This window comes from Copidosoma floridanum, unplaced genomic scaffold (assembly GCF_036245765.1).
Source record: "Copidosoma floridanum isolate Cflo_tuat_1 unplaced genomic scaffold, Cflo_Japanese_pri ptg000013l, whole genome shotgun sequence".
Classification (NCBI taxonomy): domain Eukaryota; kingdom Metazoa; phylum Arthropoda; class Insecta; order Hymenoptera; family Encyrtidae; genus Copidosoma; species Copidosoma floridanum.
Window position 1 is genome coordinate 25,834,791 of NW_028321890.1, and position 70,766 is coordinate 25,905,556.

At 35.4% G+C, this 70,766-nt stretch overlaps 6 protein-coding genes across 14 annotated transcripts in view; 3 read left to right on the forward strand and 3 right to left on the reverse strand.

Moving 5' to 3' along the window:
• Positions 1-9,633: 9,633 nt before the first annotated feature.
• On the forward strand, positions 9,634-17,243 carry LOC106647320 (transmembrane protein 62). The gene is made up of 14 exons (XM_014363648.3): positions 9,634-10,034; positions 11,150-11,423; positions 11,553-11,664; positions 12,050-12,187; positions 12,672-12,998; positions 13,724-13,856; positions 14,613-14,768; positions 14,926-15,073; positions 15,182-15,304; positions 15,445-15,526; positions 15,615-15,752; positions 15,896-16,070; positions 16,164-16,391; positions 16,464-17,243. The coding sequence occupies exons 2-14, from the start codon at positions 11,214-11,216 to the stop codon at positions 16,552-16,554; spliced, it is 2,061 nt and encodes a 686-aa protein (XP_014219134.2). The 5' UTR covers positions 9,634-10,034; positions 11,150-11,213; the 3' UTR covers positions 16,555-17,243.
• A 1,729-nt stretch (positions 17,244-18,972) lies between these two features.
• On the reverse strand, positions 18,973-19,852 carry LOC149374974 (uncharacterized). The gene is made up of 4 exons (XM_089590767.1): positions 19,683-19,852; positions 19,345-19,608; positions 19,053-19,275; positions 18,973-18,982 (listed from the first exon to the last, which is right to left on the reverse strand). Exons 1-4 carry the CDS (start codon positions 19,825-19,827, stop codon positions 18,973-18,975), a joined length of 642 nt encoding a protein of 213 aa, XP_089446893.1. The 5' UTR covers positions 19,828-19,852.
• A 3,189-nt stretch (positions 19,853-23,041) lies between these two features.
• Positions 23,042-28,651, forward strand: SMC3 (structural maintenance of chromosomes 3). Its single transcript, XM_014363623.2, has 12 exons — positions 23,042-23,237; positions 23,758-23,833; positions 23,906-24,084; positions 24,160-24,318; positions 24,388-24,547; positions 24,607-26,200; positions 26,261-26,753; positions 26,849-27,111; positions 27,179-27,344; positions 27,423-27,561; positions 27,638-27,875; positions 27,959-28,651. The coding sequence occupies exons 1-12, from the start codon at positions 23,223-23,225 to the stop codon at positions 28,083-28,085; spliced, it is 3,609 nt and encodes a 1,202-aa protein (XP_014219109.2). The 5' UTR covers positions 23,042-23,222; the 3' UTR covers positions 28,086-28,651.
• A 2,680-nt stretch (positions 28,652-31,331) lies between these two features.
• On the forward strand, positions 31,332-46,814 carry Acsl (Acyl-CoA synthetase long-chain). Of its 4 annotated transcripts, none has more exons than XM_014363791.2 (9): positions 31,332-31,622; positions 38,642-38,747; positions 43,211-43,568; positions 43,664-44,032; positions 44,118-44,513; positions 44,582-44,894; positions 44,963-45,223; positions 45,307-45,582; positions 45,658-46,814. In XM_014363791.2, the coding sequence occupies exons 2-9, from the start codon at positions 38,728-38,730 to the stop codon at positions 45,810-45,812; spliced, it is 2,148 nt and encodes a 715-aa protein (XP_014219277.2). In that variant the 5' UTR covers positions 31,332-31,622; positions 38,642-38,727; the 3' UTR covers positions 45,813-46,814. The 4 variants fall into 4 exon arrangements, with proteins under 4 accessions (XP_014219277.2, XP_014219278.2, XP_014219276.2 ...); XM_014363790.2 differs by lacking the exon at positions 31,332-31,622 and adding an exon at positions 33,290-33,526; XM_014363792.2 differs by lacking the exon at positions 38,642-38,747.
• Positions 46,815-46,919: 105 nt separating this feature from the next.
• Positions 46,920-48,433, reverse strand: ND-B14.5B (NADH dehydrogenase (ubiquinone) B14.5 B subunit). Its single transcript, XM_014363794.2, has 4 exons — positions 48,322-48,433; positions 48,040-48,249; positions 47,234-47,377; positions 46,920-47,154 (listed from the first exon to the last, which is right to left on the reverse strand). The coding sequence occupies exons 2-4, from the start codon at positions 48,212-48,214 to the stop codon at positions 47,105-47,107; spliced, it is 369 nt and encodes a 122-aa protein (XP_014219280.2). The 5' UTR covers positions 48,215-48,249; positions 48,322-48,433; the 3' UTR covers positions 46,920-47,104.
• Positions 48,434-54,108: 5,675 nt separating this feature from the next.
• MRP (Multidrug-Resistance like Protein 1) overlaps positions 54,109-70,766 on the reverse strand; it is a 20,455-nt gene continuing 3,797 nt past the window's right edge. For 2 of the 6 annotated variants that reach the window (XM_014363754.3, XM_014363752.2), the window contains 14 exons: positions 70,650-70,766; positions 70,435-70,581; positions 70,288-70,372; positions 70,006-70,205; positions 69,430-69,931; positions 68,803-68,980; positions 68,603-68,729; positions 68,309-68,528; positions 60,561-60,781; positions 57,831-58,120; positions 57,362-57,488; positions 56,750-57,272; positions 56,360-56,606; positions 54,109-56,284 (listed from right to left, as the gene is read on the reverse strand). The exon at positions 70,650-70,766 is cut by the window's right edge and continues 520 nt beyond it. In XM_014363754.3, coding sequence (XP_014219240.2) covers positions 56,167-56,284; positions 56,360-56,606; positions 56,750-57,272; positions 57,362-57,488; positions 57,831-58,120; positions 60,561-60,781; positions 68,309-68,528; positions 68,603-68,729; positions 68,803-68,980; positions 69,430-69,931; positions 70,006-70,205; positions 70,288-70,372; positions 70,435-70,581; positions 70,650-70,766 — 3,102 coding nt within the window. In that variant the 3' untranslated portion in view covers positions 54,109-56,166. Of the gene's footprint in view, positions 56,285-56,359; positions 56,607-56,749; positions 57,273-57,361; positions 57,489-57,830; positions 58,121-60,560; positions 60,782-62,670; positions 62,892-64,315; positions 64,537-68,308; positions 68,529-68,602; positions 68,730-68,802; positions 68,981-69,322; positions 69,332-69,429; positions 69,932-70,005; positions 70,206-70,287; positions 70,373-70,434; positions 70,582-70,649 lie in introns of all 6 variants that reach the window. The other 4 variants (XM_089590970.1, XM_089590973.1, XM_089590972.1 and 1 more) reach the window with 4 other exon arrangements.

Below are 70,766 nucleotides of genomic sequence, written 5' to 3' on the forward strand. Positions count from 1 at the left end.
AGAGATAAATATGAAAAACATGTTGCGCAATCGAGCGGCGAATGAGTGGGTGGAAAATGTACGCGTCACGAGGAAAAGTCCAATGTTGCACAACAATGAGTTATTTAATATTTTACATGAACTATCGCGAAATAAAGATACACAGAGTACCGCACTATAATTTTGTCATCATGTTTCTATAGATTATTGCGTGCTGGTATAATATATATGTTTGTTGTACGTGCGTTTTTACGAAAACACGTAAAATACGTGTATACGATCGAGCAGAAAGAAATAAAGGCAACACAAATGATTGTCAATATATTGTGTGTGTAATGCTTCAATGAATTACAATGTGATACATGATGATTGATAGTACAGCTGTGCAAGTGTATCGACATCAGCGTCTGGTTAAAAGCTTTCCATTAATCAAAACAATTGCGATAGAAAACAAATAAAACATCATAACCAAACAAGCGAAGTGTACCTATATCGATTTATTTGATGAATAAATTGTTTGAAAGGGACTGCTCTGAAATGTATGTAAAACGGATGATTAATAGAAAAGTGGAATAGTTATGAAAAATAAAATAAAATGCATCGACGGCAGAATTTAATAACAATGATGTAAATATTACATTACATATATATGCATAGTTTATACTGTACAATGAAATGTTTAGAGGTAGTTGCGGTCGCTACTACTCATAGAACACATACACGGATACGAGAATTTCTTTTTTGTCAGCAAGAGTTTAGAGAGCGTATAGTATATTAGCTTTTTTTTATTAATTTTTGATTTGTCATTTGTATATTATATATAAACTGTACAAAAAAGAAATTCGCTGATCTTGTAGGTGGATTTTCGTCCTCTTTGTGATAAAATGTTATACATATATATAATAAACTGGGTTTAATTCCCACGATCTGTACATCATATATGAATACACATGAATAAACTATCCGTTTTTAATGCATGAATGAATTTAAAAAATAAATATATCTTTGGATTTAGGGAAAAAGGAGAAGAAGAGAAAAATTGATTGTTAACTTTATCTTCTCTAAAAAAAAAATTTTTTTAGTAAAATAAGTTTTAATATTGTAGTATTATCTGACAAACTGCTTTATATTTTGTTCAGATCAATTTTTTTAATAAAAAAAAAAAAAATAAATAAATAAATAAACAAGTACCGCACCAAGTTTTTTTTTCTTTTCCTTTTTACTACAAGTGTCAAGTTATGACAGTTAAACACAAAATAATGTTACATTTATCATTTTATACGATGTGAGATCGACATTGTTACGAGAAATAAAATTTTATTTTACTGTTAGATATGCAAAAACTGTGAATCATATTTTTAATGAAAAAAAAAAAAAAAAAAAAAAAAAAAACTTTAACATATTATGTGTACTCGACGTTTTTTCCTTCATTACGATCGCTGGTGTTACGTACGCACTGACCCAGAGAAATTTTATATTAAAATCTTAAATACATACACACATCTACTGTAATGTTCAAAAACAAAAAGAGTATAGAAAAAAGGCTAGGTCATGTATTATAAGTCTTACTATTACAGAAATTAATGGCACTGATTAAGAAAAAAAATCTAATAAGACTCTTTTTGTTAAACAGTACTAATATATTTTCTGTGATAGTAACAACGTAATACCAAAGTCAATTGTGGTGTAAGAGTTTTTTCTAATAGTTATTAATGTTCATGATGTTACAATAATTATTTTTCTTCATCATCAAAGAGTTTGAATATTATTTTTGCTAATTGCCTAATGTAATGATTTTTGTGTTAATATTACTCTGCATTAACCTGTTTTTATTACGTCGGCATTTATTTTCATCGATAAAACATTGTACATTCATGTAATAGCGATGTGTGACGTATTATTCACGAAACGGAGAAGTAGAATATTTAACATGAACACATTTAATACACATAAAAGTGATATAAGTAGATTCGTTGAAAGAGAAGTGAGAGAAAAAATTTCACGCAAAATTTTAACCATGATAAATAAAAAAAAAAGGAAAAATACACTTATAGAGGAAGATTATATCTTTAGCCTTGTAAACTGTATGCACTTTCGTATCCATGTTTTTGCCTCTGCCCGTAAATTTACACGTACGATGTAAAATGCAGACAATTGGGTGCAATTTTCGAAGACAAAGGACAAAAGTAAACTAAATGCAAAGTATATCAAAGCGCGCGTACGTAGAAGAAACTCGATAATACATATAGATTTTTATTATCATTATCTCGCTATTATACAGCTACGAAATAAAAAATATAACTTAAGTGTTAAAACTTTATTAGTCATTTATTTATCCTGCGACAATTTTTCGAGAAAAAAAAAACAAAACGAAAATGAATCTAAAAAAAAAAAAATACTAAATAAATAAATAAAATAAAAATAACGATAAATAAATATACATGATTACGATTTTGAAGTATAAAAAACGAGATAAAAAATGTGAAAGGGAAATATGAGAGATGGAGTGTGTATCTAAGTATAAATAGGGCCCCGATCCGATTGATTTTTTTACTTCTCTGACTTGCCCGTACAATATGTATAAATAAATGAATAAGCAAATATGAATATCCCCCCATAAAACTGTTACAATAAATGAATATAAAACTAGTAAATAAATATATCGTACGTAAATACCGATCCAAAAACCTGACTTTTTATTTTGCCAAACATCACCCGTCAACAATTGTATCCTTATATGTGTTACCGATAAGCATCTCTACGCCTCGTTATTACGCAACGCGGCACGATACGAAATGCCACACATACATATGTAGTTTTACAAGAGAGATAGAGAGAGAGAGAGATTTGCACGCGGATTGATCCGATGCTGTGCTCATTGTGTCAAGTTACACAGGTAAGATGACGTATAGTGTAGGGATGTGCGCAGCGTAGTGTTACGCTACGATTCGACGAGAAAATCCCCGAGGTCAAGCGCTTCTACCCAGATATAAGTATATTATACGTTATTCGCTATACCTGATGTGCTTTCAATTTTGTTTTCAAACACATGATGCCACGAGTAAGTATATAAGTACTACAATGTGTGTGGCTAGTTGGAACTGGATTGCCAATGAAAAGCAGGGCTTTGTGCGGCAGTAAGTAATTTATTCGGCCGGATTTCGCCTGAGACGATCACTTACGCGTGTGTGCCGATTGAAACGAGTAAAAAATACAGCTGACTTTGCGCCTCTCGCTGGAATCTAATTGTCTCGGCCATAAAACAAACATCATTCTCCTCGTCATCCGCGCAAATCATGAGATTTACAAGTGCATTTACAAAAAATTGCTCGATAGACCAGACAGAAAAAGATACCCCATATAATTATAGGCGTGAGTATTTTTTTTATTTGTGTTTTATCGGTGGCATCAATCGGCGGTTCAGCACAGATAACGCCGTGCAGTGCTGTCGGTGACTCAGACTCGCGTCAGCTGTTGCTTATATACATATACTTGCATCGGCAGCCTGTCCAACAACATTGCGTGTGTATACACACCCGTCCGGCAACCCCTCCGATTGTCAATGTCTCGGCTCCTGATGCGACAGTATGTTGTACTATATACAGCGGGAATCTCTTCGGAAGGTCACTGCTCACATATTACCTATCGCCTCCGTCCGCGACGCTCGTCTCTTTTTCACAGCGTGAATAATTAAAGCAGGAAGGCCGATCGATGAGGGAAAAAAAAGCATTCATCTCCGATGCAGTGTGGGTCGAGGCAAAGGGATCGCTTGCTTCCTCAGTGGAAAAATTACAGTGGAAACGAAGGGCGAGATAATAAGGGGGAGTGAGACGAATGCGAGATGAAAGAAAGACAAAGATCATCTGGCCGCAGAAATAAAACATTTGAGTGGCTGCGTGTACGTATATACATGATTGTATCCACGATGGCGACCTTGACCGGCCTCGGGCTATGTGTGTTCAAGGAAGGTGGTTCGCGCGTACATATATTATGTACGGGGGTATACGCGAGGGAAGGGGGATTGTTGTTTAACCAAGGACGGGCCCGGGAACATAACAGACGGGGAAAAAGAAATCGCGAGGAGCCTTGGTGGCTGATATCGGATGCACGAGATAATTCTTTCCCAGCCTGGACCCTCGTCCCGTCGTGAAGATACGCGGGAAAAGAGGAAAGGAGTCTGAGAATGGGGACATTGAAATCGCTGCTTACACAGTTCCTTTTTTTCTCCCCCCCTTTGAGTCGGTTGGCGGCTCGTTTTTGGACTTTTTTTTATGCAAGATAACTTTTCGCAGAAAGTTTTATCTTTTATTTGGAATCTTTTTTTTTTTTTTTTTTTTTAATTACTATTTATAGTACTTGAAAAAAATTTCAGCAAAAACATTTCATAACAATTTGAAGAAAAAAAATGGCAAAGAAAAACTTTTGTTAAGATGTTGCCCAAGTGTTTAAAAATGTATTGCATTAACTACAAAAATAAGGGTTTTTTTTTATTTTTTTTTTTTTATTGCATTGTAAAAAGTGATGAATTAGACATTTGAAAGGCAAAAAATATGCAGAAAAACAAATTTTTCTCTAAAAGAACTAAATAACATCCATTTTAATAATTGTACTCAAGTCTAATCATATACAGAGATCAAGACTTTTTCTGGCCGATCGCTTAAATTTTTATGAAATCTGAGATGAATCATCATTAATTATAACTTTAATATTGTAAAACAATCGTAACTACATCTTAATACAGTTTTTTAATAATACATACTACCACGAACTAAGTTCTAACGTAATATTAATATGTAAATTCATACAAGAATTATGTTAATTTCTTACTTAATAATTTTTAAAAACTCTTTATTTTAAAATTTATTAAAATTATTACTTTGTTCTACCAGTGTACATAACATGAAAAAATTTTTTTTTTAATTACATACGTTTAAAATTTTCAGTGAATTTTTCTTTTTTAAGAATAAAGTCAATTATTAAGGAATAAAAATAATTCTTTCTATTTATTCGTCAGCTAATGGTTTTTATTTATATTTTTAGAGCACTCGAATATACTGTTATTTTTGTGCAACTTAAAATTAACTATTCATACAACCGTAGTAAGCAAAATGCCTTATTAACACCGGTTACTTTCCGCATATTTATTATGAATTTTCACGGAAATAAGAAAAAAAAAAACTAATATTTTAATGCATAAAAAGCCTTCATTTATATTTTAATTTTTGTATAACTAATATTTACCTGGCTTACACAAGCCTATAGAATTAGTGCAGTTAATAACTAAGCTCTACGTATGAATTATTTTTAAACAAGTTTTTTTACAAGGTCTATTTTTAAAGACAATAATACTTGAAGTAGAAGTTTATGCTTGTATTGGCATAAATTAAATTAATAGTGTATACTTGAATGCAAAAATAATATTGATATTGGTCTCAAATAAATAATGTATACATATACACGATTTGTTAATAAATTAATATTATTACTGAAAGTATTTGTATTCAAAATATTATATTGATTTTGAGAAACTCAATCTATTAAAAAAGTTTTGAAGCAAAAGCTCGCAATTACACTGTAGTAATGTAAATGACACAAGAACCAGCAAATATCAATTCATTTAAAAATACCAACCACAAGCGTAGATGATTAAAAAAAAAAAAATCCTCACTCCTTTTACCCTTTATTCTGCCACGACCCTGATGTTAATGGGAAAAATGTTTTTAAAACGCTCTTGTTCAAAAACGATCAAAAAATCCTGAAAATTACATTCTTGGGTCGCTCGAAAGGGTTCGCAACAGCACAATCTCGGGATACTTTTTACATTCGCAGAGATACACACCATTATCCCCAGTACAACGGATTGACTGGATGCGGGCCTTCATCGTCAAAAGGTATTCAGGCCGCGAAGTTACGGCGACGCGCAAGGCCAGCACACACTACCGCGTATATACACGCACCACCCATATACACTAATAACGTATATGGTATATGTACTTGTTAATGTACGCGTTGCCTCGGGCATCGAAGCAGGTCGCTTTTATATATTATGTCCCCGTCTTATTATACCTACGTCACGTTGTACAAAAGACGGATCAATTCGGCAATTTCACCGATCATAAGAGTATGTATGTATGTATGGTAAACCGGACGAGCATATCATCGTGACGGCAGACACGCTGTGCTGAAAAAGAAAAATACCATACGATCGTGCGGGAACCTTGTATATACTCAACTTCTCTTTTACCTTCTCTTGTATTACATCATGGTATATACACACGTTACATTAGTTTGGGTGATATACTGACCTATAGTCGCGAATTTTTTCCCTCACCATCGACGAGTACGGCCGTCGTAAGGTGCACCAGAATAATTTTTTGCTCGACCGATCCATCTGGAATTTTTGGTGTGCCGAAACTATCGCCGCGTACAGTCGAAAAGGATGGATGTTTCCCCTCCCTCAAGTTGATTTCCTTGGTGTAGCTAATCAGGTCGCTTTTGGCGCAATTAAACGCGGACAGCGTGTAGTTTTAGCAATACGTGGCTTAAAATTAAAATAACAAGTTTTTGCGAGCCGATCGGTGGTACGATCTTTCCAGCCCGGCGCGCATAAACACCCTTTCTCTCTCAGCGGTCGACATTTTAAATTAGACGTCTTAAAATTAGCGCTAAACCCGAATTGGCTCAATTAACCAATCGAATTCCTGTACCTGAAATTTATAAGGGTGTACACATACGTAGTATATCAAAGTGGTAAGGAGAAAAAAAGGTAAATACATAATCAGTGCAACTTTATATTTCAACTCTTTGACGTCTTTCATGTTTTCACGTGAAATATCTCTAGTTTAATCGTTGTATTGCGACAATTTTGTTTTTAATTTTTTTTTTTTTTTATTACATCTGAGCCTATATGGTTTCATTACAGCTAATCCGTGTATTTATAGCAAAGAAATAAAAAATGACCTTTTTTTCATGATACCTATTTTCAAATGAATTTTTAATACGAAACTCTGTGCGCACAAGATAATATGCAAGCAAAACTAGTTCAGTTAACCACGCGTTATGCAGGAATTTAAATAAATTTTGTTGTTTTTTTGTTTTTTTTTTCATCTCTCGATGCATGCACATTACGAGAAAACGATTGCAACACGCACTCGTCGTTCCGTCGAGCGCCAAAACGAACATTATCTGGTAAAACACGTCGAATAAAACTTCAATGTGCAATGCAACGAAATACATACATACCTACTACCGATAATATTGCGATTTCGACAGACTGTATAATATGTATGAATCGTCAATCGAAAGTGATGCTATTTTTTTTTAAATTTTCACTCCTGGAGCTCGCATATGTGTGTACAACATTGGTTATTGTCATCGTGTATTATTCACAAGGAAATAGTTGCATAGTTTTGACAAAAAATCAAGAAAGAAGACCATGGCTAAAGTGAACGGATGAGTTTGAAGGTTGAACAAAGTTTTATTTTGTCCGCAATCTCCAGATATTCGCATCCTGTTTCGAATTTATCCAACAAAGTATACAACAATACGCATAAAATCATCGATACGTGCTCGGAAAAAATTCTGCATTCAGTTTCGAGATACATCATTTATCTCACGCGCTGACAGTACCATTTTATATTCAAATCGAAAGTATCAATAAAAAATTTATTATACGTATCCCATAAAAACGGCTTAAATTGATATTTGTGATTAATTCATGCTTCGAGGCATCATAAAAAATCAATTATGGCGATCCAATCGTTTCAACAGCACGTATCAATATCTTTTTCAATAAAATAAAATTAAAAAAAAGAATAATAATAAAAAATGTTGAAAGCGAATTGATGCGATAAAATATAGCAATCGCTACACGTATGTGTACAAAAATAACACAAACAAAAATACATGAATTCGTTAGGAGCAAAAAGAAATTACGTACTTACGATTTGAAAATGATCATTAAAAAATGCGAAGATAATTTTGCGGGCCATTATTGTAAGTTCATTTCGGTAACAGTGGTGTATTGTGATGCCCTCGTTAAAAAGTACGCGGTTTTACTTTGCGATGGCAATCAAAGCCTCGTCTAGATTTTACTTTTTTTCCTCGATGCGCAATAAGTCGCGAGCGAGGGAGGAAAAATATCAAATTATTGACACGACGAAAGTGAGGGTTGAGCTATAGCGTGATGATATTGACAAGTTGTTGTTGAAGAAAAAAAAACACCAAAGCCATTATGAGTCCAAGGTAAAAAGACCGCGATAATTTTTTTGAATAAGAGTTATAGTATATAGGCACTTACTGATCTATTTTTTCCATCAATATCAACACTAGCACGCGAAAAAAAAAAAAAAAAAATTATATTCGCAAGTTACGTATACTCTTTCTGTTATTTGCAGTCGTCAAATGCGCAGTGAACGATCTCTCCGTCGATCGCATTTCTGATGTTAGCTGCAGATTAGAACGGACGGTGTAGGTGTACTACCAGAGTTGGTCAGACAAAGACGAAGCTATTGGAACAAACACACAGATGCTGGTGGCCTGTTCGATAATACCTATACGTATACGAGGCATTCTACAAAAAATTGTTCGTCTTGTGGTGAGAATAAAATCAATTTAATTTTCATTTTTAACCACTTTGAAAATTTCGTATGACGTTTTGTGACGTTTTTCTTTGAAAATATAAGGCATGTCAAATACTTTACAGTTAGACGAATGGCATGAAAATAAATTTAATGTATAGATAACCAATGGTATATATATTTCTGCACAGAATCACGTACGAGGCTGAATAAAAAAAAAAAATAAAAAAAATAAAAAATAAAAAAGTAACTCACAACACGAGCGATAAGGTAAAGAAAATAAGGCATGCACGTTATCTGTTTGTAAGTTAAACGTGTGTAAAATAAAGAATTGCCCAATAAGACTCGTTGAGTTGAGAAAAACATTGTCAACATAGAACATTATAAAGCGATTAAAGCGTATTTTTCAAATTCTTGAATTTTCAAAGTTTAATAAATGTAACTAATTCCTTGTGATTTTGTACTAAAATAATATGCTTGACTAATTTCATGTGAAGTAACGAAATTATTTTTTTTTTAAATACGAGGTACGTCTTTTGAAAAAAAAGCACTGGTTTTTAATCAAGTTGAGTCATTTTTGGCAAGTTACATAGAACAGTGAGCTTTCATTAAATATTCCATAACTAAAGATTATAATAATATTTTCCGGCTTTGCTAAAAAAACTTGTAGGGTTTTTGACCTGCCTGCGTATGCCGAGAAAAAAAAAATCAAGTAAGTAGTAGTAATACGCCAGTTCGAGTGCACCTACAAAGTGTGACTTTTCACGTAATTCCTCGCATATACAAGAAGGAAAATACACACTCGGCGTGTGTGACGAAATCAGCTGTTCGGGCAAGATGGCGATGTTCCCTCTGCTATAAACTGCTCAAAGCAGCAGAACCAAACAACATACACCAAAGTATAAGTTTAGATCAGTGTGTGCAAGGCACATCATCGACGCGCCGCATGCGCGTATACCTCGCGAGAAGAAAAGAGAGCGTGGGCGGATGTGTGTAGGGCCTAGTATAAGGTATAATGTCACGTCGGTGGAAGCCTGCGCATTTCGCCCAAGGTCTGGTTTTCCCAGGCGCGCTACTTACTGGCGGACGCTCGTCATCGCCAAAGGACCGAGGGCCAGTACTGCATTGGGACGCACTTGTACGCGCGTATGACTAAAACACTCGACTTTCAGAGCTTTTTTTTCTTTCTTTATTTTGTTATTTTTTTTTTTTTCTTCATCTTCTTTCCCTCTCGCTGATAACGATAGTTTATAAACTGCCGAGAGACAAGTAAACGGCGCTCCGCTTCTACTTGAGCTCTCGCGTGAAATGATGAGCGTGCGTTTTCCCCGTGTGCGCCGCGCGTACGAGAATTTATCCGAGAGCGAAGCATCAAGAGAATTTCGGCTTCGATTGCCATCACCTTACACCGATGTTTCTGCAGTTGCTGTCGTAACCTTCGACGCTTACTACACCCTCAAAGCTCGTCTCGGCCAGGTAAGCCGCTTACACAATTACCACACCTACAGGTATATATACGTGCCCAATACTTGTTATCTTTTTAAAGGATGCACATATTATGTATACAACATCAACATACACCCTGCAAAATTTATACACACCATTCTTACCCCCTCCCTCCTATACTTATTGGCGTGTGCTTTTCTTACCCCCTCCCTCCTATACTTATTGGCGTGTGCTTTTGTTGATTAAAACATAACCTGATCCTCTGTGTCTTTCATATATGTATACCTATACTATATATTTATACAACAGGCTGAAGTGTGGGTGATGCGTGTTAACAAAACGCGTCGATGATGTTACACGCGCGCGGGATATAAGCACTCATGTTGATGATAATAATGATCATGAGCGATTATAATGTATGCTTTGATTTGACGTGGAGCATTCAAGTATTTGGCCATTTGGGTGAAAATAAAAATAAAAAAAATATAAAAACTGTTTAGTGTGTACGTGAGAGTATAAGTATACACGTGTACGTTTTTCACCGCTCGAGGATGCACGAATCGATAGCCCAACATTGTTGCGGTTTAAAAATAATGTTTCAAACTTGCGCTGCCCATCGTGTGACTGGAATGTTGTACGTTTGCTTGGCAATTCAAACGAGTGCCGTGGAAACTTGCATTTTTCGATACAAAGCATATATTTACCTCCTTGACAGTTATACCCGTATACGGAGAAAGAGGGTTTGAATTTTGGTATGATTGGGTGTTTCGTTTCCCCACAAGGAAAAAAAAGGGAAGGTGTTTTTTTTTAAATTTTTTTTTTTAACGAGCATCAAGTACGCGTTTATGGTGTGGCAGCGCGAGTAATTTCCAAGGGCTTTTCGACTTTTGCACAAAAATAATAAATATGTACAAACCCGCTTTCGATGGCATTCGTGTGACTCAAAGAGTCCAACCTTTTCGAGATAATTATGACGCTGGGGGAGACGGTGCGCGATGATTTTTGTAACAATTTTTAACATTGCATTCGGTTATATTCATCGGCAGCGGTGGTCCGTTGTACCCGTCGATATTTAAGTAATTTATTATAATAAAAAGCCACTGAAATTTCAATAATTAAATTTGATGTATTATGTGAATATTTAGGTGGCCGGCGGTGAGGCGCGTGTGTAGGCACAGCCCAAAAAAAGAAAAGAAAAAAAAAAAAAAAATGAAAATTGTCGCAAATTTGACACTGGCCGTTCTTATGCTCGTCCTAATACTGTCGATTTTCGTCGCCAACGTCGCCAATATCATCGACGTCGATTCGCACGCCTTCGACAAAGCCGTCAATGTCAAGGGCAGCCTCGACGCGGAGTCGTCCACGCCGAGGAAATACGAAATCGGCGACTCCTCCGATCACCTCCTGTGGTTTCTACAAGTGAGTTGGCTCTCGATCCTATTTTTTTCTTTGTTTTTCTCCGAGCGATCCTTTGATTTTTGTGACTATACTCAATGCCAATATAATGCAATCTTTTCATTTACCATTTTTTTTTCTTCTTCCCTTTAGATAACAGACTTACACATAAGCATTTTTCGGGATCCACTTAGAATAACGGAATTCAAAGAGTTTTGTGATATTACTGTTGGTTCGATAAAACCTCCAGTTGTTCTTGCATCCGGTAATGTGTTATTATTATTTTTTTTTTAAATAGTTCTTAGTGTTTTGTTACACGTGTGCTGTTGTACATGACACAATAATAGATGTGTGTGCTCGAAAACAATTTTTTTTCCCCTCAACTTTTTAAATACACCCACTACCTGTACACACGAGCTTTTGTCGAAAGTAGCGATTGTTTGCCGATCAAAAGCTTTTTTTGGTGGATTAATTTTTTTCAATTTTCATGTGGATTTGGGATGCATACGTACATTTTTTTTTTTTTTTCTTACTAGACTCTTTAAATTAATACGCATCGTGCAAGTTGTGCCTATATTAGATATACTAAATGGATACTGAATGGCAATTTGTAAAAATGGATTGAACATTGTGAAATGATATATATGTAGGTGACCTGACGGACGCGAGAACATCGGACAGGATAGGCTCGAGGCAATTTTTGGCAGAGTGGGAGCACTACAAAAAAGTTCTCGAGGACACGAGGGTTACGGAAAAAACGACATGGCTCGACGTAAGAGGCAATCACGGTAAGGGCACCACGCGCGTACAACATACATGTCTCTCGTTAATTAGTTCCCAGTTAGCCTCGTAAACTCCTTTGTTTTTGTCTGTCCCCCGCGCGTTGATGATGAAAAGAAAGAACTTTTTTTCACCTCGTTTCTCCGAGCGATACATTTTTTCGCTCTACGAGTAAAAAATAAAGACTTGTTTACGAGATAAACATAATTATTTGCGAGAGACCGTACTTTGCAAGAAAAATGGCAAAAAGGATTTATCCAAAATTAAAATGTATACACGAACCAACGAGCCGAGCGCGTCGAGGCAGTAAAAATAATATTCGACTGATGCCGGACGACAATCGGGGGTTACCCTATACATATTGTATACTCGGACACACCTCGCGCGTGTCATATTATACATACTTAATATATTATATTTACGTCGTATATACATTTGAACGTGACTCGGGCTGTAGCCCGTTAAAACCCACGTGTATTTTCGGGCTTTCAGACAACTTCAACGTGTTCGACGTGCACTCGAAGGAGAACTACTTCGCCAACTACTCGGTGCAGGGGAGAAAGCACCCGCGCTCCTACATGCACCAGGTGCGCGTCGGCTCGGGGCTTTACAGCTTCGTGGCGGTGGACGCGTGCCTCGAGCCGGGCCCCAAGAGGCCCTTCAACTTTGTCGGTGCGCTGGACCAGCTCGAAATAGACAAGATCGACCGGATGGTCAACGCCTCTAGGCAGAGTCACTCGGAGAACATCGTGTGGTTCGGGCACTACCCCACGGCGTGCATTGTCGCGCCGAACGAGGGTGGTGTCAGGGCAATCATTGGTACGAACGCAATTTTTTTTTTTTTTTTTCTCTTTTCTTTTTTTCCCCGATAAAATGGTATAAACGGTTAACGGTACTGGAGAATACATGTTTTTAAAATTTTTTTTTATTTCAATCCCTTGCTCGCATACGTATTAGTTAGGGAGTCTCGAGTCTCTGCTTATACACGCGTGCACCGGAAGCACTGTACGTTTGTGACTTTCAACTCGCTTTCAGTCGTAATTTTTTCATCACTCCTTGTATCGATTCGTGTTTAACCAGTGATCGTTGGGCTTGGGCTTCTTTCAAAAAGTGTATAAATAACACGAAGCTTTGAAACATTGTACAGAGCGAATGAAATAGCGTTTTTCCCCCTACAAAAAAAAAAAAAAAAAAAAATGCTCACAAGGAGCCAAGATAAAGTAAATTATTTCGATTGTTGGTTTCTCTCTCGAGTAGGGCTTGAAATATAATATAGTACATTAATTGTAACAAAAAAAGAAAAACCTCTAGTTAATCTGCTTGTAGCAATAAATAATGATAAATAAATAATATGTATTAAAGGAACGATCGCGAATAGTGTGAAATTTGGTAAAACAATAGAACACAAACAAAAAGCTATATAATATGCAGCGAGTAGTGTATAAATTGATATGAAAAAAAAAAAAAGAAAAAAAGTAGACTTGACATAATTATACGCGTGTATACCTGTACTCATGATGCTCTGTATTGTGCGAAATATGTAGGTAAATATGAAGAAAGTATGATGTATTTATGCGGTCACTTTCACACGCTTGGTGGCATGGTGCCTAACATGTACAGCTTACAACAGGCTGGCTTTCTCGAGCTGGAGTTGGCTGATTGGAAGGATAATAGAATGTAAGCGCCACGTTTACCTCTTTTTACTATCTCCCAATCCCTGCACTACTCCTACATATACTTAATAACACTGTCTACATTTACACATATCTTGGACGCAAAAAACACGTGCGCTTTGAATGTTTTTTTAAAAAGACGTAGGTACCCGTGCGCTTGAATAGTAATGAGATCGAAATAAGCTCACGTGCATGCGGCAAATGCAGCACACAGTATTATCATACAGTATACGAGATGTCACTTTCTAAATGCGGTACCACTAAACAGGACACAGTCGTTACTTATCGCCAGCTTCTTTTTCTCTTTTTTTTTTTTTTTTTTTTTTCTTTTTCTTCCCTCCCCCTATTTTCTCCTCTGCTAGAGCAAGGACAAGCTTTATCTACGTACGCACTGAATCGTCGTAGAAAAAAAAAAAATCTAATTTACATACGATGCAAATTTTTCGGGGCCTTACGTAATTTCGGGACTATGCACGCGAGCATGCCTATCTGTACGGATTCTTTTTTTCCCTGGGCTGAAGTATAAATTTGCAAAACTGCATGCACGTCAACATAAACTAACGCGATAGAATTGAATCTACTGTACAGTAACGCTTTTCCCTGACGCATGAATTAATTTTAACAAAAATCAATACAACATCCAGCTAATGGAAAAAAAGAAAAATACGAGTTTTCGTTATGCCTTTTACGAGAGTCAGCCAATTAACGGGCGCACGTGTGTCTCCCTGTTTTGTTTTTTTGTTTATGGTGGCACACGCAGGTATAGACTAGGCGTCATTGACCATGGCCAATTTTCGTTCGTGGACATCGGGCATCGCGAGTGGCCGGTTGCCGTAATCACTAATCCAAAGAACGCGCAATTCGCAATACCCCGTAAGGAGAACCTACAATCTATCGTCGACTCCACTCACATCAGGTAAAACTCTTTTTCTTTTATTTTAGTTTTTCTTTCTATCTCCATCAGTTGTTTTCCTCGAGTCGCTTCTTTTATTGTTTACTTGATATTTTTTTAAGATAAACATACAGCGATATAATAAAAATGATACTTACGTGAACCGTGAACATGTTTCCAGAGCTCTGGCCTTCTCGATTGTCGATATCAAATCGGTGAAGGTGCGCGTGGATGGCCAAAATTGGACCGAGTGTGGTCGCGTCGAGGGACCTCTGTACGCTGCAAAGTGGAATTCCTCAGAGTACAAGACTGGCATTCATTACGTTGAGGTAAGAAAAAAGAAAAAGAAAAGTTTAATTAGCGAATAATTCTTGACTCTCTGCGTCCATTCGGTGCAAGATATAATATATTTATCGACGTACTGTATTGTGTTGCAGTTACAAGTTATAGACGTTGACGGGAGGGAGAGAGTCGTAAAACATGCATTTTCCTTGGATGGGAGCAGACTGGCCTTTGGTGTTCTGCCGAGGATCATACTCATGTCAAATGTTACCCGCATCGTAAGTTGGATCTGCTAGAAATGAAAATAAAACAATCAAGTACATACGAGTATCCACTGTACTTGCAATATACTTTACAATGTTTGCTACTTTTTACTCGCTAACCACACAGCCTATAATTTTTTTCTCTGTTGACTCAGTTTCAGATACTGTTTGCAGTATTGTTTGTCCTACTAGTTTTGCCCTTGTGTAGCTTGCGCGCCTACCACAACATTTATCACCGTAAGTATGATGAACAAAGTCTTTGTTGTGCTATACAGTTTTAAAGATCAATGTGCAAAAACTTGGTTTTTTTTCCCCCCTGTCAAAGTAATATATGGCAAAAATAGCGGACCACCCAGGATTCGTCTTAAATTGTTGCAATGGTGGTTGAAGAGCCATTGGGTATTATCGACTGTCGACAGGCTGTTTTATCCCCTCGTTTTGTACGCTATATATTTACTCGTTGGTAAGTTAACGACAAGCCTATGTATCATGTCACGAAATTACCAGTCTTAAACTATGTATATTTTCAAATTAAGTTACTTTAACATGCATTTTTTTAAACTTGATGGGCCACCATGTAATGGAGATTAATTTTTGTTAAAATAGGGCCATGGGTAATTGGAGAAATCATTGACAATCATACAGGAGTTGTGTTTGCATGGGGCACATACGTTGGAAACTCATTTCTTCCAGAATCTTTTACTTATGCCTACGGTTTCTTGCAACTACTTTCCTTTCATCTACCATTAACACTGATTGTGGCACATCGTGCTTCTAAACGGTGAGATCATTTAATCAATCAGAATAGCACGAAGCTACATGATTTTTTTTTGTTTTGCTTGCTCACAGCTGAGCGTTACTTGTAATATTGCAGATTGGAGTATTTGGAAAAACCCTGTAGAAAGTCTACCAGTATTTTGCGGAAATTATGGGAACATCTGCCATTTGCATTATTGGTTACACTGCAATTAATCATGATATTTTTCTTCTGGTTGGCCTATGGAACGTTTGCAACTATTTTGTGCCCTCTAAGGACGTGGAGTTTGATTTTGGCACTCACGTTGCAATACCAAGTGTATAATATGCCGCCAAAATGTTTCAAGTTAGTATTGTTGAAGAAAAACTCATGATCAAGTTTTATTTTTGAGAATTAAATGCATTTTGATATTTTAAGGTCTGCTGCAACAGTTTGGTGTCTTCATGGATACTTGGGCTCAGATAAAAAAGAAGAAAGCCAAGACAGAATTCGAAGTGACTCAAACTAAACCGCAATATTAATTATTAGAAAATTTCGAGTGGAATGTATGCTAATTTGAAAAATACTCTGCCTAAGTGACAGAATATTAGTCACATTGAAAAGTATAAAGCTGAGCATTTATGAAAAGTTTTTCTTATTTTCAAAGAAAAATATTTTATGAAATTGTTATTGATTGTTCTAATACACTTAGGTACTGAATTAATTGACTTAATCAATCTATCTAGGCAGTACAATTTAACGTGGACTTATAAATAAGTTGATTGATTCTTTTAAACTATGATATCTATGATATTGAAACTTGGTTTTTAATTTTTTAATTTTTTAATTTTTTAGATGAATTAAAATATTACAATGAATCATTGAGCGATAAAGAAATAAATTCGACATAATGTTAGACTATAAGAAAATTTGCTGTTGCGTGAATCACGTTTTTGAAAGACTTTAAATAACAATAAGGAAATTATCTAAATTTCTACCAAGAACAAGAAAGTAATAATTCAATCCGTATTATCAATCTATACACAAAATGTTAGTTTTAATAAAAAAATTTTTGTAAAAAGGAGTACGAGAGAGCAGGAGAGAGAGATATAGGTTTGTATTTGTGAAAATACGTTTGAAAATTGCTTCCTTACACAATATTTTTTTAAATTAATGTATAAAAAGAGTTTAGTAAATAAATCTAACGACTAAAACGTCTTTTGGCATTCATGAGGTTTTAATCATTATTCCATCACTTGCCCCTGTTTTATTTCATATTAGCTTCTCAAGTATCACTATGAAGGAAAAAAGGAACTTATATAATTAATGTTCAACACATCGATCCACACAAAAGCAAAGTACATCTTGGGATTTGGCCTTAGGGAGATGCTGTGATTCTCGCAGATGCATGTATAGGTTATATACAAAAACGTAACGGTCGTAAAAACACTAACAATAGTTAATGAAAAAACATTTTACCTTGACGCAGTAACTAAGTAACACTAGGATGGTTCTTGTAGGCTGTCATCCTCGATTAAGCAATTTCAGCACTGTCACCCTCGACGTAGATCGGCTTCTTCTCTGCATCTATAGTACATACATAACATGCAAAATCAAAATATTGTGAAGTGCACATTTGAAAAAACTTGTTTAACGAAATAATTTCTGTAAGTACACGATGAGAAAAATATGTTACTGACGCATGCATTTTCCGTACTTACCGCACTCGAAAACAACCCGCTTCTCGGCTCTTGTCAAGATGCGCATGGTTCCCCAGACTACCTACCCAGCCAGCACCGAGTTACCCTAAAGAATTCTGGAAGATAACTTCCGTAAGATAAAGGTCAAGATCCAGTTAACTTGGAAGTTACTTTGCTAAAACTTACAGACAACGCATGGTTCTCTTAATACCAGCGTAGAGATAACTGAAGTGGATAACTTCACGTCATCTAAAGTTAACTGCAAGTTAAGCTTTTAAAGTTAAAATTTTAACTTAAGTTAACTGAACTGTAACTTATAGTTATTATGGAAGTTAATGGAGCTAATGCTAGAAGCTAACTTTTTTTAGATATCTTTAAGCTAACTTTAAAATTAGAGGAATGTTCTCATATATATATATATATATATATATATATATAAATAGATTTAATTTTTGTAACTTATAAAAATGATAGATAATTATAAGCATCAGCTCATAACTATCTTACACTTGATAAGTTACAAAAATTAAATCTATTTATGTTAAAGCTACACTGCTCTATGATATAATTATCATAAACTTAAAAAAATTGAAAATATTTTTACAAGATTTATTACAATTAATACAGCGTTAATCACAATCTGATATCTGTAATCACTTCGAAGAACATGACTTTTTATCGTATCTCTAATACAATCTTTTTCGTATAAATATTTTTAATATTCTTATTTTGTATGTCATATAGTAATATCACGTTTTCGAATACTAGAGTATTTTAAAAATACTGATCAAACATTAAATATTTAAATACTAGAAATTAGATTTGGTGAAATCTAGGTTACACCAAATTCTCATCTCCATTGATTGCATCTCCTTCGACAACTTCATTGTCATTGGTATTAGCTCTTCGCTTTTCGAGAGCTTTTTGAGCATTTTTTATACGATCACTTGATCTCTGCAGCCAATAACCCATACTTTTCTCAACATCTTCCATTTTAAATGATTTGTTATGTTTTATGCTGACATCTAAAAGTATATGATTAACCTTTAATATTTAATTCATAAAAATTTACAAAAATTAAAAATTGAACTTACCAACAACCAACTTCGCAAAATTCGTTCCACTCATTTTTTTTGAATCTTTTCGCTGTCCTGTCCAAGTGTAAGACATACCAACGTCGTTTGATAAAACTTTACTGAGTAAATTTTTTATGAAATTTTTAGCGTCACTGCCACCGGTTTGTGAAATTACTCTTTCCTACAATATTTAATGAAATTCATATTACAAAAGAATTCAACAAAAAAAAAGTACTGTAATACTCACAAACTGCAAACACATCTCAGCATTTGTTTTAAGTTGTTCATCAAAATTAATGAAATCTTGGACCGTTTTGATGGGAAAGTCTGGCAAAAGATGTAAACTTGGTGATAAATAATTAATTCCAACTTCATTGTTGGTGTGATTCGAAACTATTTCAAGTATCTGGTCACATTTTAAAGAAACATTTTGATATTCTTTCCTAACCAGTAGTAACTCTTGCATTACCATATCTAAAATAGAAATGATAAACAATATAATGCGTTACATGTGCATGTATTTGCTTCTTATTTTATACGTACTGCAACAAGGATGTTCAGGTGCATGTTGATCATTGGTGGAAAATGAGGCTCCTAGTGCTCCCGGGGCACTGACTGATGCTTCCTCTGATACATCGTTTCTTGGATTATCGTGATTCTGCTCGTCATTACTAGTATCACACGTATTTTCATTAGGATTAGGATCAGTAGTATTGTTAGGATCATTATTTTCATCCTGTTCATGTTGAAAATATGATGCATCAAATGGTAAAACGAGTTTACCCTGAGAATCTCGGGTAAGTGTCACTAAAAGAAGCACGCATGTTAAATTATATATGAGAACAAAAAACACATATGAAAAATATCAATTTTGCACTAACCAACAGACTGCATAACCGCTTTATTAGACAAATTTGGTAATTTCATCGTCTGGACTTTCTGATTAACTGAGCCACATGACAGTTTAATAAACTTCTTGGGCTGACTGGTCATTGGCAGAATGTTGTTGGGGCGCTTATTGCTCATGGCAAAAACTAATTTTTATCAACAATATACGGATCAATTCCGTACAAACACGTGCGCGTGGCGTTACCGTGGGTGGGACTAATACTGCAGGTTGTGATTTAACTGAGGAAGTCAACGTAACGTCAACTGTCTTTGACTTTTGAAGATATAACATTACATGTTATATAGATTACGTGACATGATTATGAAATATTTATTTCAAGTGTAAATTGTACATTAAATTCATAAGGATACGTTATGGATAATCAGTATGAATTAGAGGCAAAATATGATAAAAATTTTCAACTGGAATTTGAAAAGCCTTTTTTGATATTTCTTGTATACACCATATTCCTGCTTCTTGAGATAACGTTTCAGCTTTATAAATTTGAAAAATTGTGGAATCACATGGGTAATTTGATAATGGCAATAGATTAATAAATGATCGGGCAGCTATAAGTATATCATCCTTTTCAGAAAAAATATTTTCAATTATGACAATCTGATCATTTTTCAAATAGCAGCAATTGTTGTATTTCTTTGTTGATAGTGAAAAATTTGAGAACTTTATTGCTGTGTAGAAATCTGTATACTTTTGCAGATACTCATTATAAAGTTTATATTCACTTTTTCCTATGAGAGTAAAATGATTTTCTGCAAGTTTTTCCATTGGTTTAAATACTGTCATTCTCTCTTCAATCCTGCGACTTAATTGAGCAAGCGGTGAATTGCTATTTTTTATTAAAGATTTAAGAATTTGTAAAAAATTTTCAAAAGGAAATGCACTGAAGGATTCCAGTGGGCCTAGTCTGAATGCATCTGACGCAAGGTGACAAACATTGTGCATATTAAAAGTCAAAGCACATTTATCATATAAACTTGGAATCAAATCAACAAAGCAATGTAACAGTTCATCAGCATAAGAATTATTGTATTTATACTGGTCTATGTCTGATAATAATCTTACAGCTAAATGAAGCCCATAAAAATGCTGCATTCTACAAGAGCTGAGATACTTTAGGATGGCGGTAGGACCAAGATACAATAAAAACAACCTGAATTCTGTTGCCTTCCAATTGTTCAGTTCATCTAATCCTCTTGGTCTTCTATTGAATTCAGAAGGAACGCATACTGATAATTTGCAATAGCTTTGATTAAACATTGAATTAATTTCTTGAGCAGAAACTCCACCTCCAAATTCTGAAGACCAAATAGTTAAAAGTTGCTTTGTAATACCCATATACAAAAGATGCATTGGGTCCAGGGGAACCTGGGAGACCATTCCTATGTTAAGCATTTCCAACGGGCTAGTTAAATGCTTATACCGCTCAGGAAGTTCTGATCGATAAGAATTATCTTCTCTTAATGGAGCATCAGAATTTAAAAAAAGCATTCTACCCTGTGCCCATTCACCTTTTTGTATGCACTTAGAACACCCATAATAAGCATTGTGAGCTGGAAAACAAGTTAGCCAGTTACGGGCTACAGTGTCTGCTACGATAGCATTAATTTTAACAAAATAATGTTTATCATTATGATAAAAACCTTCAGTATTTAATTTACTGTACTCAATAATGAATAAATTCAAATAGTCTTGCACACTAGGAGGTTTCTTTGAGCCATAATAAGCAGCTATGAAAAATGGCTCTTGAAAACATTTTTGGCAGTTAGTAATCATACCTAACAGAGGTATGAATTGAACGTTTTTACTTTTCCATAAAGGCATACCATCCGAGTGAATATTAATTAGTATATCAGTTGAATCGCAGATCACGTGTTGTAACTGATGTTTAAGAGCTTTTTCCAACCCAAAATATGTGTACTGACCTGAACCTAATAAAATAATGTTCGTACTTCTGGGAGTTTTCATTAGTGTCCGTACATCCAAGGGGAAATTTGCCAAACAATCTGATGGCCACCTCTTTAAACGTTTTAGCAAATCATTCATGGCATCTCCTGCAATATTGTATTTACATTTCCAAGAAGCCAGGTCAATTTTTGGATCAACCTCAAAAATGTCTGTGTCTCGATCTTCAAAAAACTGCTCTTTTGGATCAATCTCAAAAATGTCTGTGTTTTGGTCTTCAAAAAAATGCTCTTGTGGCTCTTCATTATGTGTAAGACTTGTATCACTTTCAATTGTATTATTATTTTCTTCAACAGAACTGTTATCTTCCGCAATTGCATTCCTATCATCATTTCGATTGTCATCGTTGGAAGTAATATTTACAAGCACTTCATTAGGAGTCAAATTAGAAGATGTAATTTTTTTGCCGATAAAAGTTAACCTATTTTTCTTTTGACGGTTTTTTAAATCACTGAATCTTTTTCTTCTCCACATTATTTAGCAAAGCAATCAAACAGAAAGGCACAAAAAGTTATATATAAACGCAAGAATTCAAGAATCAGATGAATTCGCAGACTCAATTAAATGTACACGTTATATAATATAATATGAGGCATGTATATTATTGTAACTGAATTATATATATATACTTTCAAATCCTATATGAATAAGTTAATTTTATACACGATAACTACACGATGTCGTTTTCCAGTTACCGTATAGCATGATATTTAAAATTTTCTTAAAGTTAACTTTTTTACGATAACTCAAGTTAGCTTGAAATATGATAACTTTACGGTACATTTTACATGTTTACAGGAAAATTACTTGACTAATTCTACTAAACGTTAACATTTTTCAGATATCTAAAGTTAACTTCAAATAGGACCACTGTACGATGTTGTTTTCCAGTTACCGTAACGTTATATTAAAAATGTTTTCTTCAAGTTACCTTTTGTCAGATAACGTAAGTTATCTTAAAATATAAAGCTTAATGTTATCATTATAAAGCTAACTGTTCTTCTTATCCTATAGTTATCTGCAATTTACCTTTTTGATAATCGTAAAGATAACTTGTGAACGACAAATCTACGATTTCTAAAAGTTAGCTTGTGCTGGCTGGGTACACTGAAGCCATCACTTGATCACTTTCCTAGAATCAACGCGCATCCAGAATACCAGAATTCGTGTTTTTCAAGTTTCAACAACAGTTTCCCGCCTAAATTTGGTGGCGCTTTTTTTGTGTGCTGCACCCCGCCCTAGTGGAGGATCTTTTATATAGTGTTTATATTCGAGTGCGTTGGCACTGTTGTCAGCACTGGCTTTTCCGTGGGAAAGTTAGGAATTCTCTAGGAAGCTGCAGTAATGCAGTATGCATTTGCACGGAAGCGAATGGCGGCGTCGTTTCGTTTCTGCAGCATAATAAATACCTAGCGAATGTACCCCCTCGAGGAACGTACCCTCGACACTTTGTAAATACTTTTTTTAGATAACTTGATAGGTACTCGGGCAGTACCTGGTGCATGTGCTCTTCAAGATGTTTGTGTGATTAGATGAAAATTCGTTCAACATGTTCATTAAACAGGTGAGTCTGCCGAGTATTTGAAACTTTTTCCGCTAATGCCCGATGTTGACGTCCGATGAAGTACAATGTGACGTTTAAGTGCTCACTTATTTTTACAGCTATTCGCTACTTGTATTTTTTTGCGCGTCTCCTTCGAACTAGTATCGCGTTTTTCATTAATAACTGGGTACTTACTCGCGAAACTTTTATTAGTGGAATAATTTCAATATGTAGGTATAGCAACGAACCTTAACTGTTTCAACTACAGAGCTGTGATTGTATTTTTTTCTCTTCCTTTCTATTGTTATTTCTCGATCCAATTGAATAATTCGTATTAAATGTATTTGCGTTGACACCGCAAGTTATTTCTTACAGCTAGTAATCTGTCTTTTTTATTTACTCATTACACAATCGAATCTGGAATTTGTCAACTTTTTCGCGGGAACCTAACCTATGAAAGATGTTTACTTTTTTCTCTAAAAAGTGAAGTCAAAATTAAATGTCTTTTTGACAGACAAATTATTTTGAATTATCTTTTCAGGTTATTATTCAAGGTTTCAAGTCTTACAGGGAGCAAACTGTTGTAGATCCATTTGATCCAAGACACAATGTAGTTGGTGAGATATAAACTATTTATTCTTTACATCTGTTCAAAAAGCATTTATATTCATTGACTTTGATTTTAACAGTTGGTCGAAATGGATCTGGAAAAAGTAACTTTTTCTACGCTATACAGTTTGTACTGAGCGATGAGTTCTCTCACCTTCGTCCAGAGCAGCGTCAAGCACTGCTGCATGAAGGTACTGGACCCAGGGTGATTTCTGCTCACGTTGAAATCATTTTTGATAATTCTGATGGAAGGTTACCTGTAAGTTAAAACGACGTAAACAATTTTCCAAGTTTTCCTTTTATTAATATATCATTTTTTTTTGTTTATTCTTAGATCGACAAAGATGAAGTGTACTTGAGAAGAGTCATTGGTTCTAAAAAGGACCAATATTTTCTTAATAAAAAAATAGTAACTAGGAGCGATGTAATGAATCTTTTGGAGTCTGCTGGATTTTCTAGGTCTAATCCTTACTACATCGTCAAACAGGGAAAGGTAAGATGTGTGTACGAGATAAATACAATTTCGATTCAAATGTTATTTAAAAACTTTATTTTATTTTAGATTAATCAAATGGCTACAGCACCTGATTCTCAGAGGTTAAAATTACTAAGAGAAGTTGCTGGAACAAGAGTTTATGATGAAAGACGTGAGGAATCAAAAGCCATTCTGAAAGAAACTGAAGGGAAAATAGAAAAAATTCAAGATTTTCTTCGGACGATAGGTATGGATAAAATATTGAAACCGTTTAAGATATGTGCGATGAGTATTTATATTTTTTAGAGGAGAGATTGCAAACTTTGAGCGAAGAAAAAGAAGAATTGAAGGAGTATCAAAAATGGGACAAGCAACGTCGAAGTTTGGAGTACATCATACATGAACGCGAGTTGAAAGAAAACAAACGTAAGCTAGAGGAATTGGAAACTTCCCGTGCAAGGAGCGGTCAAGAGCAAGCAAATTTAACTTCTGAAGTGAAAACTGCTCAAGAAAAAGTTAAACAAGCAACAAAGAGGCACAAAGAAGCTAAGAAAGAAGCACAAACTGCTAAAGAAGAACGTGATACGCTCAGTGCTGAGCAGCAGCAACTTTTGAAAGAGAAAACAAAACTTACTCTTACAATCAATGATTTGATGGAAGAAGTTAAGGGAGACAGTGATAGTCGCAAACGAGCTGAGGAGGAGTTGGATAAACTAAAAAATCAAATTGCTGCAAAAGAAATTGAGTTGGAAAACATAAAGCCGCAATATGAAGAGATAAAGCGTAAAGAAGAGGAAATATCGAGAGAATTAGCTTTGAAAGAACAAAAACGCAAGGAACTGTACGCTAAGCAGGGTAGAGGAAGTCAGTTCACCACGAAGGAAGAAAGGGACAACTGGATAAAGCAAGAATTGAAGCAGCTGAATAAACAAATAAAGGATAAAGAAGAACATCAAAAGAAAATTACCGAAGATCTTAAGAGAGACGAAGAAAAACGCGTAACTCTGGAGAAGAAAATTCAAGATGACACGAGAGAAATGGAACGACAGAAATGTTCAATTGATGAGCATAATAAACAGTATTATGATTACAACAAGGCAAAAGATCAAAGTCAAGCTAAACGTAAGGACCAATACCGACAAGAAAGTATTCTTCAGCTTCAACTGTCTGGATTAAAAGAAGATTTAGCAAAAGCTGATCAAAGCTTGAGATCAATGGCTGGCAAACCTATTCTTAACGGCAGAGACAGCGTTCGTAAGGTACTCGAGACATTTAGGCAACGTCCCGACATGGCCAAAGAAGTCAATTGTTATTATGGTCCAGTCATAGAGAACTTTGATTGCGAAAAAAGCGTGTACATGGCTGTTGAAGTTACGGCTGGTAATCGTCTTTTCCATCACATTGTGGAAAGCGATAAATTTGGTACAAAAATCTTGAAGGAAATGAACAATCAGCGACTACCCGGTGAAGTAACTTTCATGCCACTGAACCGCCTACATGTCAGAAATATTGAATATCCACAAACTTCAGATGCCATTCCGATGATTTCGAAATTAAATTACGATGAGAAATACGATAAAGCTATGAGGTATATTTTTGGAAAAACTCTTATTTGCCGGAATTTGGAGGCTGCCACGAGCTTGGCACGCACATCTGGATTGGACTGTGTCACCTTGGAGGGAGATCAGGTATCCTCTAAAGGTTCGTTAACGGGAGGGTACTTCAACACTTTGCGATCACGGTTGGAAATTCAAAAAAATCGATCAGAGCTGATAGCTCAAATAAATGCTTTGGAATCACAGTTAAGTACTCTGAAAGAAGAAATTAGAAACGCTGACCGTGAAATCAGTTCTTATGTGAGTGAGATGCAAAGAACTGAGACCAAAAACAGCAAAGCAAGGTAAAAATCGCATTTATAAATTTTAGTGATTTTTGTAATTTCAATCTTTAATTTTTACAGGGACATTTATGACAAAATGAAAGGTGAGATTCGTATTATGAAGGAAGAGCTAAGTGCTATTGAAAGAAGTAAGTTACCGAAAGAGAAAAGTTTACAGCAATGCAAATCGAGCTTGGAAACAATGTTTGCTACAAAGGAAGGTTTGGAAAGTGAACTTCACCAAGATTTAATGGAGCAGCTTTCGGTAGCTGATCAACATCAAGTTGATCAATTGAACGATGCAATCAGGCGTCTGACGAAGGAGAATAAGGAGGCTTTCGTGAAGAGAATGAAATTGGAAGCAGAGAAAAATAAGTTGGAAAACTTATTAACAAATAATCTTATTCGTAGAAAAGACGAATTAGTTCAAGCTCTACAAGAAATTTCCGTAGAAGATCGGAAGCGACAGTTGGAGACGTCAAAGGCCCTACTAACAGACATTGAAAAAAGATTATTAAAAAATCAAGCCGAATTTAAGATGCAAAATGAGAAAGTAACTGCTGCTAATAAAAAGGTACATACTTTTTCAATTATATAAGCGCAAAAGGTTTTAATTAGCTCACTGATAATTTTTTATTTTTTTTTTATTTATTTATTTTTTTTTTTCAGCAAAAAACCGAGGCTTTAGAGGTAGAAAAGTGGAAAGCCATAGAAAAAGAAGCACAAGAAAAAATGGAATCCGATGCCAAGGACTTTGAGAAATTAGCTAGCAAAATGAATATGTTACAACAAAAAATATCTGAATTGACACATAAAATTACTGAACTCGGTGCACTTCCCAATAAAGAATCCTATTCAAAGTTCAGTAATATGTCAACGAAACAGTTATTCAAGAAAATGGAAGAAGCAAACGGTCATCTAAAGAAATACAGGTAAATCACACGAAAATTTAAAACTTCAAATATTCTTTAAATTAATTTTGATTCGTCTTATGTTTAGTCACGTCAATAAAAAAGCTTTGGATCAGTTCACCTCGTTTAGCGAGCAGAAAGAAAAATTAGTAAAGAGAAAAGAAGAACTTGATAGGGCTGATGAAAAAATTAAGGAACTAATGTTGGTTCTTGAGCAAAGAAAGTGTGAAGCTATTCAGTTTACCTTCAAACAGGTAATAAATGTACATTCAATCGAAAATCTATTTGGTAAGAAAAGAAAATTTATGTGAAATATTCACAAATCATTGTAGGTCAGTAAATACTTTTCTGAAGTCTTTAAAAAGCTCGTTCCCTCGGGTCACGCGCAATTAGTAATGAAAACTGCCGATGGTGAAGATAACGGTGACTCTGTATCTGAAACTGCTGATTCTGATAGGTTCATTGGTGTTGGTAAGTTCATAATTACATTTCTATGTCAATTTTTAAAGATTTATATGATCTCTATGTTTTTTTGGCTTGCTTGTAGGCATTAGAGTCTCGTTTACGGGACACAAGGGCGAAATGAGAGAAATGAATCAGTTGTCAGGAGGGCAAAAGTCACTTGTTGCATTGGCCAACATTTTTGCCATTCAAAAGTGCGATCCAGCGCCGTTTTATTTATTTGACGAAATCGATCAGGCTCTCGATGCTCAACACAGAAAAGCAGTAGCTGATATGATTCATGAATTAAGCTCTGAAGCTCAGTTCATCACAACTACATTCAGGTAAACAAGAGAGCTAACTCACGCATGACTTTGATGAAAATTTTTTGAAATAATATATATTTTTTTTTTTTTTTATTCTACAGACCAGAGTTATTGCAGCATGCAAACAAATTTTATGGCGTGAAATTTAGAAACAAAGTTTCTCATGTGGAGTGCGTAACGAGAGAAGAGGCGTACGATTTTGTAGAAGATGATCAAACTCACGCCTAAAAAGGTCTTGAACTTTATAATTTTTTTTTATACACGATAAGCTCATGAGTTTTCGTGATAAAAGACTCAAAACCGTGTTATGTTAAATGGACATAAGTGAGAAGATTGTATAGACCATAGAATCAAAGAATATTATATTATAGTTCCCTAGTGTCCCTCTTGTATACTTAACTTTTAAGATTAATTTTATATAATTTTTTTTAAATGGTAATACCAATTGTTGGCTACAAAAAGAAAAATGATTGAATTTTCGAGATCTTCCAAAATGTCTTGAAAAGTTGCATATAAAACAACAAACTTTTAATATTTCTACAAAAGTTTAAGGTCCATTTTTTTATAAACTATCAAACTCTTAGACTAACATTTTTGCGAAATTTTCTCGTCCCTTTTCTACAATGCATCTCGTCGATGCAACAGTTCGGTTGTTTGTATACACATTCATTAATGTGTATTATATGTATGAAAGCAATGGATTTTCTTTGTAAAATTGTGATCAAAAGGCAGTTTTATATATTAATATTTATTTTTAATTTACAAAATAAGTTATGAAACATGAATAAAAAAAAAAAATTTATCATTCATAATGAAGAAACGGTGTTTGAAAATATTTCATCTGCGCATAGAAATATCCACCCAATGATTAAACACGAAAAAACCATAGGCTACATTGCTCAGTATTGCACCGAAACGCACTCGACAGCATGTATCATCATTGAGTAACTCACAAATACACCATAAGATCAACAACAACAAACAACGCAAACGACGACTCAGCTGCGTGGGTCGTCGACCAGTTAACGCGCTCGGATATGTCCACGTAAAGGCGGCCTCTGCTCTCTCGTGAAAATTTATTGATTGTTCCTCTCTTGGCTCGCACAGAGTAAGCATAGCGTGTACCTACATAAGCACAGGTGCGTGCCAGGAGGAAGCGAGAGAAAAGACACCCAAGGCCAGAGGGGCACGGGGGAAAGGCACGCCGGCGTATCCTCGTTCGGATCTCGGATCACGCCACTGCTCCCACCCGAGTCATCTCAGCTGCGATTGGTCGGTGCCGAGTGAGGCGGCCGTTGTCGCGAATCCAAAAAGACGTCTCGCGAACCGGGAAACAACGGCTATCGTGTGTGCACGGCCTGTAAATTTTCGCCCCGGCTAGACGGACGCTTTTCGTTTTTCCTTTTCCTCACTGTTTTGGACAGCACGCGTTATCTTTGACCGAACCACACGGAGAGAAAAAATAGAAGTGACCGGCGGCCTCTCGGATTCGCCACCTAGAGCGCCTGGACGACGACACTTTAGGACGAAAATACTCGCGTGCAGCACATGCCTGCACTTGCCGAGGAACTCGGCGCGTTGAGTTTCTTTTTTTCTTCACGTCTTTTTGCGAGTGCTCTAGAGAACCAAAAAAAACGATTTCTTGTCGATGACGACGAACTTTGGAGTCGACGAAGAAATGCGCATTGATCTCGTTGCACGCGTGATTGGTTGCTAAATTAGTTCCGTCTACAAGGCGGTGAGACAGTTTTTCGCACGTTTACTCCACGTGGTGGGACGTTTTGCGTTCTCGAGAACGCGAATGTTTTTCATCTTGTATTTTTTATCGTTTGATTGGCCTTGGTTCGATATTAAAATGTCATAGTGTCCTAATATGACTACTTGGATGCTGATCTGGAGCTTTCGAATTGCATTGGGAATTGCAACTGAAACAACTCTTATTAGGTCGATTTTCGTCGCGTTATGCTTGCGAGTTGAATAATTCATTGATAGAAAATTTCAAAGTATTACAGAGGTATAGTCTTATTAAGCAAAAGATTTAAATATTGTATCTGTAAACCTATGAAAGATATTTTCCTTCGTTCTATCATTGTAACAATTTTCAAAGTGTAAAATGATTATGTAAAATGAATCATGCCAATGATAGCTAACGACCGAGCGTGGATATAATATTTACAGCAGTTGTAATATAACAAGTTTTTATTCATCTTCTTTTTTTTTTGAAAATTCAGAGTATGAAATAAAAACGTATCGGATCCTTGTCGATGCCAATAAAATTTTTTTTCTCGTTCATTAGATCCACCTTGAAATGCATGGAATAACTTTCATAGATTTATATTCTATCGACAAATATACGGATGAAAATAACGATGATATTTTAAAAATATTCTCAAATAATGAATTTTTATACTTAGGACTTTATCGATTTTCAAAAATACAATAACTGATATCAATAGTTGGTGACGAAGTGCAGACTATTACATAAAACCTCGTAAAGCAATGTAGAATTCGATTATATTTTAAAGAAAAACAAACTTAATTCGTTGGAATGAGCAGATCTATGAGGAGTTAATAGATAGAAGAAGAGGTTTCGAAATGAGAATTTTTGTTCCAAAGCTCGACGTAACAGTCGTTTTAAAAGACGTGTAACTTAATCGTCATTAATCATAATAAAATAGATTTCTGGCCTTGCAATAGATTGCATCACTTGTTCTGAGATTCACGTACTCGTGTCACATCTTTGTTTGAATTCAATACCGAATCTGTTATCTCGATAGGCGAATAACAAAGTTTCGACCTCACCGATTTTTACCGATAAGAGCCGATTAATCTGGAATGTAACACATAAAAAAATTTTAACCCAGTGGCCAAAATTTTGAATCGATAATGTGCAAAATTTTAAGATAATTTACAACGATTTTTATCATTTTGTTCCATCATTGCGAAATTTACCGATCGAAAGTCATGTGCTCGGTACAATGAAAAATATAAAAATAAAACGAACATCCATCTGTCGAGTGTATGGATGATTTCTGAAGAACGACATTACGTGCTATATGCAATGCGAATGCCTGCATCTTTGTAAAAAAATAACTTATTCACAGCCGTACTCAATACTAGTCAAGTATAACGAAAACCCTTTTAAACATGGGTGTGCAAACACATATACGAACAGAGATATCTTATTAACATTGAAATTGAACAAGTTGTCCAAGTATAAAAATATATATATAAGTACTTGCATAGAGAGAGAGAGAGGCGTTTTTTTTCTGCGATACGAGTGACGTTATTGCACCGCATATACGTGTATTACACATCACGTTCACGTATATATTGTAGTATTGTACCGTAATAATACCTATGTAGGTGGTGGTGGTACCCACTGCGGGGCGCGAGCAGCGCGCGGGCGCACGTTGAACGAACGCAGGAGAATAATAAAAGCAAACCTTCGCGGCCTCGACTGCGGCCCAGTCATGCAGCAGCCGTCAACGCGTGTGGACTGTGGACCGTAATAAAAAATTGCTCTTTGTTATACATTGTTAAGTATACAATTATACCCACCGCGTAATAGTTTTCGCAAAGTTCAACAGGCACCGAATTCCATAATTGCGCGGTCCTTCTGAACCAGTGTAATTGCCATTTTAAAGTTGCAGAAAGAGATGAACTGCAACGACAGCGGCACAGGAACCGCTAACGCATCGTACGATCATTAGGACTGCATACACATCATAATAGCTGTGGGATTATTCGACTGGCAAATATTGAGTACGTATACCAATTATCCTTTATACTCGATTCAATTGATTATTCCCGCAGTATAGTGCCAATAAGTATGAGAGATCGCCAGGAAGGGCGAGATGAGCGCGTACCTATTCAAGTACATTATTTACCACCGCCAAACTACTGTGCTTCTATATGTGCCAACCTTGCTCCGCGAAGCACAGTCGCGTATATTTATAAACCTTGCAGTACCTCCTATACGTATTATGTGCTCTTCGTTTCGACTTTTTTTTCTCTCTTCTGAAATATAAACTCTTCTTCGTCAGTTATACAGTTACATTTTGTACGTAACGCAGATGAAAGCGTATGTTGGGATTTAACGAGGTCGTCCTTTTATTTCCTGTGCCTATAAGGGTATTCGAGCGAGTCGTCTGATGATCATCGCGTAGGAAAAAACATATATAGGTATATATAGGTGTACAAGTATAAAGTAGGTCCTTTTGCGCCGTTTTGCCCCTCTCCGTCTCTATTCCTTTTAATGTGTATTTGCCAATCGCATATGTGTACGTACACCGTGTGTGCAGTGTGCATTTCTCGTCTCTCTCGGATATCGCGTGAGCCGAGCGCGCCTGCTCTTTAAGTTCGGGCCACGTGGTGATCCTGTCACTTTTTTTTCTCTCATTTCAGGCCATCATCAGACGCCTATATATATATATATATACATATATATATATATATATATATAGGTATATCATGCTTACTCACTGTTTTTTCTTCGCCCCCTTTTCATCGGCGCACCCCGCCTCCACTGCCGCTCCTTTTTTACGTGATGGACAAGCATAGATAGGTACCTACTTACCTTCCTGTGTACACATACGTTAAAGGACAAATTCATCGTATCATTAGGTGTATCCTTGGTGTGTGACAACACATGCGACGGTTGGCAGTAGTTAGAAAAATTGACCAAATAGTTTTCCTATATGCTTAATCTAAATTTTAGTTCTTAGTGAATTCGTTAAATAAAATAATTAAACACATACGTCACTTGATTAACGAGGAAAGTTATTAACACGTATTGTTAAATGATAAAAAAAGAATGTATTTTGTTATAAGAATATTACAATTGACCAGTGATTAATGTGTTCAATCAACGCTATTTTTACTACTTCCTTGAGTTTCGCTAATTGATCCTTATTCTTACGTACGTAATTAACAAATTTTATTTATACTTACAACACATCGATCATATATTGATTGATTTGTAGCAACAAACCATGATTATTGTTTGCTTAACACCGTACGTCTATTCTAGGGATTTAGAACAATTCAGCTGTAGGTACAGGACTTGAATTCGCGGTCGTGGTAGTCGATGAAATTCGCGAGATAAGGTTAGGAGTACAACCTTTTTGCAAATGTCGCGATATAAATGTACACCTATTTAATGTAAGTAAATATAACGCCGCGATATATATAGGTCCATGTATGAGATGGTGCGTACATGTGTGTGGGTGCGGGTACATGGGTAAATGGTATACCTTAAATTTAAATATAACTATATAATATATATCGAGGTGGAGGAGAGCGACGAGGATGGCAAGATTAACCTTGGTGTTTCTCTCTTCTCTCCCTTGCACGTTCGGCTCCATACACATATATACATACAGATGTCCCCGCGCGTGCAGTATATGTGCTTTAGTCTTTTAGACGGCAGAGCAGAAAGCTCAAAGCAGAAACACGCGCTTGTCTGCTGCTGGAGTTCCAAGTTCCAAGTGATGTTGCTCTCTCATTTACTTATTTGTTGTTATATTTTTTAAGTGTAAAACGTACATCGACTGACTTGTTGATTTCAAGTGTTATTTCGTCGAGACCGAAACACGGAGAATTTCGTAAAATACTGCACAATAAAAGCGTTGACGCACAAAAATATGGAAACAATTATCGCCTGAAAGGTAAATAAAATAACACGTAATAACATTACGCTTTTGCTGTTTACCGTGGAAAGTCCCTCAATAAGTTTATACATTCTAAGAATCGATCACGCACTTTGGCTACAAATATAAGTGAATGTGTTTATAAATATTTGGGTGAAAAAATTCTCTAGTCCTCGTCTTTACAGTAATTATTCTCTCTTCCATCTATCGAAAAGTCTGTGTCTCGTTTGATTGATCTAACCTCCAAAATGTCCTTTAAACAGGTAGGGTATATACAGATTCGTCGTCGCATACGTCACAGTGTGTGCGCAAACTTGGCTCAAAAGATTTTCTCTAGTTCACAATGTATACGTATAGTAATGTCGAATGACCTTTCCTCTTATTTTTTTCATTCACACGAATCTTATTTGTCTATTGATTAATGAATCATTGCCCACTACCTCGTTAAACGTCCCTATACTTAACAGAAACTCTAAGTAAGGGAGACCGGGGTAGTCTGGCCACCCTAACTTTATCACGTTGTTATGAACGACTACTTGATTGTAGAATAATTTAAAAAACGCAAATAAAAGGGGCCGGATGTGTAGAAATAGTATCCAATTTCTTGAGTTATTTATTTATAATAGATGTAGTTTAAATATGAAAAAGTGAATGCGTCTCAAACTGGCCATTTTACCCAGGGCCGGGGTAGAGGTGGCCATACCCCGGGGTACAGTGGCCATCGATTTAAAAGGTTGTTATTTTAAATGTTGCTACTAAACTTACGTCTAAAAATTGAAAATTTATGTAAATTAATAATTACTCACATAACAGATTGATAAATAAATATGTATATCGACATAAATATTTTTCTGTCAGTATACACATAGAATAAAGAGAAATATATATTTTTCGGTATATCGTAACTGCAATTGGAATTCATTCCAGCCTTTATCCACAGTTTTTCTCTTATACTTACGCACCATGACTTATTTTTATTGCACCTTTAATACCGAATTGACTTAAAATATGACTAATTACTTAAGTACTACATAACTTTCACCTGACACTGTTTGTTTTGTTTTGGCTATAAGTACGATTAAAAAGTTTAGGTTAGGATCCGCAGATTAGCAGACTGACTCAGTATTGACGTAAACAACAAACTCGATGGCCACTGTACCCCGGAGAGATGGCCACCACACCCCAAAATAGGACTATTTTAAATTGCTTATAATTATATTTCTAAATAATATTTGGTAAAATAAAAAAAAGCAGATTGTAGATTGAGGTTCAAACTTTCAATTTGTATCAATTTTGAATCGATTTGATGTATTTTCCGCTTCAGGCAAGTTTAATAATGTAGCTGTTCCTCCAAATTTTTTAACTATCAAATTTAATTATTTAAAAATTTAACAAAAAGTAATTCTATGGTTTTATTTTATTGACGGCATGTAAGTAGAGATATATTTCAATAAAAAAAAAAATATATTACATTTTTATCTCAATTAAATGGTTGAATATATCCAGTGGCCTGTTTACCCAGGTGGCCACGATTACCCCGGTCTCCCTTATACAGCAGTACACCCTGTATTCTTTGAATTTGCATGTAAAGGACTCTCTTTAATTACCGTCAATGTCTCGACAGAGCGCCCACATGAAAATCCTCATGTACACTTATGAATGATTGATCTGTAACGTCGTATACAACATCTACAAGTTTTAACTTACAATACCCACATGGTATACATTATTAGATATAGTAAGAGAGACGCTCGTGACGCGGACTAAAGCTACAGTGGTACGTGTAAACTGAAACGTGGATGAGAGAGTGTAACCCGTCCCCTTCGCCCCGAGTGAGTCGCCGTTGAATGAGCATTGAATCAGACCAACCTGCTCCAGACTCCGGAGAGTCAATCGAGATGATGTGCATGTAAGTGTAAAATAATAACAATAGCAGATTACACCCAAGTAATTTTTTAATTTGTTTACGATACTTGCGTAATAGAGAGACATCAGGTGTTAGTTATTTTATTTTCATGATACGCGTTTTATGTAACAAACGTCACGGATTACCAATAACCCCGAGTTTCGTGTAAAAAAAGTATTGTATCAAGGCTACGTACGCGCAATAAATAATGTCTTTTACCGAGACTGCAAAATGTGCATCGGTCGCGCGTGCCTCGTTATTGTTGTGTTTTGATCATCATCATCTGGTGAGAGATTACGTGTACAAGACGCGCGTTCGGTGACGCATCGGCAACGTCGTGCGCATCAATTAAATTTTTGAAATTTTTTACTTCCGGGAGTTTTCGGATCGTTACGAAGTCATTTAATAGGCGTCTAGAATATCTTCCGCTTGGCACGAGTCGAAATCAATGCTCTCATTTTATCAGTTTCATGATACGTCAATGAATACAAAAATACGCGTGACTAACAACGTAGCGCTTACTTGTGACGGTTTTTTCCGATATTCGATCATGACGAACCAACGAGACAATAATAATTCATGTCATCCCCTTTCTTTCCCGCACCGTTGTGGAGACAACGGATCAACTTTTTCATTCTACACTACATGGATAAACTTTTGCAAATTATTTTATTGATTATACATCGAATCAACGAACTTCCATGCACCCCCTTCAAGTCGTCACCTATTCTTTTTCCTCCACGTGTCGCTGAACAAAAAAAGAATAAAAAATAAACGAAACAAAATCTTCTTTTCTCTCTTAACGTGTCGTTAAGAAAAAAATAAACAAAAGTGATCCCGGTTCGCAGTGGTTTATTATCCAACGGCGGGCACCGCTTGCAAATTACAGGAAAAAGAAACTCGTCGCCGAACGCCCACTTACATATATATTATACAAGCATACGTTTTATCAACAAAAAAAATTAAATAAATCCCCAAAAGTCTCCCGGCGCCGTTTGCTATTCGGATCAAAGATCGAAGATTACAGTCGTGTGCTCGCAAAAACAGCAAGTTACTGAAAGAGTTAAAAGTTGCGTTTCTTATATTTTTTTTTTCTCCCTCGTCTTCGGTTGTTGCACTTGTTGCTGATACCACTCTTCGAGAGATACAATATAATATACGCAGTCGTGCATGCAAAACGGGGCTGCTACGGGGCATAAGCCCGTAAGGCGAAACGTGATGATGTCTGGGCCGCTCAGTAGCCGGTCGACCCGTGGCACACGCGTTTTATTTCATGTATATCATCATACACATAGGTATCGTCTGCCTTGTATTATTATGCGCTGATATTCTTCCTTTTTCGCAAATATACTTGAACCTTTTTTTTTTTTTTTTTTTTTTCGAAAGAGGCTACACCTGAATTCAAATGGGAAAAGCCCGTACCCAGTGTCCTCCAATCGAGAGCAGCAGAACCATCGCTACATAATATATATTATACTTTCGGATTTTTTTTTTTTTTCTTGTTTTCTTTTCATCCGTGAATGGAGTTTCACTTTCGCGTTGTCGCGCATTACGTAAAGCCGATACCCCCACCCAAGCTTGTCCACGAATCTTCCTTTGTGCTATCTTCATTGAATTAACTCGAAGCGAGACGATGACGTGGACGCATATGGTTTTCACGGTGGGTCTCACGGTGGTGGCTGTTTGGGTTCTCAGGGCGTGTGTACTACACATAGATACATGGACCAAAAAATGCGTGCTCTGTTGTTGGTACAAAGAAATTTCATTGGCAACGCAATGCGGAAATCGAGAGGAGGAATTACTCACAACATACTTATACTCACTGTACATGACGTTCTGATTATAAGTGCGCGCGCCACACGAGTTGCATAATTGCTTACAACTAAAAATACTTGTATATAATATATAGGTATGTGTCTCGTTTGATGCTGCGTGCGCGTTATACTGATAAACTCGTTGAACCTATACAATTGGGTCGGTGATAAGAAGAACAAAATAGATACACAAGGTCTACAGGTGATACCGCTGTACCTTTTTTTTTTTTTTTTTCCTAACGGTTATATAATATAAAATTTCCTTATCGTCATCTCGATAATACGGGGTTATCGGAATGTTTAAGTCAATATCATATAGCAGGGAATAGCGTTTGCGTACAAAGTAACTCGATATTTCCTCCCCTCGTCGTTTCTTACAGAGAGTCATTAGTAGTCTTGCCTTATCGAGTTCGCACCGTCGATTTAATATAGTACCTCCTACATCAAGTAATAAGTACATTCAATGGCACAGTGTGTGTGTGGCATTGCTTCTCGCTTCATTTGACTGTATAATTAACAGTTTGAAGTGCGAATGGGTATTTTGGTCTCTCTCTCTCTCTCGTTCTTTCTTTGTACACAGATACATATGCCATATTATGAAGTATGTGGCCGTGAAGCTCGATTGATCTAACTGATGATCATTCATTGTACTCGACTGTACCTTATACATGTGCCAATACACCTTTGACTTTTGCCAGGGTTTTATTTATTTATTTATTTATATACACTATTATTTTAATTGCCTCGTTTTCCATGCGGATAGTAATTCTTGAATCATGAGAGGCATTGAGCACAATTTTTTTCGAGGTGAAAAATTATTCTTCGTGACATCGTTTTAGCTCCAATGTTGAATACATTCGTACAGCCTCTTTCGCTGCCCGAGATTTGTTTTCTTTCGATACGTAGATATAGAGTATGTGTGTATCTTTTAAAACGGTAAAAAATCCTTAGCTTATCTGAGTGTTACATAATTGAATATTTCAATCATAACACGAGTCATTGATATGCAGCAATATTAATCATACACTATGGATGGTCAATTTTTTTTTATCTGCTCCAGTTTCAAATTAATCGTTGTCACATCAGGAACTCTACCAAACTCCCATATTCAACTAAAACACCAACTTTTATCTTGTTGCGACGAGATTTTTCAACCAAATATAAATAACTTGCCAACAAGAGCTACTAACTGCAATACTAACAACGCACATCCCTTTGTGCTAATTCAAGTATACAATATCTTAAATTTTTTTGATGTATAATAACATTTTGTACAGTAATCACCTAACATGTTTTATACATGCATATTATATACTAACAATGGTTGTAACGATGATAACTGACATTGAAAAAAATAATCATATTAACATTAAATTGCACAAGAAACCAATATCGCCTGGGTCTTTCTTGCAGTTTGTAACCGAGGAAAAAAAAAAATCAAGTTGTTAGATAAAATAAAAGTGGTTTCGGACTAAACGCATAATATAACAGCCAACACCATGATTGTCGATGACAAGAAGTGAGTTACCGACATAACAGATTTAACATTTTAAGTGTAAGCGTTTTGTTGCACGCTTTTGTTTATCTCTTTCTCTCTCTCTTTTTGCACCCGTAGATTTTTTTCTTCTCTTTTCTTTTTTGTACCCTATAATCTTGTTACACAATAACAGGTTCTCCATTATAAATGATGACTGCATGCCCGCACGACGTAGATAAATTTTTTTAGATGATTTTGTAGATAGTAAGTTCCACATTTTTTTTTTTATTCGTAGACAACGTAAAGATTCAGCCTCTACTCCGATGTAAACATTGCTCCGGCACACGTGTAAAAATCCACGTTACTTTGTCAAAACCATGAATTTATTTATTTATAACACAGAAGAAGAAAAAATAATTGACTAAATTAAATAGGCATACAATGTTATACACTTGTGAGGATTCAATTTGTAATGATTACTGTATTACCCGAAACTCCGATAAAATCCAAGCCAAACGCTTGCGATAAAAGCCCAGATGATACCGAATTGGCAAAGGCGGTGCTCGCAAAATCAAATCTCGAGTGTGCGTTTGGACTCCGAAAATATTCCAAAAATTACATCTCGATACCCACTCTGCGTACTTTTGTTTTTTTTTTTTTTTTTTTTTTTTATCTCGTATGATATTTAAACCAAACGAGAATACCATGGGGCCGTAAAGCCCGCAAGATTTTATTTTATTTATTCTTTTTTATCCGTGCGTGTCGACCGATACATCATTCTCCTTGCCCGTAGCGATATTAATTTTATACGAACGGTAGTCGGTACGATGCCTTGTTACGTATTACATAAGAAAACGCCCCGTGGACTCTGAAGGAGCGCAGCTGCTCGCGATTCTGCTCCAAGATGTATATACATGTATATCACCATGTCAACTGGTTTTGCGCTTGAAACAACACGCATCACGATACACTTGGATGAGATTCTGGATTTTCTTTTTTTCTTTGGAGTGAGCTCTTCTCGTGTTACTGCGATGCGTATCGGTGTGTTTTTTGTTTCTAGTTTTATGGAAAGAAAATCATTACCGTGCACTCGCCTCGGGCTTGCGTAACAAGGATGATTTTTTTAGCGAGATAGAGCTGCAGAAAAACAATTTTTTTTCTTTTGTTTTTTCTGTTGTACAACCGAAAGCAAGTTGAATCGATATTTGGTGTTATCGTGAAATTCTGCAGCCAATGCTCTTGCGAAACTCGAGGATGAACCTTGTAGCGCGGCGATGTAATACCTTCAAATTTGATTGATTGCGATAGACGAATCGACACCTTGAATTGTATAGATTGAAAAATAGGGTATATAGGAATGTCTGTTGCACAAAGCCCAATAATTCAAGTGTTGGAAAACGTAGCATAAAGAATCTAATTGATATAATATGTTAAAGTGCCACTTTATTTCTTCATAATTATACAATCTTATAGATCTGATTACAGACTTTTAACAGAAAAAAAAAAAAAAAAAAAAAAAAAAAAAAAAAAAAAAAAAGAACCATAAAATTATTCTTCCGTGCAAGTACGTGCAATACGTATAGTACACAATTTAAACTGAATCATCGTTCATTATCTTGACACATAACTGGAAGCAGTCGCTCCATAAAGTACTTATCTGTCGCAGACGTAAAACTTTAATTTTTTTTTGTTGTAATAGAGAAAAAAACAAAAAGAAAAAAAAATAAGCCAGACGCGATTAACTGCGTGGATGTGTAAAGCATTCATGGGTAAAAAAAATGTACTCTTCGCTAATTATAATAAGATGATACGTAAAATCACGTTGGTTGATCAGTAAAAGTACATACAACAAGTAAGTTGAATGTTCGATGACGGGACTTATCTTTTGTTTGACAAGACAAGTGTTCTTACACATTCTTCATCCAATTGTCGGAGACATGAAAAGTGCAGAACAGAGCTTTGAGAGAGACAAGCGTTTTAAGAGAAAAAAAAAATAAAGTAGTTCACGTGCAGTCACTTGAGACACTTTTTTACAATTTCAATTCATGATACAAGTATAGTTATTGACAATTTTGTTTGTTTCATTTGTAGATGAGTTTTGGAAAAAAAAAAAAAAAAAAAAAAAAAAATCTATTTTATCAATATTGCTGTAATTAATTGATTTGATACATTGAAACCCGTGAGCGATAAAATTTGTACGTGTAACAATACCGATGGCCGTGAAAAGTCAGAGCTGAGAAAGGTATCATAAATTCGTTCAATAATTTCTACATCCCCCTCAACATATCAATTTAAATTAAAGTCACCGGTGGCCGCAACTTCATTGTACATCATATGCATATATAAATTCCAGGTAATTTTGTCGGACACATAAGAAACGCAGAAATGCATTTGATGTATACGTGTTTACAACCTTATGGCAAAATAAACCTGTATTGTATTACATAAGTAAATATAAGTGCTCGCTACTCTTTCGCGATATAAGTGGTGTAGTGTGGCGTTACTACACATACACACGATTTTTCCGATCGACAGGTCGTTACGTGTAGCCCCGACGCTTGCTTTGACCACTGGGATATTTTCACGCAACAGTGAGAAAATAGAGCAGTTTGATTTAATAATAGCTTTTTTTTTATCTCTCTCTCTCTCTCTCTCTAATGGTACGCATTTTAAAAAATAGTAATTATAAACCGTTGAAAAGCACAACTCTCGGCTTCGAAATTTATCCAATCAAAACGAGTACATCTGTCCCCGTGATGGCAGGGATTGTTATTCACGCACCCGATGAATAATTGCACGTGATCCGCGGCTAAATCGATAAACAGTGGAACGCACGCACAATCGCTCGTATAAATTGATTAAAGAGCCGATTCGACTAGCCGAGTATATTATCGATCGTACGTAAAAAAAGCTTTTATTTTTAAACGATAAGTGTACGGTGTGCAATGAAGATGACAACGATGACCGATTGTACAATCGCATGTACAATCGATAAATGATCGGTAATTATTGTTACATCGCGCTCGTATGTATATACAGTACACCCCAACGATAACGCGAGAATAAATATAATTAAATGATGTCTCGATTGAACCAACTGCGGAACTTTAAGAGTATCCCAAAGTGTATACGCGGTGGCCACGGGGAGAGTAGGTATTACTACTTATACAAGTAAATACTTGTAGGTATGTATATATACGTATATATAGTCAACACGTTATCGTGGTCACCCGTTGTATCAGTGAAGTTGCGTAACACAAGTACATATTACTTCTACGTCGGGTGTCTCTCTCGTACTCTCGCGCTGGTGTGCTTAGTATGCGAGAAGAAAACAGCAACTATCCGAGGTCTATTTTTCGGTGGTTTCGCCATCTCACCTATGTACTTTAATCGCGTGAATCAAAGCCGCTCGAGCGCACGAGATTACTATAAAAAAAACTGCTGGTCAATACGCGCAGGTGGGATATGCAGATGTTTATAGCCTCGATGTGTGTCCAAGTTTTCTGGGAAACTCGCTTTATCCCCCCCTAACTTTTTTTCTCTTCGTAATAATGCAATTCTCTACATCGTATCGAGCGAATCTCCTTTTTTTTCCCCCGTCCCGATTAAGAGACGTCGCTGGGCTTTTTTTTGCTGTTCTCCCTAATGACTCTCGATCGGTGCTTTTTTTTGTTCATTTTTTTTTTCTAATTTCAATTTCCTCGTCTCGACGCTGATTATCGATGTTGTTTCCTCGTACCTACTATGAGTCTTGGTAATTGAAACACAGTTGAGATAAAACTTGCCTACTTACGGACGCAATTATCATTGGAAACGTAAAAATAAACTTGGCGTGCAAATATTTATCTTTGCTGGCTTGATACGCGAGATATTGAAACTTTACAAAATTTTATCAATTTGTTTCTTACTTATTAAGGCAGAGTGCGTCGAGTATATAATTTTGCCCTCGACCTTCATTCGATTATTCTACGTACGAGTCAACTTAACATAAAATTTTTATAGTTTATTGTAAGTGTAGTCAATGTAAAATCGTTGGTTTCTTTTTCTTTTAGTATAGCATGTTGTGTGTGTCTTTAATCATGTAGTAGCACACACTGGAGCCTTTTAATGCAACACATCAAAATTAATTTATACCACAATCGATATTCGAAACCCAGTAAATTGTATTACTGCACTGGTCGTGCATATGTGCAATTACAATAATTATTCCAAAGCTAATTAAGCGAAATCTCACCGATGCGTGTGTAATATATAATGAGAAAAATTAGTATCGTAGTACAGCAACCTACCAAGTAGTTTGTTTTTAGACTGTATAATTTGAATGTACTTGTAAAATATGTCTCTCGAGTTGAAAAAAAAAAAAAATTGTAAAAAGTAAATCATAATAGAGAGATGGAAAATATACTTGACGTCACATTAGCGAGTAGAACTGTACGAAAAGGGATGAAAAAAAAAAAATAAATAAATAAAAGAATATAAAATAACACGATGAATGAATTTTCCAGAGAAATGGATAGTTTCTGGATAACCGGTGCGATCCAGGCGATCAAGGCGGTGTCGTACGTGTGCGACCTGTTCACCTATCCGGTGTACCTGCTGCTGCACAAGCCCTGGGAAAAGAAAAAGGCGTCGCGCCGGGTGAAAGCCAAGCCCGTGCACAGGGACGACGACAAGAGCGTCGTGTACAGAAACGTCGATCCGATCGGCTCGATGCACGCGACCCTCGTCAGAGAAAAAATCGAGACCCTCGAGGCAATGCTCAGATGGGTGGCCAGTGTCCACGGTAACAAAAAGTGCCTCGGCACCAGGCAAATCCTCGCCGAAGAGGACGAGGTCCAGCCCAACGGCAGGATCTTCAAAAAGGTTTTTTCTCCCTACCATTTCTCCATATCTGTATCTCTCTTTGTATCCAACGATCGGTATTCATTGTTATCGTGTCGGTGATGAATTGGTTCCAGTACAAAATGGGCGACTACAGATGGAAGAGTTCCAAGGAGGTCGAAGCGCTGGCGAGCAGCTTCAGTCGCGGCTTGAAGGACCTCGGCCTGACGGCGCGCAAGAACATTGTTATATTCGCCGAGACGCGGGAGGAGTGGATGATCGCGGCTCACGCTTGTTTCAAGCAGAACCTCACGGTCGTCACGATATACGCGACCCTCGGTGACGACGCCATCGCCCACGGGATCAACGAGACCGAGGTTGACACCGTCATCACAAGTTTCGAGCTCCTGCCCAAGTTTAAAAATCTACTACGGAAAGTACCTGAAGTCAAGAACATTATTTTCATGGAGGATCAGCTCAAGCAAGCCGATGTCACGGGCTTGAAGGTTCGTCGATCGTCGTTTAGCGATTTTTGCTGTTTTTTTTCACACGCAATAACGTTGACGTTTTATAACGAATTTTTTTTTGTAGGAAGGCGTGCGCGTGATTCCGTTCCAAGAGGTGATCAAGACTGGCAGCTCATCGACCGCCGAGTCCGTGACACCGAAGGGAGAAGACACGGCTATTATAATGTACACTTCCGGCTCGACGGGTGTGCCCAAGGGCGTGCTGCTGTCCCACAAGAATGTCATCGCTACCCTGAAGGCCTACTGTGACGCCGTAAATATCAGAGACGACGACGTTTTCATGGGTTTTTTGCCCCTCGCTCACGTTTTTGAACTCCTGTCCGAGAGCGTTTGTCTCCTGAATGGTGTGCCCATTGGGTACAGCTCGCCTTTGACGATGATCGATTCGAGTAGCAAGATACAGAAGGGCTGCAAGGGCGACGCCAGTGTTTTGCATCCGACTTGCTTAACGGCCGTGCCGGTGAGTTTAATTTTATGGTATGATTGCATGATTTCACGCTCGGTTAATTGGACGTATTCGTTTTACAGCTCATTTTGGACAGGATTTCAAAGGGCATTAATGAAAAAGTGAAAAAGTCCGGGCCCTTTAGGCAGGCCATTTTCAAGTTTGCCTATGAATATAAGTTGAAATGGACCAAGCGAGGTTTCGACACGCCGTTGTGTGATAAGTTCATCTTTGGAGCCGCTAAGCAAGTGTTGGGCGGCCGCGTAAGGGTGATTCTTTGCGGTGGTGCTCCTCTGAGTCCTGAAACGCACACGCAAGTCAAGCTGTGCTTATGCGTCACTGTGATTCAAGGCTACGGGTTGACGGAAACGTGTTCCTGCGCAACTGTCATGGACCGTAAGTTTTAAAACTTACAATGTCAAGATGGTAATCAACACTTAAATAATGATTCCTTTGCTTTTTAGCTTATGATAGAAGCACTGGAAGAGTTGGTGCTCCCACAACAGCTTGCGACATTTGTCTAGAAAACTGGGAAGAAGCTGGCTACAGAGTGACGGACGTTCCAAATCCCCGAGGTGAAATCGTCATTGGTGGAGAAAATATATCGGCTGGCTATTACAAGCTTGCCGAAAAGTCAAAGGACTTTTTCTTCAAAGATGGCAAGCAATGGTTCAGAACGGGCGATATTGGTGAAGCTCATCCAGATGGATCCATTAAAATCATTGGTACGTTGTAGCGCTCTTTCGTAATATTGCAAGTTGAATAAATAACATTTTTTTTGTAATTTTTGTCTTTTCAAATCTTACAGATAGAAAGAAGGACTTGGTAAAACTTCAATTAGGAGAATACGTGTCCCTTGGTAAGGTGGAGGCTGAATTGAAAACGTGTCCGTTAGTCGAAAATATTTGTATTTATGGAGATCCTAGTAAAGATTACACTGTAGCCTTAATTGTACCCCACCATGTTCACCTTGAAGAACTTGCTTCAAAACATGGAATTACCTACTCGTCGTTTGAAGATTTATGTAACAATTCAGAGATAGAAAAATTAGTTTTGAATGTTTTAGTAGATTATTCAAAAAAATGTGAGTATTTTTTTCGAGTTGCAATTATAATGATAATTGTGGACTCAAGTAAAAAAAAACTGCTATTTATTTCAGGTAATTTGCTTAAGTTTGAAGTACCGGGAGCTGTAAAACTGGTAACAGAGACATGGTCGCCTGACATGGGCCTCGTCACTGCTGCATTTAAACTCAAGAGAAAAGCAGTTCAGGAACGCTATCAGCATGAGATAAATCGTATGTATGCATCGTGATGCTACCAGGAGGTACGCGCAAAAAAGACTAATGCACAGCAGAACTGAACAACAGATGTTTTCAAATTTTTCGCCAAATCAATCGTTGTTCTCGATGGATACAAATCTTTTGCAAAGTGGGATTAAACGTCGTCATTGCGGGAGAAATATTTTTTGCGCGAGATATAATAGAGAGGTATTTCGCAATGGCCGATGCACGCTATCTCTAAAACGGGTAATCTGAGTCTGTAAAAGATTGATAAAAAAGGACAAATCGATACGGTACTTTCTCAAATTCAAACGGTCAATCCTAGAAAGTATGGAGAGCTCTGTCAAAGTAAAAATAAATTTTTACACCAAAATCTAACTTTGAACGAGCAGTATGCCTAAATGTCTTCCTAGATGTTTCGAATGGAACCCTGGGTGTAATGTTATTGTCATTGTAACAAAAAGCAAATTGCAAATAACTTAATTTGCACTATGTATATATGTGTACTACATTAGCTACTGCATATTATACATATTACAAATACATTAAATTGATTTACATTATTGATTTTAAACGTTTGATTATGACTGTTTTACAATTTGTGATTTAATGGCGTCATCATACATCATGAGAAACAAATATAATTGTTAGTTGTAAAAAAGAAAATATTCTTGTTAATAAAAAAAGCTCTACGTATGTAATGTACAACCAAATGTAAGCAACTGTTTTTAATGTTGCAACAGAACGTATAAGATGACTGTGTCATTTTAGTTTTTAGATTTTTAAATATTAAATAATTTACAATGTAAGTCTCAAACAAAACATTGCGCACATGCATGTGTATATTGTAAACTATCAAGGAGTATGATTGTGTAAATTTAAATCACAAATGGCTTTAAATTTCGATAAATGTTGAATTTTTTAATTAAAACAATATTCGAATATAATGTTAAAGATTTATAAAATGGCCTACAGTTGTAATATAAATGACTGTTTATGTGAAATGTCTGAAATACAATTTGAAAACAAAACTACAGTATTGCTTTTAATTTAATTTATATAAAACATAAATATTATTTTCTTTCTTTCCCATTTTATTCAACTGAGCGCTAACGTCTATTTACATTTGTCAACTAGGAGTAAAATAAATACAAAGTCAGGTGTACAAAACATAGTATATTTATAAATGAATAAAAATAAAGTATTTATTCCAAATTATTGCAATTTATTATTTCTTTTTACTTTAACTTATTATTTATAATTGTTATATATCATATAAGTTAATTAACAGAGAATCTACTTAATAATCCAATTAACCAAAATTTCAACGCCATGGAGTCCATGGATGGAAAAGATCGTTCCATGTTCTTTTTACTGAAAACACAAAAATTCACTCAATTACACCAATGAAACAAGAGCATTTGCCATATAAGAATTATTTTGCTGTCATTACCAGGTGGTTTAAAATCGTCTGGAAATTTCCTAATATAATCTTTTAAAATGGCATCTCTCAAACCTTCTCTTCTGTTTTTCATAATTTTAGTCACATGAGCAACACCCATTGTCAGTACAAATACTATTGGGTATATGTGTAAGCCTGAAAGTTGTTCATCAAATAAATGTAAAGAGGTATTTTCATTGATAAGACAAACACTGAATTTCATAACATACAACACTACTTAACACATTGGTGAAGATGAAAAGTGTACAGGAGAAATTGTACACTGGATTTTTAAGCGTTAAAAGTTCGAAACTTTGACAATGTGATAAAAAAGAAACAATGTGATTTCTCAAACAAATTCTATTCAAAGAAAAGTATATGGAAATATTGTTGCACCAAGCGTCATTCAACATTCCGTATTAGGTGCAGATGGACAGATAGCCCAGAAAACGAAATTTACAGCCGATTGTTTTGTTGGTGTTCTCGCTTGATGTATAGGAAACAACCAAGAGTTGCGTCCTACCACGCGCTAAGCATCGTTGCATAATCAAAAGCTTAACTCTGCACTGACATGAACGAAAATAAAAGGTTCGTTTAAGCCCCTTTTGGTTCGGTTCGGTTCTCTTAACAAAATATACCTATATATACAGAACCAGTTCTGTTTGGTTCCCTCTATATATGTATATTTTGTTAAGAGAACCGAACCGAACCAAAAGGGGCTTGAACAAATCTAAAAATTCGCAAGAGGTCATCAAAGCTCCTTTAGTTCGTTGTATCCATCAATCAGTTTGACAACACCAAGACATCAGAACACTCACCTGAAAGTAGGGGTCTTCGACTGAAAAGTTTTTGAGTGATGACGCCGATCTGACCGGTAGCACCAAAGGCAATGTAATTAAAGTACTTGGAGATGAGATTGAGTTCATAGTCGGGACCTGGAGTCAGTAAGTCGATCGCCCACTGAATGTCCGGATTTTCCTCCTGGCCACTCATCTTTTCGGGTGAAGGACGATTTGTTTTACGAGTACCTAAGTAAATAATGTGATGATTATTCTTATACAGTATCCTACTTCGGCTCCTCGCCAAGAGCAGAAGACTACCTGGACTGATGGAAGACACAGCTGATGAGCTCAAGGATTTTACAGGCGAGTTTGCATTAAAGACGATATGAACGTAAATTACGATTAGGAATTGCAAAGATAAATTGTAAAACTTGCCGCAAACAGCACAGCCAGCAACAACTTTTTATTTCATATCTACAAGATTAGTTGCGGCTGGTTTATAATTAATTACATGACTCTACTGTAAGTTGTAGTAATTATTTGGATCAGCGCCATCTAGCGGTATTTTTTTTTCGCTAAAAGTGGCCTCTAAAATTCTGAGTCGGTGCTTTAGCGCTTAAAGCCATTTAACCTTTTATAAACCAGCCGCAACTCATCTTGTAGCTATAAAATGAAAAAATAACAATACGTGTGTTTTTGGCGGCAAGTTAACAATCTATCTTTTACACGAAAATTTATCTTCAAAAATAGAAATACATAAAAAGCCAATTTTTGGTAAAAAATAGATTGTTAACTTGCCGCCAAAAACACACGTATTGTTATTTTTTTATTTTATAGCTACAAGATAAGTTGCGGCTGGTTTATAACTGATTAAGTGGCTCTATAGGGCTAAACTGCCTAAAGCTCTCCTTCAGAATTTCAGAAGCAATTTTTGGCCAAAAAAATCACAACCGCTAGATGGCGCTGATCCAAATAGTTATTACTAATACTTATAGTAGAGCCATTTAGTCAATTACAAACCAGCCGCAACTGATCTCATAGACATAAGATATAAAACAAACGTTGTCTGTGCTGTTTGCGGCAAGTTTACAACTTATTTTTTACTTGAAAATTGACCTGTTAAAGTATAAATATTCTACTCATCTCATATGGCTTATAAAATCAACCATTTTTACAAAATCACAATACTTTAGACCTTTTATCATTAACTCATTGAAGCACAGCCCTTTAACTTAATAGTTCCAATAAACAGTAAACTTATATAACATGTCCATAGCAATGGAGCATTGGATCTCACTAAATAAAAAATACATTTATTACAGAGAAGTAAATTGTAAGTATTATAAATAAACAAAGAACCCAACTTTATCTAATTAAGTGAGATCCAATGCTCCATTCTTAGGAGACTCATAGTGTGACTGTACTTCTTTCATACTTAGGCCTATTTTTTCAGTTGTCTCTTTTAGACTCTAAAATCCAATCTTAGGAGACTCATAGTGTGACTGTGCTTCTTTCATACTTAGGCCTATTTTTTCAGTTGTCTCTTTTAGACTAATTAATTTACGTATTTGTTTGATCGTTATTCAAGATTTCTGTAACACAAATTTTGCTATGGACATGTTATATAAGTTTACTGTTTATTGGAACTATTAAGTTAAAGGGCTGTGCTTCAATGAGTTAATGATAAAAGGTCTAAAGTGTTGTGATTTTGTAAAAATGGTTGATTTTATAAGCCATATGAGATAAGTAGAATATTTATACTTTAACAGGTCAATTTTCAAGTGAAAAATAAGTTGTAAACTTGCCGCAAATAGCACAGACAACGTTTGTTTTATATCTTATGTCTATAAGATCAGTTGCGGCTGGTTTGTAATTGACCAAATGGCTCTACTATAAGTATTAGTAATAATTATTTGGATCAGCGCCATCTAGCGGTTGTGATTTTTTTGGCCAAAAATTGCTTCTGAAATTCTGAAGGAGAGCTTTAGGCAGTTTAGCCCTATAGAGCCACTTAATCAGTTATAAACCAGCCGCAACTTATCTTGTAGCTATAAAATAGAAAAATAACAATACGTGTGTTTTTAGCGGCAAGTTAACAATCTATCTTTTACACGAAAATTTATCTTCAAAAATAGAAATACATAAAAAGCCAATTTTTAGTAGAAAATAGATTGTTAACTTGCCGCCAAAAACACACGTATTGTTATTTTTTTATTTTATAGCTACAAGATAAGTTGCGGCTGGTTTATAACTGATTAAGTGGCTCTATAGGGCTAAACTGCCTAAAGCTCTCCTTCAGAATTTCAGAAGCAATTTTTGGCCAAAAAAATCACAACCGCTAGATGGCGCTGATCCAAATAATTATTACTAATACTTATAGTAGAGCCATTTAGTCAATTACAAACCAGCCGCAACTGATCTCATAGACATAAGATATAAAACAAACGTTGTCTGTGCTATTTGCGGCAAGTTTACAACTTATTTTTTACTTGAAAATTGACCTGTTAAAGTATAAATATTCTACTCATCTCATATGGCTTATAAAATCAACCATTTTTACAAAATCACAATACTTTAGACCTTTTATCATTAACTCATTGAAGCACAGCCCTTTAACTTAATAGTTCCAATAAACAGTAAACTTATATAACATGTCCATAGCAAAATTTGTGTTACAGAAATCTTGAACAACGATCAAACAAATACGTAAATTAATTAGTCTAAAAGAGACAACTAAAAAAATAGGCCTAAGTATGAAAGAAGCACAGTCACACTATGAGTCTCCTAAGATTGGATTTTAGAGTCTAAAAGAGACAACTAAAAAAAAAAGGCCTAAGTATGGAAGGAGCACAGTCACACTATGAGTCTCCTAAGAATGGAGCATTGGATCTCACTAAATAAAAAATACATTTATTACAGAGAAGTAAATTGTAAGTATTATAAATAAACAAAGAACCCAACTTTATCTAATTAAGTGAGATCCAATGCTCCATTCTTAGGAGACTCATAGTGTGACTGTACTTCTTTCATACTTAGGCCTATTTTTTCAGTTGTCTCTTTTAGACTCTAAAATCCAATCTTAGGAGACTCATAGTGTGACTGTGCTTCTTTCATACTTAGGCCTATTTTTTCAGTTGTCTCTTTTAGACTAATTAATTTACGTATTTGTTTGATCGTTATTCAAGATTTCTGTAACACAAATTTTGCTATGGACATGTTATATAAGTTTACTGTTTATTGGAACTATTAAGTTAAAGGGCTGTGCTTCAATGAGTTAATGATAAAAGGTCTAAAGTGTTGTGATTTTGTAAAAATGGTTGATTTTATAAGCCATATGAGATAAGTAGAATATTTATACTTTAACAGGTCAATTTTCAAGTAAAAAATAAGTTGTAAACTTGCCGCAAATAGCACAGACAACGTTCGTTTTATATCTTATGTCTATGAGATCAGTTGCGGCTGGTTTGTAATTGACTAAATGGCTCTACTATAAGTATTAGTAATAATTATTTGGATCAGCGCCATCTAGCGGTTGTGATTTTTTTGGCCAAAAATTGCTTCTGAAATTCTGAAGGAGAGCTTTAGGCAGTTTAGCCCTATAGAGCCACTTAATCAGTTATAAACCAGCCGCAACTTATCTTGTAGCTATAAAATAAAAAAATAACAATACGTGTGTTTTTGGCGGCAAGTTAACAATCTATCTTTTACACGAAAATTTATCTTCAAAAATAGAAATACATAAAAAGCCAATTTTTAGTAGAAAATAGATTGTTAACTTGCCGCCAAAAACACACGTATTGTTATTTTTTTATTTTATAGCTACAAGATAAGTTGCGGCTGGTTTATAACTGATTAAGTGGCTCTATAGGGCTAAACTGCCTAAAGCTCTCCTTCAGAATTTCAGAAGCAATTTTTGGCCAAAAAAATCACAACCGCTAGATGGCGCTGATCCAAATAGTTATTACTAATACTTATAGTAGAGCCATTTAGTCAATTACAAACCAGCCGCAACTGATCTCATAGACATAAGATATAAAACAAACGTTGTCTGTGCTGTTTGCGGCAAGTTTACAACTTATTTTTTACTTGAAAATTGACCTGTTAAAGTATAAATATTCTACTCATCTCATATGGCTTATAAAATCAACCATTTTTACAAAATCACAATACTTTAGACCTTTTATCATTAACTCATTGAAGCACAGCCCTTTAACTTAATAGTTCCAATAAACAGTAAACTTATATAACATGTCCATAGCAAAATTTGTGTTACAGAAATCTTGAATAACGATCAAACAAATACGTAAATTAATTAGTCTAGAAGAGACAACTGAAAAAATAGGCCTAAGTATGAAAGAAGTACAGTCACACTATGAGTCTCCTAAGAATGGAGCATTGGATCTTACTTAATTTGATTAAGTTGGGTTTTTTGTTTATTTATAATAATTACAATTTACTTCTCTGTAATAAATGTATTTTTTATTTAGTGAGATCCAATGCTCCATTCTTAGGAGACTCTTCGTGTGACTGTGCTCCTTCCATACTTAGGCCTTTTTTTTTTAGTTGTCTCTTTTAGACTCTAAAATCCAATCTTAGGAGACTCATAGTGTGACTGTGCTTCTTTCATACTTAGGCCTATTTTTTCAGTTGTCTCTTTTAGACTAATTAATTTACGTATTTGTTTGATCGTTATTCAAGATTTCTGTAACACAAATTTTGCTATGGACATGTTATATAAGTTTACTGTTTATTGAAACTATTAAGTTAAAGGGCTGTGCTTCAATGGGTTAATGATGAAAGGTCTAAAGTATTGTGATTTTGTAAAAATGGTTGATTTTATAAGCCATATGAGATGAGTAGAATATTTATACTTTAATAGGTCGATTTTTAAGTAAAAAATAAGTTGTAAACTTGCCGCAAACAGCACAGACAACGTTTGTTTTATATTTTATGTCTATGCGATCAGTTGCGGCTGGTTTGTAATTGACTAAATGGCTCTACTATAAGTATTAGTAATAATTATTTGGATCAGCGCCATCTAGCGGTTGTGATTTCTTTGGCCAAAAATTGCTTCTGAAATTCTGAAGGAGAGCTTTAGGCAGTTTAGCCCTATAGAGCCACTTAATCAGTTATAAACCAGCCGCAACTTATCTTGTAGCTATAAAATAAAAAAACAACAATACGTGTGTTTTTGGCGGCAAGTTAACAATCTATTTTCTACCAAAAATTGGCTTTTTATGTATTTCTATTTTTGAAGATAAATTTTTGTGTAAAAGATAGATTGTTAACTTGCCGCCAAAAACACACGTATTGTTATTTTTTCATTTTATAGCTACAAGATGAGTTGCGGCTGGTTTATAAAAGGTTAAATGGCTTTAAGCGCTAAAGCACCGACTCGGAATTTTAGAGGCCACTTTTAGCGAAAAAAAATACCGCTAGATGGCGCTGATCCAAATAATTACTACAACTTACAGTAGAGTCATGTAATTAATTATAAACCAGCCGCAACTAATCTTGTAGATATGAAATAAAAAGTTGTTGTTGGCTGTGCTGTTTGCGGCAAGTTTTATAATTTATCTTATATTTGAAAATTGACCTCAAAAAGTACAGATATTCTACTGGGACCGTACCGTATAACTTTTCTTCGCTTTGCGGGCCTATGTTAAAACATAGGAGAGTTATAAGGTACGGCTCCTGGTTTAATAAAATCGACCATATGACACTACTTAGTAGGTAGTGATTACTATATTAATGACTACACATAACTTTACGTATATCTTACACCGTGCTCTCATTACCAGAATTGGTACAAGACACTACAAGAACGAAGGCTGCCGACGAAGCCCGATCACGCCCAGAACAAAAAATGTGTATCCTTTTAAACTTTCATAACTGTTTCTTTTACTAAATATTTCTTTGGCAACAGTAAGTTGCAAAAAAATATCTACTTCGTTAGTTTAACATGAATGTAATAGAAGAACCTACATTGTTGCATAAATTTTATTCGAAATATTACAAATGTTATGAAAGGGATGACAAGGGTAATAATAATAAAAACTTGTAGTTCAATTCAACTTTAATTCAAATTTATTATTTTTTCTTCAAGTAATAAATATTTTAAAATACTCTCGGTCGTAATACAAGTTGCTTTGTTATCTAACAGGATAAGAAAAAAATAAAACAAAGCACTCTCTATTACACCTTTAAGTTTTTTTATTCAACGATTTATATATACTACGTATAATTTAAAACAATATTATCATTGTTATTTTATCATCAATGAGGGTAAAAAGTCACAAAAATTTGCAAAGAACATGTGTGTACGTGTCAGGCCGCAAAAATGACAAGTGATAACACGTAAGGAATGTGTGGTTCAAGAGTTATTCCATACTTAATGAAAAATGGCTGACTTTTTTTCTGGTCAATTAATTCTTTAGTTCAAGCTCTTGTTTTTTTCGGTTGTATGCAATATGCAACACAGCACCATGAAGACATCGTAAATATCTAGCATTCGTGTCACTTTTACAAAAAGGCACTTATCCCACGTGTATGTAATCCTTATTCTTATTCTATGTAATGTATGCATCTGTATACATCTGACTTTTCTCAAATGCTCGCTCTTTCGTAACATTTCGTAGTCATTTGAATTTTAGTAGTTTTTTCAAAATGAAAATAAGATTTCTACTATCTTATAGTGTTTTAGTACATTAAAAATTGTCCGTCATACCAACGTTTAAACTTGGAAGCATTAATTATAAAAGTATGACATTTTTTATTCTTTATTTCATAATACTAATTATTATATCTTTAAACTTGATGATTAATCGATTGCTTACATGTTTCTCTTAAGTATTGTATAATTCATCATGAATGTCTTAAAATTTAAACGTTCTTTTTATTATGAGAAAATGTACAGTGCAGGATTATAGACGTTACGCTTATGTACTATTGAATTACTACGAGCGAAGTAGATGCGAGTCCTTTTGTTACAATTTTCCAAGTGAATTTCAGTAGCTTGAACGTTTCTTGAACCATCACTAAAATTCCGAATGGAATTTATTACACTTAATGTCACTGTTATACATTCGAAATAGTTCATTTTCCTTTAATTTTTTCCGAAGTAATTCCTATGATTTTCATCGTCATTCGTTTCTTTACACAATACATAAAATTAGACGACGTAATGCAATGTATGTACATAACGTTGAGTAGCAATTTTTTTTTTTAACGAGAATTTGTTTGCATTTAATAAAAAAAAACACTTAATCAAACAACACTTATGGTCTATAACTTATCTAATTGAAATTGTTATTATTGATAGTAAAGTAATCTTCGCAAATAAATTTGGGCAACTTAAATAATAGTTTTAGTTTGTTGTCGAAGTTGTGCAGTATAACGAACGTATAAAATAAAATAGATGCTTTTATTTCAGAGCTTTGTTTCATTCATCATTAAGTAACAGAAGAATTTTTCATAGTCATTTAAGGCTTTAATGTTTTTTTTGATGTCATGAAACAAAATTAAGTCAACTTAAGTACCACGTATTTGTAAGTCCAATGCTAAGGGTATTAAAATATTTTTTTATCATATCTTATGTACGAAATATAGTTAATAGTATGAAAAAACTATCGAGTGCCTAAGAAGTGTAGTAGTTTTATTAAAAATTTAATACAAGTAACATGTTATAATAAAGAATGAAATGTAAAAATTAATGTCTTTCCATATTTAAATGTATAATACTACTACCGTAAAACTATTTCATAAATTCCAACTTATAATAATTAATTTTAATTAAAAATTAATCTAATTAGACATTTAAAAAGGTTCAACTTGAGTTATAAAACTAAAATAGTTGTGTAATATCGATTGATTAATTAGATGATCTATCCTTAGACATGGAATTCATCAAGATTCGCATCAATGTAACGATATTACAACGTGTTTAAATTGGCAGTATTAAAAGTGACTTGATTTAATTTTGCCTACGTACATTACAAGCAAACCTATTTTTTAACCAGCTCTTTTTTTTGATTGATAATTAATAATTCGGCAGAATGAAATAGAATCAGATAATATACAACATTTTGGCTACCTTGGGAAAGTTCCCGGGCAAGCTTTGGTTTTTAATATTTTAATTGACAATATACTTATATGGGTACGCTCTTATGATAAAGTTAAGCCTGCATCCTTAGCCATGCTGTAGAAAGCGCTGTCTTGTTTTTGCAGCAAATTATCGGGCGAATCGAATTCGATAATTGAGCCCTTATCTAAGACAATGACCCTACGGAATGACAGAAGAAAAAAAAAGTTGTACAATAAACATTGAATTTTCCAAAGCGAGGATAGACAATCTTACCTATCTGAATCAAGAATGGTGTTAAGCCTATGAGCTATGGTAAGAACAGTGCAATCTTTAAACTCTTCTCGGATTGTCCTTTGGATGAGGTCGTCGGTTTCTAGATCTACGGCCGCAGTCGCTTCGTCCAAAATCAAGACTTTAGTTTTCCTCAGCAACGCTCTTGCTAGACACATTAATTGCCTCTGACCGACACTCAAGTTGTCTCCACCTTCGGTCACCTCATGCGTCAAAGTATTTGGCAAACCTGCGAAAATTATTTTTATTCAAACACGGTTTTAGCCCCCAAATGATTTATAAACTTCAACGTGATATTGAATCGAGTTTTAAATATAATTTAAAAATACAATTTAGAATGAAAAATACAAGAAAGGAAAAAAAATAAAGTACCTTTGACAAAATCCTTGAGATGGGCATGCTCCAGGGCCCTCCAAACATCGTCGTCCGAGCACTTGTTGAACGGATCGAGATTGAGCCTCAGACTGCCGGAGAAGAGCACCGGGTCCTGGGGTATGATTGTCAGCCTCGATCTCAGGGTGTGCAGTCCCAGCTTTGATATGTCGACCTCATCGATGACGATTTTACCGTACGTGGCTTCAATGATACGGAAAAGGGCGAGCGTGAGCGAGGACTTTCCAGCCCCGGTTCTACCAACTATGCCAATCTTCTCGCCTCCATCGACGCTGAAGCTCAGTCCATTGAGCACCAGATCGAGGCCATCTCTATAGCGGACCTTGTAATCGTGGAACTCGACGCTACCGCGCGTAGGCCAATCCTTCGGTGGGTCCTGATCGGGTATCTCCCAGGGCGCCTCCTGGGACGTCTCACTGTACTCCTTTATCCTCTCCACGGCGACTATGTTTGTCTCGACATCCGACGTCATACGTACTAGCCAGTTGAGCGTTTGCGTTATCTAAATGTGGAAACGAATGAGCAAAGCAATTTCATGTCGTTGAAATTTAGGTGTGTGATTATTGTAGGCAGTAAATAGTGTGTACGTACTTGCAGGGCATAACTAATCGAGAGACCGACGAGGCCGGCGCTCATCGTGTCCTTGTCGAGCACGGCAAAGAGCGCGGAGAAGAAGATTATCAGGTTCCCCACCATTTCTAGTCTCACAGCCAGCCACCTGAAAATTACATTTGATCGGAAAATATAATCATCATTCACTGAAATAAATTTCACGCGAAGTTTGTAGCCTCTGGACCGGAGGGGGGGGGAGTTGACGAGTCACAAATTTCTCACCACTGCATGGAAGTTTCACAAAGTAGAGTTGAAACGTGAAATTAAATCGGTAGACTTAAAAATGTTTTAAAATCAAATTTCACACTTTTCAGCCACACTTAAAGCTGTGAGGGCTTGTTCCAAATTGTGTTTGTAATCGTCGAGGGAGACAAATTTTGACTGTATACCCTGCAATGGAATGTATTTGGCTCGAATTAAAAAAAAAAAAAAAAAAGAAAAAGTATACCTGTTTGCAATGATGCTCGGGTAGTAGCAAACTTGGTTGAAGTCAACCCTGCTCTCGGACTCGTTGACGAATCTGTCCTGGACCCCGTAGGCCCGAATGATCTGAGCCCCGGTGACGGACTCGCCAAAGTGCGAGTAAATCGGCGACCTCGAGACCGACTCGAGCCTCTTCAATTGGCGCGACGTCGCGACGTAGAAGCGCTGGATGAAGTAGTAGACTAGACCAATAGGCACTATCACGGCTATGAACATGGGCGTGCTGTAACTTATGACGACGAGGGTCGCGATCACCTGCAAACACGGGTTCGCGGCTGCTTTAGGGGCGGCTTGGGCCTTCCTTTGACTCGTCGAGCTCTCTTGCATGCGAAGAACAGCATCGAGAGTCAGTGACAGACAAAGAGAGAATGAGTCGTTTGTTTGTTTGGTTAATATGGCTATTGCTTTATCGAAATTGTTAAATCAATTGGCCCGTGCTTTCGTTTCCAATGTTTTTTCGCGCGATTTCGTTGCAAAGGCGAACCAAAAGTGAAATCCCGGAAGCTGCGAACGATGCTTCATAGGGTTCGAATGTCGATGACAACGTTTCCGGATGTACACACATCCTTTGAAAGAAGGAAAGTAAATGTAGTATACGATTAAAAAAAATAAAATAAAATTCAGACATTGTGACGTAATACATTAATTATACATACCTAGGTACGAGAACACACGTGTAGTGATATATAATTTTTGCAACTGAAACATTTAATTACGTATGGGATGGCATCTACATGACATTCGCGCTTTAATTTTGAAATGAATAACATGTGTGTACCATTATGATACAAAAAGGCAAAATAAACTACATTGTATTGTGCGTGTAATGTGTTTGTATGATGTGGCAAACTGAGGAAAAGCGCATTTAATGCATGATTAATGATATATACCATACTTAGGAGAAGAAGTAAGCGTGAATGAATGAGTATTTAAAAATTTTGAAAAGTGACGATGAAACTTTTGTACTTGATGAGTCTTGATAAAAAGTATAAAACAAAAAGTGACGTAAGCGTGTCAAGTCTTGTTACAGTTCATCGTAACTTTTACAGATTTTATATACCGTCGTTTTGTCTGTATTAGGTGTCTACGTATGTATGTATATAATCCAAATGATATGCGTGATTGATGTAAGCAAATAATCTGAAAGAGTGAAATAAGCTTCAAAGCAACTTGAAAGAAGACATCATGCTTTTCGTTGGTCTCTAAAATCGCGCGAATGAATGACTATTTATCATATGATTAATGAATGTATGTTCCCAATGTTACAAGTACCACGTGTGCATTTATTTCTAAATACAAACATATTTATAAAAACACAAAAAATCAGTAGTGTGATATTATTATATTCGCCACCGGCCCACCAATATGTACTTTGACATAAGGTAAAGGGCCCATCTATGAGACAGTTTTTTACCACTTTTTTTGCTATTAAATTAATGTACACTCTCTATGAGCGGAAATATATCAAGTTTTGGTATCAATGAAAGCATTAGATCATTACGAATAATATTATAATTTTTAAATTCAAATAAAACGTTAAAAAATAATTTTATAAACAAATATAAACAGGATGGAAATGCACCTATTAATGAGACACATTGAATCTGTAGGGCCCTGTGTATGAGACACACGTCCGTTACTATGAGACACCCATGTTATTTAAATGCGTCTTGAGTGTCTCTTAATAGGGACAACACATGTTTGAGGTTATGTTTTCACATTGTACCTATGTATGAGACAGGGTCTTACAATAAAATTCTTTATTATTTAATAACGTTTGAAGTTCTTTAAAATATTTGTTTATTCAAAAGATTATATTATAATGATATTAAAAAAAATTTCTTTTCATGTTTAAGTATTACGTATATAAATTAAACTGGGTGTCTCATGCATAGGTACCGATTTTAAAATTGTCTCATAGATGGGCCCTTTACCTTAGTCAGTGCTTGAAAACGAACTAAAAACATTGACATTTATTTTTTTAATTGCACACATACACACTTTTAGAAGCAATAAATAAAAGAAAGAAAAAAAAAAAAAAAAAAAAAAACGTTACTAATGCTTGTACAATTACACAAACACACACATAAAGGGTTAAAACAACAAACTGTAGATGGACACAATTATACAATTGTACAGTGTAGCACCAACTCCCTTCACCCCAAACTGCAATTTGTTTTTTTTTTTTTTTTTTTGGTGTACGATCATCCATTTACTCATCGTGATTTTTTTAGCCAAAAATCTTGGATGGAGAAAAAAAACTGGTGTTATGAGCAGTAATATGAGTGCCAACATAATCGGTGTGCCTAATTGTATACTTGTACCAACTTAGTTTTCATGGCATGGAAATAAACACTCGGACTAATGAAAATCTTTGATGAAACGAAAAAATAATATGCTCCTCTCTGCTGAAGAATGATGGAAACTAGATGAAAACCGCAACAGATGATTTTTCCGCGAAAACGCACTTTTTTTTTTTGTTTCAACTTCCCCCTCACGAATCAACTTTTATATACTTACGTCAGGGCGCGAAAAATAAATAAGTGTACACGCAGGAATGTCTAAAAGAGGGTGGAAAGGGGAGAGAGAGAGAGAGAGAGAGAGAGAGAGAGATCGATCAATGTCACGTATAGTTTTAGTCAGCCAGTGTTTGTTTTTTATGTTTTTTTTTTACAGCGAGATGACTAGGATTTACCTCGTATGAACAATAGATGGTATCGGAAATTTGTTGGGGGAGAGACGTGTCCAGGACATCGACGTCCTTAGCGAACCTGGAGATAATACGACCGATGGGTGTCGTGTCGAAAAAGGTGAGCGGGGCGCGCAGTACCCCGCGCATCATCACGTTGTGCATCTGACGTGCGGCCAGCCAGCAGCCCAGCTGCGGAGCCAAATCACAGAAAAAGCTCGTCATCGCTACAAACAAGCATCACCAGACGATCAGACATCATATATACACACCAACCATCTTTCTGCACGTGTGTATGTGTGTGGGTGTTTGTGTGTGCTTTCTGGCTGCCTCGTTGTATTTTTTTTCTATTTGAAATGTTTTTTTTTTTCTTTTTCTGCTCCTCTCTTATCTCTCCCAGATTTATTTTTCTTCTTTTTGTCAAAGCTGTATTGCATCTGGGAAGTTGTGTGTTGAGGAGCGAATAAAACAGTTTGCGAACGTGTTCGCTAAAATTGTAAAATTTTTTGCTTGAAAAAAAAAAAAAAAAAAAACTTCATCGAATGATTACAGTGGAAAAATACAAAGGCGTAGGACGTTAAGGAGATCGAGATCAAGAGAGAAACGAACTAGAAACAATGAAGACCGGATCCAGTTCCAATCGGCCGGTTTGCAACATGCAAAGTGAATGATGAGATTTTTTTTAACCCAATTATTGGTGCGACCATTTTTTTTTGTTTTTCAATGTATGTTGGCACATTTTTTTTTTTTTTTTGTTTCTTTACAAAGGAGTGAAGTTTGCTGTGTCAACTGTTAGTGCTTCAAACACGAGTCAAATTGTAACAGCAAAGGAGTCAAAGTTTTCGTGTGTCAAAGAAATTTGCATTGAGTTTATTAAATATTCATGAAATTCATAAAAACGCGATTTTCTCTTGAATAATTCAAAGACAAAAAATAACACGTTTTTTTCATCACTATGAAAAATTTCGAACTTACAAGTTAAATAAAATGTGTATTTCAGACGAATTCGTATCGAATTTAAGCATAAATTTTTTTTTTTACGCGTCAATCGTACAATAAAAATGTAAAGTTGATAAGCGGGTTCTTAAATAAAAACGCAATAAAGTAAAATTACTGAAGTTAAAGGAAAAAAAATTAAATGTAAAAACGATTTCATTAATATTCAATGATGTAAATCAAAATGGAAAAAAAAAATTAGTTAACAATTATGTGAAATTAAAGCCAAAACCAGATAACAGTGAGACTAATTAGTAACGGAGGAGGTGGATTAGCAAGCGAGTGTAAGGATCAAACGGGGAGGCATTACCAAGCACAGGCAAAAATAACAAACTCTCTACTCGTCAATCGTAAACCATTAGGCATCAAGTAGTTGTATAATTGTGTCCTCAATTGATTCCAATGAACTTAACGATTTCACAGCAATCAGAGACATCGCGACATGCGGCACCACTCTTCACTGACTTTTATCCACAGCTCTTACTTCGATCGATGTTCAATTTACCCCTCATATCTTGGAGAACAACGAGCTTTTTTTATTTTACCAGCTTCGAAAATTGGCCTTGCTAATTTTTATTGTGTCCCCGTAAAATTTTCTATTCGTAGGAAAAGTCTCTTTGTTTGTTTTTAAAATACATTTTATCAAGAGAAAGTAAAAAGAAAAAAAAAAAAAAAGCAATTAAATAACCAAAACGTTGTCAAAAAGTCCCCTAAAAGCATATAGTATTAGAAGAACCAATTCCATCTCGTTAAAAGCGAAGTTCAATACCTTTCGATATAGAAGTATTCAACTCATGCTTGCAAATCTTAGCATCTTATTAATTGAAAGTTGGAAAAAATATCGACCTGAAAGCGAACGCATTCCTCAAACGATGCTATCAAATACTTTAAAGCGCAAGACATAAATGCATCTTTTCAAGTTTTCTTGAACATTGAAGCTTAAAAATCAATGGTATACGTAAAACAAAAAATTGTTTCCTCATTTAACAAGTGTACATAATTTATGTGTGTACGGTTGAGGAAAAAAAAAAAAAAAAAAAAAGAGAGAGAAAGAGACAACATAAAAAAAAAACACAAAAAACACAACTATAGCCGCGTGGGATCGTGAAAGAGTTCTTACCCTAAATAAGCAGGACAACCATTGCATAATCGACATCGGGAGCTTGTTATCCATGGTGTCGATATCTGAGCCAAAGCGGCTCAGAATGCGACCGATCGGTACCGTGTCGAACAAGGCCATAGGGCCGTGCAACGTGTTGCTCAACGCCTCGCGAAACATCGATTCGGACGACATGAGGGTGCCGATTTGCACGGATAACGAGGCGCATACCACGCTCAGTACTGCAACAATACAACAACCACTGCCTCTTTAACCATTTTTTTCCCTTCTCGTTGTTACAATTTTATGCGTCGCCCAGCCATCTTTTTCCACATACTTTTTTCTCGCTTCAATTTCAAATTCATACGCCTTCATCGGACTTTAATCATACCACCTATTACTAAGCCCCAATAATCATCAAATTATCTTGACATTGACTGGAGAGCTTTGTGATTGCGTTCGAACGGTCACTCGAATCACATTCAAGGGAATTTGTTTGTTTCATTTTTTTTTTTTTTTTTTTTTTTTTTTTTTTGCGCACAGTGAAATACACGAGACGTTTTATTCGTTGCTAAACAAACCAGTATGACAATAAAAGCGTTAACATACACATGTAGGGTAGTACACATGTAATTATATCCCAGATACCATGGCCTATTTTTGAATTCACATGTATTGGATGGGAATCATTGTCATTTTTAGCACAGTATACACTTTGTTCAAACGATGCAAAGCTACATTTAGTTTTACAATTAATTGTTTACGACCCTCTAACCAAGTTTTAATTACAATTTGAACGTGCTAATATGCAAGTACAGTGCTAGCGAGGTGCATCTTCGATATTACACGTAATTCGTATTGTGTTATGGGTATTTGAGAGATCTACGAAGTGAATGATAAAATGAAAAACGCTGATGAAATGGGTTATCCTAAAAAATAATGGTAAAAAATAAGACAGCTTAATTAAAGGGAGTTTAATGATACGATGGGCTTTGTCGTCGTGGTCCGAGCGATTGCCAAATTATATTAATCCATGGGTGAAGAAAATTTTGTACAAGAATATAGTATATTTTTATTGAAATTGTGACGTGATATTCAAACATTTTTCACAAGAATCGCTTGCGTCGGTAAGGTTCCATCACCAGTCCAGCCCAAAGCCCTCTTAGTTTGCAATATACTTGGGTAATATAATTTTTTTTTCACCACTTAACAAGAACGTTTTTTTTTATCATCGCTCACAACAATTCGGAGTGTTTTGTTACGTGTAAAAGGTAACAAGTATAAATTTGCCAAAAGTCCCAAGGGTTTGTTTGAAGTAAAAAAATAAGGGAACATATTCTAAATTTATCGAAAATTCAATGAGATTAAATTATGGAATTTACGGGAGCACAATCATAGTTTTAGCAACGTAGAAGCAATTGAAATAGTGTGAGCTAATTAGCTCTTAAGGTTAAAAAAAAAAACCTTGCATAATAACAGAAAACTTAATAAATATATATTTATATGCATGATCTCACCTTATCGACGCAAATTTTTCTTAAAACATATTTTAAACTAAAAAAATTTTAGCAAAAATAATATAATAATACGATAAAACAATAGAATACGTGTTTGGATGGAAAATATGAGATTCTATCAAAATATGTATCTTATCATTTTGTCATACCGAAAAAAAACAAGTGACCCACATCCGCAAGATTCCAGGCAAAACATTATCGACGGTGTCGATGTCTTTACCAAGTCGATTTAAAATACGACCATTGGGAGTGGTGTCGAAAAACGAAATAGGATTGCGAAGAACGTTTCCTATCAATTGCTCGAAAGTACTCTTGGAAGCAATTATAGATCCAATGGCCAGAAATATTGACACTAAAAAGTTGCTGAGGCCTATAAAAATTAACAATGGTCAAGTTAACGGTGGAGCAAACCTTATTAACTTTAGCAACTACACGAAGAAAATTATTTAGAAAATCGTTGACTGTTAAAAAATATTGTAACGTTAAGAAATTTACCACCGGTTATAGTTACGTTTACGAAAATTTAGGGATAATGTTTCCGTTGAATGTAAAATATACCTATTTTGAAATTGTTATAATTTTGAATATAGCACTTGTTTTTTTAAATAGAAAATAAGCAGATAAAAAGCTATAATTCAATGAAGTATTTCAAACTCTTGCGAACTAATACAATTTACGTTTGAGATTCATTTTTATTCACGCAATCAAATGTCACCGATGTTTTGCTAACATTATTTATAATACTCCAAGTTTGGAATCAAGTTCACTCGCGGTACAAATGTTGGAGCAGAAAAAACTTTTTTTTCCAGCGAGTTCACCGCGTGGGCAGATATTTCCTGTAAAATCAAGTCCCCAGATTAGTCGGACACTTTGTACATAGCATCCTATACTCTAATAACCAATGTGCATAATATATTTATGTTGTCGAAAGTGGAGAATATATCACTCGAGGCTATCCAATCGCACCATCGAAAACGTTGCTCTTACTCGTACCAGGCTAAGTATTATTACAAGCAGCCAAGACAGGTCATAAAATCGATCTGCATGGATCTCGTGTTCCAGCTATAGGTCAAATTACGACAAGCATTTACATTCGTATGGACATTTAACTCTGTGATGGCAAATTGTTTACACGCGATTGATTTTGCGCTTAACGCTTTCTGTGACGAAGATATTATACGGGTATTGGTTTAGTATTTAGTGCAGTTAATGTACTGTAAACATGTAAGCAATTCATTCGGTATGTTTATTATACGTAACAAAATGCATTCAACATTAAAAACATGTGGTTATCTCGATCATTACATGAATCAACTATTTAAGAAATATCTATTCGTCTACCCCACGTTATCTATTCGCGAGCCTTATAGTGCTAATCTAACTATTTCGACAGACACTAGGTAAAATAATGTCGACGTATCTACCAAGTCGCTTAAAAATACAATCAAATCGGGAGTGATATCGAAAAACAAAGTAAGATTGTGTAAAACGTTTCCTATATCGATTGCACTTGATAATATTTTTGGAAGCAATTACAGATCCATTTGCTAGAAACATTGATTCCAAAAAGTGGCCGATGGCCTAAAAAAATTCGCAGAAGTTGAGACATTTGGTAAACCTAATTGCTTTTATGAATTGCAGGTGTAATAACAAAAAGTAAGCTTTAAAACAAGTTAAAAAAAAAAATCATGCTAATCACTTAAACGTCAGAGTATAAGTGAAAATGAAATAATCATAAAAAACGATGGACTATAAAATTGTTATTTTTCTCTCTACCGTTTGCAAGTAACAAATTTTTAAACTGTGCTTTGCTTTGGACACAACGGGTGTATTGTATGCCACTACGTGCATCGTATTGCAATTTTTACACCAATACGTACAAAAACGATTGTTAGTACTACACACTTGTGATAAGAAATTTTCAATCGAACTCGTGGAGCGTGTGTTTCGTGATAAATGCGTTATCTACTCACTATTGACTGGCAGATATAAAATCAATTAGTTTTTCGTACCTATTGGTGGACCATTGTGTAAGTTTAGTTTGGATTCGGTTCATTAAAAGTGATATTATATCATCAACTTATCGTTTGCTGATGATCAATACTATAAGAAAACCGAACAAACAACACGGCAAGTGACCGACCCGCGTATTTAACGAGTGAAAAAATGTTTTTTCCTGCTTCGGGCGATTTTTTTTTTTTTTTTTATTTTTTCAATTTTGAACGATTGCAGTGCTCTTGGGAAACAGGAAGAGCAGAGCTCGCATCCGGTGCGCATTAATAACCAGGGCAATCCCAAGGGATCCCTCGGGCCCAGTACTGGCAAACGCGCGCAACTAGATGCGAAATTTACTGTTCTGTTTTGGCAAGGACCGGCCCGGGGTGCTTTGTTTTTCGCAATGTGAGATCCATGAGTGTCAGTCACGTACCGAGCACAAACAAAACAGCCAGGCTTTAATGTTGGGCGGCAACACGTCATCGATAATGTCTACGTCTTTGCCGAAACGATTTAATATTCGGCCGGACGGGGTCGTGTCAAAGAATCCAATCGGCGAGCGTAGGATGCCGAGCAATAAGCCGTTATGCAGCTGGTGGCTGCAACGCAGACAGCCCACGACCATTGCCAATTGTGCGAGACACACAAATATTGCTGAAATTCATTTGCAGTGTTCTCAAATTGATTACTTGCCTTTTTCTTTGCACAACTAATAACTATACATGTGTAGCGTATAGTGGAGTTGACCCCCCGGAGGTACCCAGAAACCGGACCAATCGTAACTTCGTATATGACATAATATTATAAAATTTTTGCTATAATGGGTGTCGAAAAGTCAACTAAAATCGGAAGATATGGATACTTAGCTTTGGCAGAATTTTGCAACAAAGGTCGCGTTAAACATTTTTTTGCGTTTCAAAACAAAGGTTTGAATCGTACGTGCAAAGATAAGACAAAGTGCGCAATAAAAAGATAACAGTAAGCGCCGATTTAACTTGATCGTCCTAGTGGTTCGTAAATTTAAGAGTCGATCGAAAATGTTGTAAAAATCGGTAAATTGTTTTCGGTCTTGAGTGCCTGACACTCGGATTATTTTCACCCTCCATGAAATGGGCACTCGTGCGATAATCAATAACTTTCCGCACTTGTTACGTAACATAAAATTCTTTTTTTTTTTAATTCCGTTAACGATTTATCTTTTACGTTAGGTGTACTATTTAAGACGCATTACAAAGCACATGTGTTTTTTTTTTTTTTTTTTTTTTCCAACACACTTTGTAAAGAGTTATTTTACTAGAAGCAAGCTGGTCTTAAAATATCTCGGCACAAAATTTTTTTGGGTTGCTGTCATTACATTTTTCGCGTGATTTTTTTTCTTCAAAGGATTAACCATACATGAATTACGATTAGTGTATTAAGTGTTACGTTACTTCGAGTACCAAGGAAAATTAAGGAGTAAAATAGAGTTCATGATCTATTTCTGATATGAAGACGAGTACATGTGTATATGAATAACTAGGCTGATAATGCCATGCACGAATCAAGACATTAGTTGATAAAAAAAACTAACGTTCAATGAATTGTGGGAGATAAAAAACTATGAATCGAGCAATCAAGTATTTCTACTTATGTAAAAGATTGAACATTCTCAAAAAATGTCACTAAGATGTGTGAAAAGAAATTTAATAAGTTGTATTAACGAGACTCTAAGAAAAAAATTTAATCGAAGACACAGCAAACCACACTTCCCCTACAGCTTCGATTTAGTATTAGTTTGTTATCAACAGATGCACAGTACTTTTTAGTAACTTTGTTACGTGAATGGATTAAATTACTACTAAACGACATGTCTTCAAAGAATTGTATATGCATGACAAATTTACACGAATCGGATACGGTAGAATTTTTTTTACAAATGTAGGGTGAGTTTTATTAGGTGGTTTTCAGACAATTAGTAAGGAGGAGATGGTAATATTTATTTCTCTATCTTGAAATATTTTCAATTTCTGGCCCAAAACTTATAATAATTTATATACTGTATTAACTAGGCTGCTTGTAATCCTCATTATTTATGGAAAAGATATCCATTAGGTCACTCGGTTGAAAAAATTATACTTAGGCGTAAAATGTATTAATTTCAAACATACCTTGTCCCAAACCGAATGCACCATACACACCAAGGTACATATTTTGCTTATATGTATTAGCTGTACCATTGACAACTGTCTCGTTGTCACTAGACCATGCACTCAGCCACATATTTGCACTGATACTAAATGACTGAAAAACTGCATTCATAATAATAGTAGACACAGCCAAAAACCATCCTATCGATTGTAGATAGTGGGAATATACTGTCCATTTAACCTGTTGAAATTTTATCATTAAACTTTTGATATCCTTGTCATAAAAAACAAATGAATCAAGTATCAGAAACTTACACTGCCAGTTTCAGCCTTTTCAGTCTCTATTAATTTCTCTCCAGTTTTGTACTGATTTTGATTAATTTCCTTTACATTATTACTTTGTACCAAGCTCCCAGACTGTTGACTGTCTGTAGAGGGTTTTCTGAAAATCGTCATAAATTGATTTAATCCAATTCATGAATAGTTAAAGTTGCCATTGGTTTTTTTTAGATTACCTATGCAGAGATCCATTTAAAGACTTTTTATCCGCTATGGATGTTGAATCACTTATACTAACAGAAGCTCTTGTTCTAGCTTGAGAAATTTTTTGTTGTAACTCTTCACTTCCAATAGTATTTTCTAGTTTTTGCTTGATTTCCATCAAGTCTTCACTACTTTCTTCGTCTAGCTTTACTGTTGTAAATGAAGTTTAAATAAATATTAGACCGATTGCCAAAGTAATTAGATTAAAAATTTACAACCATGCTCAAGAAACAAAAAAATTTTGTGTTTTATTCTGAAATTCATGAAAGTAACATTATAAAATTAAAAGGCCAAGGTTAAGTTTTTTAATAAATGAAACGAAAAATTCAAAGCACTATCTAAAAAGCCACACACGACACTTTCTACTGTAGTACATTTTTTAGGACGAAACACAGTGAGTATATATTATATAACGATTTTGAAACTAAAAATAATAATAAGATACTGAAGCCTAATACTGAAAAATTTTTTTACAATGGCTGATCAACTTACAATTTCCAACTTAGCCCCCATGTAAAAACACATTTAAAAATCATTATTATTTTAAGATACTTGAGAACTTAGAAAATGAGTAAAATTATCCATCAAAAATTAAATACCTTCTTGTAAATGTTGCACTAAGAAATCGGCAAAGGATCCGCGTTTATCTAAAAGTTCTTTATAAGTTCCACTTTCGCTGATTTCTCCATCCTTTAACACGATGATGTGATCTACTTCAGGCAAGTACGTAATGCCGTGAGTCACAAGAACTCTGGTTTTTTTCTTTATCAAACCACGCGATCCGATTAAATTTTCAAAAATATGTTTTCCTACGTGTGAATCAACAGCACTAAGAGGATCGTCGAGGAAATAGATGTCGGCATTGTTGTACACAGCTCTTGCTAGTGAAACTCTTTGCTTCTGTCCTCCAGATAAATTTATACCCTTTTCACCAATTTCAGTCTGATCACCAGCCGGCAACATTTTAAAATCTGGAGTTAAAGCACACGCTTCCACAACGCGATGATACAAAGCTTTATTGAAAGGCGAGCCAAACAGAATATTGTCTTGCAGAGTAGCATTCTGTATCCAAGCTTGTTGAGATACGTAGGCAATTTTGCCCTGTAAGAAATTAAGCAATGCATTAACAATTATCATAAAAGAAAGATAAAAAATAATAGTAAATTGATTTTTACCTTCGTATTTACTTTGCCACTCAGTTTTTCCATTTCACCAAGCATGGCCGATATTAAAGAGCTTTTACCCGAACCAACACTTCCCACAATGGCAACTAATTGACCTTGTTTGATTTGTAAATTGATGTTTCGCAATATCGGCTTCTCTATGTGTTCTGAATCCCAAGCAAAATTACCGTTTTCGATAACTATTGGGTTAACTGAAGCGTAAAATAATTTTGGATTAGAGAGACTGCTTATGTGATGGTATTAAAAACTGCAAAAACTATTTAGCGTAACTACCTTCTGACGTTTCATGCTGTACATTATTCGGATCTAACTCTTCAGAATTCATAAACTTGTTGATACGTTTTACAGATACTGATGCCTGAAAACAATAATTTTGATTAACTATTGAAGTACTTATAAAATAAGATTTAAAAAACTTACTTGAACTACGTAGCTGACCATCATTGGTAACATGGACAATGGGAACCTTAAAATGTTGAATAAACTCAAGGATACGAAGGCTGTTTCGCTATCCAAAACATTTTTTTCGTCTATCAACACAAATGTTGCAAACGACACTAAGGATACCTACAAAAAAAATTTTTCTTCATAACGTTAATGCCAGGTGTAAAAATTAAACAACCTTTGTTGCATACCATGAATGGGGCACAAGACCATATAAAACTAGTTCCTGCGCTGAGGTAAGCCGCCTCTTTTAGTACTTTAATTTCTTTATTTCTAATTTTTAAAATTTGTTCCTCAAATGAAGGTTC

What these genes read in the sequence shown, in the direction of transcription:
- LOC106647320 (XM_014363648.3), top strand. Translation starts at nt 11,214, where the DNA reads ATGAAAATTGTCGCAAATTTGACACTGGCCGTTCTTATGCTCGTCCTA. An exon ending in GTCGACTCCACTCACATCAG is followed by an intron (nt 14,769 to 14,925) that starts GTAAAACTCTTT and finishes ACATGTTTCCAG; the next exon opens with AGCTCTGGCCTTCTCGATTG. An exon ending in GCACATCGTGCTTCTAAACG is followed by an intron (nt 16,071 to 16,163) that starts GTGAGATCATTT and finishes GTAATATTGCAG; the next exon opens with ATTGGAGTATTTGGAAAAAC.
- LOC149374974 (XM_089590767.1), bottom strand. Translation starts at nt 19,827, where the DNA reads ATGAGCAATAAGCGCCCCAACAACATTCTGCCAATGACCAGTCAGCCC. An exon ending in AGCGGTTATGCAGTCTGTTG is followed by an intron (nt 19,609 to 19,682) that starts GTTAGTGCAAAA and finishes TGCTTCTTTTAG; the next exon opens with TGACACTTACCCGAGATTCT. An exon ending in ACCTGAACATCCTTGTTGCA is followed by an intron (nt 19,276 to 19,344) that starts GTACGTATAAAA and finishes TTTCTATTTTAG; the next exon opens with ATATGGTAATGCAAGAGTTA.
- SMC3 (XM_014363623.2), top strand. An exon ending in ACATCGTCAAACAGGGAAAG is followed by an intron (nt 24,319 to 24,387) that starts GTAAGATGTGTG and finishes ATTTTATTTTAG; the next exon opens with ATTAATCAAATGGCTACAGC. An exon ending in TTCAGTTTACCTTCAAACAG is followed by an intron (nt 27,345 to 27,422) that starts GTAATAAATGTA and finishes AAATCATTGTAG; the next exon opens with GTCAGTAAATACTTTTCTGA.
- Acsl (XM_014363791.2), top strand. Translation starts at nt 38,728, where the DNA reads ATGATTGTCGATGACAAGAA. An exon ending in ATGATTGTCGATGACAAGAA is followed by an intron (nt 38,748 to 43,210) that starts GTGAGTTACCGA and finishes TGAATTTTCCAG; the next exon opens with AGAAATGGATAGTTTCTGGA. An exon ending in AGTAGATTATTCAAAAAAAT is followed by an intron (nt 45,583 to 45,657) that starts GTGAGTATTTTT and finishes TATTTATTTCAG; the next exon opens with GTAATTTGCTTAAGTTTGAA.
- ND-B14.5B (XM_014363794.2), bottom strand. Translation starts at nt 48,214, where the DNA reads ATGAGTGGCCAGGAGGAAAATCCGGACATTCAGTGGGCGATCGACTTA. An exon ending in TCGAAGACCCCTACTTTCAG is followed by an intron (nt 47,378 to 48,039) that starts GTGAGTGTTCTG and finishes AACAACTTTCAG; the next exon opens with GCTTACACATATACCCAATA. An exon ending in AGACGATTTTAAACCACCTG is followed by an intron (nt 47,155 to 47,233) that starts GTAATGACAGCA and finishes TTGTGTTTTCAG; the next exon opens with TAAAAAGAACATGGAACGAT.